At 38.8% G+C, this 72,089-nt stretch overlaps 2 protein-coding genes across 4 annotated transcripts; both read left to right on the forward strand.

Moving 5' to 3' along the window:
- The first annotated feature begins 980 nt into the window (after window positions 1–980).
- LOC122042305 (zinc finger CCCH domain-containing protein 32-like) lies at window positions 981–6,959 on the forward strand. Its single transcript, XM_042602339.1, has 3 exons — window positions 981–1,352; window positions 3,971–4,081; window positions 4,814–6,959. The coding sequence occupies exons 1-3, from the start codon at window positions 1,239–1,241 to the stop codon at window positions 6,707–6,709; spliced, it is 2,121 nt and encodes a 706-aa protein (XP_042458273.1). The 5' UTR covers window positions 981–1,238; the 3' UTR covers window positions 6,710–6,959.
- A 523-nt stretch (window positions 6,960–7,482) lies between these two features.
- Window positions 7,483–33,202, forward strand: LOC122042306 (protein S-acyltransferase 11-like). Of its 3 annotated transcripts, none has more exons than XM_042602341.1 (5): window positions 7,483–7,640; window positions 10,961–11,195; window positions 11,341–11,639; window positions 14,576–15,075; window positions 29,270–29,842. In XM_042602341.1, the coding sequence occupies exons 1-4, from the start codon at window positions 7,620–7,622 to the stop codon at window positions 15,071–15,073; spliced, it is 1,053 nt and encodes a 350-aa protein (XP_042458275.1). In that variant the 5' UTR covers window positions 7,483–7,619; the 3' UTR covers window positions 15,074–15,075; window positions 29,270–29,842. The 3 variants fall into 3 exon arrangements, with proteins under 3 accessions (XP_042458275.1, XP_042458274.1, XP_042458276.1); XM_042602340.1 differs by lacking the exon at window positions 29,270–29,842 and adding an exon at window positions 32,834–33,202 and having other exon boundaries at window positions 7,486–7,640; XM_042602342.1 differs by lacking the exon at window positions 29,270–29,842 and adding an exon at window positions 32,834–33,202 and having other exon boundaries at window positions 7,487–7,640; window positions 14,579–15,075.
- The last annotated feature ends 38,887 nt before the right edge of the window (window positions 33,203–72,089 follow it).

Consider the following 72,089-nt stretch of genomic DNA (forward strand, 5'->3'; position numbering starts at 1 on the left):
TCAGATATTAAAATAAGACACTTTACATGTTAAATCGAAATTCGTTTAGAAATCTCTATGATTGATTATTAGGTAGAACTCATAATATGCCAATTTCAGAATCTCAGAAGTTTCAATTTCTTTTATTATTTTTAATAATTCTTTATTTTGGATTTCAAGGATATCTCTGTCTTTTATAAGTTAAGAATTTGGTCTATTTAAACAGAAACTGTTGAATCAAATGATTCTCGTGTCTTATTTTCTTTATAATTCCTCTTTAAACTTTTATTTCTAGAATAATTACTATGTTATTCGACTTTAAGATACGTAGATAAAGCAATCGCACTGGTTCATGAAGAAGACGACCCATCGTATTCTCAACTAAGACTAGCATTGCTTTGAAGATTTAGCCGTGAGAATATGGCAATGCATACTCGTCTTTTAGCTCTTTTCTCACGGCAAGCTTTTTTCAACCTTGTTCTCGAGTTTTGAAATACGAAGAGAGTATCAATTAGCTAGTTCGTAACCTCTTAAGAAATCAAATGTGTATGAACAAAAATTGTGATCGGTTCGTGGACAATTTCCATAAATAAAATTTATAAATTATCTCATCAATAATTTTTTTATCAACTTATAACTAGGCAAATAAACTGAACAAGTAAATTTATAATATTAGACTCACTAATTAATCAAATAAATTTTAAATAATCAAAGGAACTCAAAATAAGATATTTAATAAATTTAAATGATAAACTTGCAATTTATGGTGATTCTGCGTGTGGATAGATGAGATCCGACCTGTTAGCAATGATCCGACAAATTCAGTCACGCGATATGCACGCGTGGATAGCCGACCAATTTGACTCGACCACTGTCAAACGTCGGACTCACACGGTGAGACAAATAACCCCAATAACCCCTTGACAGACAGGCGTTTTTGAAATAGTAGTTTTGTAAGGGTTTTTATGAAAATTAGATATAAAAGGGAAAGAACCGAAGAACGAAAAGGGCTTCTTCCGGCTTTCGAATTTGGCGTCGGAAAACCCCGGCGTGAATCCGGAGGCTATCTTCTTGCCTTTGCCCAGATTTGTGTTTCCATTCGTCGCGCTTCAGCTCCCGATTCCCTTTTCGGGTTTAGACTCTTGCTTTCTGTGCCCAAATTTCGGGGTTTATCTTTCTCCACCTTGCCTCTTTGATCCGCGGTGTGGAGGTTGGGATCGGTCTATTTTGGTTCTCCGAAGAGGGTAAGGAATTAGATTATGGAATCTGATGGCGGAGGCGAAGCAATCCGGCCTTCCACGGCAGCGGAGGAGGCGTTGAAGAGGAATACCGACTGCGTCTACTTCTTAGCTTCGCCATTGACCTGCAAGAAGGTGCCTTTTCCCTTGTCTTGGTTTATGCTTTCTCTTCTTTTGCTAAAGATGCAATTTTTTTTTTTATTTGGGCTATGCGGGTTTACTTGGGTTTCCTATCATTCCTGATCGCCTCTTTGTGGATCTCTGGAAAACTTTTATGACGCGGGATAAATGTCGGGGATCTATTACTTGTTCGATTGTACTTTTTGGTTGAAATTCCCAAGTATTCCTCGTCTTTGCGAAATTAGAGTTTTGCAAATTTGTGTCGACTATTTTGTTGCGCATGTTTTTTTGAGGTGGTTAAGCTATCAGCTGCTGAACTTGCTTCTCTAATAATTGTTCGGGCTTGGATATCCAAAGGGCTCTATGTTTACTAGCTGTTGAACTTGCTTGTCAAATAACTCTGTTGGAACTCGGATATCCACAGGGCTCTATGGTTATTTTATTATGTTTTATTTTTCAAATTGTAGCGTGAATATCCAAATATTAGGAAATATGAGGGCATCATTTGGAATTGTCGTCAAATTAAGAAAAGCTAGGACCTTGTCCAGGGAAGTTTATATTAATTTTCTTCCTTGGCATAGTTCATATTGTGTTGGTGGTATCATATATCTGATCATTTACAGATTATACTCGTTAAATCTTTGGCTCGGAAGTTTGCATCTCTTCATACTTTTGTGATACCAAGAAGCCTCCCTCTATTATAACCTGATTCCGGCTTGAGCTTTATGGTTTTAGTCATGGATTTCAACAAACATCATTTGGTTTTAATGAATTTAATGCTGTGCATGTAACATGTTGTAGTGTGTAACCATGTTAATGATAGACCTATGCATTTGTTTGTAAAGCTGTAATCTCTATTGCATTTGTTTACAAATTAAACTTGTAAACCTTCAACTTTTTTGTCAAACCAAAGTGTTGTTAACACAAACACATTAGTCTGAAAAATATATAGTCTCAACAGTGTATGATACTACTTTCCAAATTAGACATTGCATCGAGTCTCTCACAATGGTGTTTCCTCTCCTACTTGAATGCACCTTGAAAAATAAAATTTTGACTAAATAAGCATTTGAAGGGATTGAAATGTTGACAGTATATTCTATTGTTAAAATGGTCAAAGCTGTTTCAGAATGTTCCAAAATTGGGCAATGTAAGAGGATGAACAAAAGACAATGAATTTCTAGATAATTTTCTATAATTGGGCCTAGGTTCACCTGAAGAGTGTAAGTTGTGATTTAAGGATACCTTTTCTATAGGCAGATTCATGTGTTCGGAAAAACTAATTCTAAGGATACTTTTTTTACAGGCAGATTCATGCATTTGGAAAAACTAATTCTGTGGTAGTTTCCATATCATCTTGCAATTTCTTTTTCTAGGGTGCATATAGATATTTTTTTTATGCTAGTGTATTGTTGGTGCTTTCTCGCTCTCTTTCCTTATTTTTCATGTTAATTCAGACTTATTAGTGTTCTGAAGAAAATTTTAATTAGGTTAGGATTCCTTTTTATGTTGTATATTCACATTAGTGCTTGGCTATATCATTAGGTGTCGATTAAGTTAAGCAACTTTTAAATAGTCGTTGCTAGTTATGGAAACAATAAATTCTTGTTTGAGCTTGTTATGTAAGTTAAAGATTCTTATTTACCCAACTTTTGGCTAGCTGTTATCGCTCATCATTTAATTATTATCTAAGCAAACTCTAGATTTAAATAATATACCTGTTGCAGTATTATCCAAACAACTCCTGGTCTGCCATATCGGAAGTTCACTCAATCCTTTCCCTGGAACCCTTGTTTCTTAGAATAATATTGGACTTCACTCTATTTCTATCCTAATATAAACTCATCTCAAGAGTGAATACTCAATTTATAATCTATCTATTGCACTCCATTTTTATGAATTTTCATTTAATCCTCACAAACTTCAAAATTTTATGGTATTTTCAGTCTAAGGAGTCAAGAAGAAGATCAAATCGTGTCATTTGAAAATCATCACCGACTCCATCTTTTGAAGCTCTCTCTTGAGGCATTCATCATCCAACTATCGTCTAGTCTTTAATTTAGTGCATTGCATCACCAAGCATTTCACTTTTTTTTCTGTTAATATGTTCTTCGTCATACCCTTTTCACTTGTATTTTTGATGTTTTCTATTTTATGTAACATGCTTGACATGGATATCCCATGCTCTAGTTTGACAGGGAAGTGTGAGAGTATTTAGTTGTTAATAATGTTGTGTTAATTCTACATTGGATGCTTTAGTCATAGGGTATTATGTTGAGTCCCATATGTATCCTGTGGCAGCCTTTTCTTAATATAGCACCTTTTCTTCTCTCTATCTTTTACATTTTGCACAATTGGCAACTACCCATTCTGAAACTTTTGAGCTCGTTCTAGCATTGCTAGCATTGGTTTCACATCAAAATTGTTTAATCTAATCAATTGGTTTGTTCCATTGTAGTATCAGTTTTACATCCAAACAAATTGTTTGATATGATCTATTAACCTGTGCTCTCCTCATTTCTCAATCTTTCATATATATTGTATGTACATTTTGCTTTGAGGAATATTCTTCTTCGTGTTGATGTTTGTATTTTGTAATTAAAAATAATAATATAATCAAATTCTTTTTTCAGGGGAGTGAATGTGATTATCGGCACAATGAGGGTGCCAGAGTGAACCCCAGGGATTGTTGGTATTGGCTAAATGGGAACTGCCTCAATCCAAAATGTTCTTTCCGCCATCTGGTATGTCAGTTGTACATTTATGTGCTTATTTAGAGTGCAAGTTTATCAAACATGATTTAAATGGGTGCTTTGCATATTCTAATGGAGAACAATAAATTGCTAGTTACTATTCTGCATAAGTTTTGTTTGTATTAATATGATTTTCGCTCTAATGTTATCCCTTTTGTGCATAGAATTTTCTTTAATGCAATGATTAGGTGTCCAATGTTATCTTGATCAGTTATTAATTATTGTTTTCATAAGAGAAGTAAATGGTTCTTAGATGATCAGGATTACACGTTGAGTGCCGTAATAGGAAATCTTCTAATTCAAAACTCACAATGTCATTAACTGCCAGTTTGGGTTCCAAGTTTGGATGAAGAATTATTGATGTCTACATTAGGACAAATAATAGCGACCCTCATCTAATTTGGACAAATAATAGCTCATGATGATATCAATAATCTGTACTAATCTAAGAACGGCAACCACAGTTGCCATGTAGTTTAGAAGCTCAATTTGTTTCCCTTAGTTTGATGCTGTTGTATTTCTATGTCATCACGATATGAATTGAAATAAATATTGAACGGTTGCCTGTACTTTTAGTGCTTTAACTCAGATTAGTTTAGTAGCATGTTGTTTGCTGAGTTCATTGCTGTTGCATGCAATGGTCACCTGTACTTTTACTGCTGTAACTCGATCAATTTGGTAGCGTTATGTATGCGGAGCTTATTACTGTTGTTTGTTCTTCAGCCAGTTGATTCCATCTTCGGAACACCGATGCCCAGCTCAACACAATCTCCAACACCAAGTCAAACTGCAGTATCAGCATCAACCCAAGCTGCTCGGGCTCTGAATAACACCAATAAGCAAAGTGTTCCTTGCTACTATTTCCAGTGGGGTCAGTGTTTAAAAGGTGAAAGGTGTCCATTTATGCATGGACCACAGGCTTCAGTCGACTTGGTTTCACAGAATGCGGCGAAGGTTTCAACATTTTCTGCTGAACCACAACAAAGAAATGAGAAAGATGCACAGAAGAAAATCACTAAACAGCAAAATGTAAGTGAAGCTAATCTTGATAATCCAAAGGTGGCTAGCAACAAACATGTTGGCATATCATCTGCAACACCGAAATTTGTTACAAAAGTTGAAAATGTTTCCAAGTATGAACTGCCTGGAAATAAAATTTTGCCCCCATCATTAGGCAATGAGCCTCGTGCACTGCCACAGAATGGTGTAGTTGTTAACAATAGCTACTTGCAAAGCCAACCATGGGATCGGCAGGTGCAACCTACTGATGATGAACCAGATAATGATAGGGATGCTGATGAGATATTGCGGGAACATTCTCCTGGTTTTGATGTGCTTGTAGATGATGATGTTGAAGACCCTGATTACTATCACAGTGAAGATAATTTCGGAAGATTGTCTGCTCGTGGTGGTCAAAATATGGAAGCTGAAGATGAATACGATTATCATCACAGTGATTATGAAACAATGGGAAAGTTTGAAATTGATCAACGCAACGACATTGGCCAATATGAAAAAGACTATGAGCAACCACATAGCTGGTATGGCTTGGAATCAAAGACTTCTCGCAGACTTTTGGAAAGATCACCATCCCTTGAAAAAAGAGTACTTGATAGAGAGAGAAAACATAATGCAATGGACGGGTCAGATTTGCGCAATCAATTAATGAAACGGAGAAGGTTCAATGATTCAAGGTCTACCAGTAATCATGATGGTCATAGCGAGCACAACCGAAAAAATGAACATTATGCTAAGGAGAGACATTATGGTCGTCCTGCCCGAAATAATGAGAAATTTTCTTCTGAGAAGTCCATCAGTAGTCGTCTGCAAGGCCGCATTGCATTTCCTGGGAGATCTTCTGATCTAGCGAGCAATTTGCTCTTAGAGATGGGAAGAAGACCTCAGAGCAGACTGTCACCAGTAAGGCGAACAGGCTACCAGACAAGGAATCCGGAAAGAGCATGGTCTCAACCAAGTGAGGAATTGAACAAAGATGAGAGGATCCATAGAAACAAAATAACTCCTAGAGATGGCACAAACTCTTTAGATTTTGCTAGCCCCAAGTCTCTTTCAGAGCTTAGAGGTACAAAGATTAAGAATATTCATGATATCAATGCGACTAGTTTTAATCTTACAGTGAACAAAGTCGAGTCCATAAAGGTAGGGGGGGTTCGTGAATCACAAAATCCTCTATCATTCGAGGGTCCAATGCCACTGAGTGCCATCTTGCAGAGGAAGCGGAAGTTAGCGAATGTGGAAGATAAATTTTCTACTGGTCGCCATGAAAACAATCAAAGTGGTGGAGACTCTGCTATCACTGAATCAGTTCCTCGACTGGAAGCCAAAAAGGAATGCAATTTCACAATAAGTAGCCATGAAGCAGGAGTGATCCCTTCAGAAGATGAACTAGCTTACAAGGATGCCATAGAAGCTGAAGATGGCATATTTCTGGAGAATGAAGAAGAGGAGCTGGAAGATTGTGACAAGCAAGATGGTGATTTCCATTATGAATCAGGAGAGTACAAAGTGGACGACGAAAACACAATCCACTCTGACGAAGATGATCAAGATGAAGATGATGATGATTTTGCTAGAAAGATCAGCGTCATGCTATCTTGAACTCAGACGGAGAATGTTTTGCTTAGCTTATTGTTTTCAAAGAAGCCTACGACAATCTTCGCGCCTGCCATACCCATCAAGCTTTAGAAATAAACAATGCATAATCTTTTCTTTTCTATCCTTTTTTTCAGTCTTAGCACTGAAAGAAGGCTGCAGATGGAAAAGCTGATGTGTGGTTTGGCTTTGCCAAGATTGAAGTCATGTTTGTATCACTTATCTGGCCCTTAATAACATTATTTCCTTAGCTCCCCGAATGGGTTTATTTAACCACTTTATTCGAAGTGTGTTCGTATAGGTAACAATTTGTTGAGGGTCATTAGTCTCTTTTATTATGAATGCTTTATTAGGTTTCAATTTTTTGAATTAATCTATACAATTTGCTGAGGGTCATCATTCTCTTTTATTATGAATGCTTTATTAGGTATTCAATTTTTTGAATTGATTAATTCTAGATGTGATCGATCTGATTTCAAATTTTTTTTTTTATCGGTTATTAAGATAAATTTGAAGGCGTTAATGGAGGTCAATTTAAATTAGATGTGAAAGTGTTGTTTTAAAAAAACATTAAAACTCATTTTTATCTTTTTTTTAATTCGTGATGAAATCGTGTAAGAAGAAAATAATTGATGGAAGAGTTTCTAGTATTACGTGGATTCTATCCCCATTCTCCACGCGTATACTGAACGTACGCGTGCGACGTTTCTCCTCGCGTAATATTTCCGCGTAGAAGACGCACGTGAATTACCATGCCCTGCCCTATTTTGGTATACCGACGACCGGCGACCATGAAGTTTTCAGTTGACCCTTTCTCATTTCATTCCTCCGCGTTGATTCGCAGAAGGGAAAAGGCTTCTTCGGACGGAATTCCCACACCCCGAAACTCTACGGTGATCTCCATTTCCTCCTCCACATGGACGAAGAGTCCTCCAAGGTAATTGCTTGGATTCTCTTTCTCGTTCTGTTTCTTCTGTTTGAAATCCCGCTTTGTGGGAGATTTTTGAGGCACTTCTTGATTTATGAGGTTTATAGGTCTCAGGGGGGGGGGGGGTCTAGTCTTTCTGCTTCTTCCATAGGAGTCGAGGGTTCGAGATACGCGAAAGCCTGATTTTGTGTGCTTCCCTTATTACCGCGATTAAGAGTTGTTATTCTTGGATTGGAATTAGTTTCGTTCCTACCTTTTCTGCTATATTTTGTTCAATTATATTTTGCCCTTAATATCAAGTTGGCAAATTTAGCTATTTGTGCGAATATCTCGTTTTGGTGATTCTTTACTGTGTTGGGGGTGTAAATTTGGCATTTGAATGCATCGGAAGCTGTATAAGAAGGAAAAAAAAGTCATCATGCTAAAAATGATGAAAAGGAAAAAAAAAAAGAGAATTTGGTCCTTCCACTTTATTCAGGTCAGTAAGCTTACAGTGACCTGTTTATCATGCAGTGCCTACTGCATAGTTTACTCGAGGCCGTAAGGGTCTTTCTTTTGTGCTAGTGTGGGTTAGTGAGGGGAGGATTCAGGATTCAATGGTTTTTTGTCCTTCTACTTGATAAGTCTGGTGAACCTTGGTAACTTAGTTATGGAGGTTCACAATCTAGGTATGCCGTTGAATCACAAACTGTTAGGACAAACAAAACAAAATGAGATTGAATCTCTTAGGCTTTGAGGTGTGTTTAGCTGCACTTTCTTATGTGTAATTCAAGAAACTTTGCAAAAATTGTGAAACTTCAGAGAGAGATCAATAGAGAAACTTGACTTTATTTATAGATTCAAGAAATCAAGTTTAAAAAAGTTTCTTTGCCCCTCCTGGAATGACACAAAAAACTGCTTTATTTGAAATTTCAACATAAAATGGCGAGTTCACAACAACTACAAAATTCTTACAAATTATGATTTCTGTCTAACTTATTTCCCAAAATCCAAATTGCTCAAGTGCCCTTCCTCAAAAGTGCCCATCGGTGACTAATTAATTATAATTAGACTCAAGCCTAAACCCATTGTCTCATGATATCTTAAGATATCTTTTAATTCAAATTAGCACTTATAAAGGCTTTCGTAGGCCTTGCACATTCAAATGGGGGACTATACAACATTTTCCCACTAGTTTGTTATTACAACTAGATTTCTCACAATAAACACGATGCGTACAAAAAGGTAGTTTAAGATGTTAACAAAGTACATGGTGTCCTAAGATTAAACCATGACTTCATGCCATTAGGATCAAAAATACCACACACATCAATGCCTATCTATTTTTTCAGATTTTTTTTATCAACCCTAGCACTATTCAGTAGCCATGTGCTAAACAACCCAATTTATGTGAAAACCCTTAGAACTCCTGTTGAAGCATCATAACTTTATGTTCACATAGGTAACAACCTCTAAATCTAACAATAACACTAACCTCATGTCTTATATAGGACTTTGATTATTTAGTGCTAAACAGACATTGCTAGTAACTTAGTTATTACCCATTAAACTTTATCAATTACAATTTTTATAATGCAAAGTTGGGTTATCATAATTGTTGTGGATGTGTTTAGTCCTACTTGCAATCCTCCATAATCTGTCTATCGGCAAGGCTTTAATAAGAGCATCAGATAATTTTTTTGTACACTTTACATAAATAGTTGTAATGGTGCCATTTGAGATTAATTCTCTAATATAACTATATCTTATGCTTATGTTTTTTGACTTTCCATTATAAACATTATTAAAAGCACTAAACATTGTAGCCTCACTATTACAATGCAAGGGAATGGGTGGCCTTGGCTTTGTCCATAAATCAATTTCAAACATTTTTCCAAACCACTCAACTTCCTTGTCAGCAGCGGCCAATGCAATAAACTTAGGTTTGACACTTGAGCATATATGGCAAATTTGCTTCTTTCAATGTAAATAACTAACTTGTGGTTGAAATATTACCATCTGTTATCCAACTTGCATCTGAGTGATCTTCAAGTGCTACAGAAACCCTATATAGGACAATTTTAATTTTTCAGTACCCTTTCAATTGCCTCCAATGAACTACACTAGGGTTTGTTGTAAATTTAGATAATTTACATACAATAAATCTACAATGCATGACATACATTAAGCTTCCTATATAACTAGCATATTTTAGTTGCTCTATTGGTCTAGCATTACTTTTTTCAAGTTGTACACTAGTCATATTGAGTACTATATTATTTAAATTTGAGATATTGATATTTTTATATTAGCTTCTTTATATTGAAGTACTATATTCTTTAAATTTGAGATATTGCTATTTTTCTAAAAATTTCTCTATGACATGTTTGACTCAATGTAAATCCACTATCACGCTTGGTTTATTTGATACATGGAATTGTATCCACCCCATTAAGATCCTTCATCTTAAATTTTAAAGATAGAGAGTTCTTTGTTTCATTTATTCTAAGTAAGTTAGTTCCAAATATATGCATTACCTACATAAAAACTAAACAATTACTCCATAGTCACTAGTGAATTCAGAATGAATGCAATTATCATTAGTATATGCCTAAAGACGAAAGACAAAATTGTTGAATCAAATTTTTTTATGACTCTTTGGCACCTTGTTTAAGAGCATACAAGGCATGCCCTTCAACAATGTCGCATGTTGTATCCCATCTTATACATGCTGAGTAAATAATATAGCTGATGTGTCCATTGATTATGGAGTTTCTTTGGGGGCATTCATTCACATGGGCACACTCTTGTTTCCCTTGATTGCTTTAGCTAAGGAAAAGTTTAACATGGTGGTTCATGGTTAGGCGAACTTACAATGTTACCCATAAAATATATTTTTCTTTTCTTTTTTTTATTAGTCTCTTTTTTTTTTTGACACTTTCTAGTCTTGACTGACAATCTGCAGGGTTCACAAATAACTAGCATCATAAACTTTCTACAAATCCTACATGAAACATTTTATTCTTTCTATGATGCAAAATTTATCAATATTTATGGTAAAATATTGGTCAACTTACGTATAACTTTGGGTTCTTAATTTTTTCCATTTTATTCACCAATCATTATGGTAACTGAATGCACGTCTGGAGGATTGGTATCTCTTTCTTCCTGTTTCTTTATCTAAATAGGTTGTAGAGGATGTTTGCCTGTACAATGCCCCTAGTAGAATGATTTGTTTGCTAAGTTTATCATTCTATATGAATGCTCTTTAATTTTTTCTGCTAAATTTCTTCGAACAGTAAATGCTGTTTATTACTGGAAAGTTGATTTTTATCCTTAAACACTTGTAGGAAGAGCACTATGCTTCTTCAAGTTTGGATAGTCACAAGGTAAAATGTTGGGGATGTGGATTAAATCTTCTCCTTGAATCATTTTCCCCAATATTTAAATGTGGTTGGTGCGGAGCGATAACAGATCAAAGTAGAGCTTTGAGGAAACCTGATAGTGCTTGTTTTTCACGGTGGAGATGTTTACGAGACCGCCTTTTTGTTACTCTTCTTCTTTGCTTCATGCTATTTGTGATATGTAAGATGCAAACCTATCTTTTTTGAGATGCATTCTACAGTCCTAATTAGAAACATTAACTTTGTAAATTATCTTCTGCTTTTATTGGATGTGAAGATCAAGTTACATTTGGAAACATTGAATTATTTATCTTTACCCATAACAGGTGCTGGTGTTTGGGCAATCTATCCCATTATTTTCTCCATCAGCATGTTTTATGGAGTTTTTCACTGCTTATTAACAGCCATCTTATCCATCCTTACCATCACTTATTTTTGCATGGCTTCCTTTTTCCCTCCTGGTTCACCACCAAATATAACATGGGGAAGCTATCCAGTAGTAGGGAAGGATGGCCTAGACAACTACACATTTTGTGCTTATTGTTCCAAGCCAAAGCCTCCAAGGGCACACCATTGCCGTTCCTGTAGAATGTGTGTTCTGGATATGGACCACCACTGTCCATTTGTAAGTATCATGAAACTCTAAGTTTACATTTTTCTTTAGATCATGATATTTGCTTGAATATGGATCATCTTTGGTCATTTTCAAGTACCAAAGATGTGACTTTTGTTTTTCTTGAGATTCATTGCACTGAATTTTGATGAATATTGAAACCATGGGATGATAAGCACTGGCATGTTTTGAAAATTGGTTTAATGGGTCTGATCCAAAAGGTTAGCAATATATTCTCATATGTGCATTTAATGGTCATTAAGGTTAGACAATCGTCAATTGACAAGCACAATGTGCATTTTGAACAAGGAGAAGACAATCGTCAATTAAATGCACAATGTGCATTTAATGGTCTCTTCGATCGTTTGACATGTTGTACCAATCAAAATATTCTTCTATTGCTGTAAGCCAATCAACAAATAAAGTGGGGTTCACTTTTCTTTCGAAATATGATACCTCAGTTCGAACCTTCTCTGAGATATCTTCAGTAGTATCTTGGTAATTATTTTCTGCTTCAAGAAATCCTCTAGCCCACTCAGAAAAAGGTTGTTGTTGTTGAGCTGTTGATTTCTTGAATCAAATTGTTGTTTGCTTGAGATGTTTCTCCTTGCTTTCCTTGGACTTGATCACCTTTAGATTGAGAAATCATGGCTTCAACAACATTTAGACGAATTTGCATACCATCAAGTTGTTCCATCACGCGAATAAGTATCTCATCACATTGATTTTTAGTCAATTTTCCTCTAAAGCTCCTCCCATATCTTGTAGACATATTAACTTAAGCTCTGATACCAAATATGATGTAGCACTAGTGGAGATTGAAGGTTGGGTGGTTTGGGGAGTAGAAATATGGAATGAAGTAGTAAAGGGATTGTAGAAACTTAGGTATCACACCTAAGGGTTTTTAGGCATCACATTATAGGGAGATGGTATAAAGAAATGTAGAAACTTAGGTATCACATCTAAGGGTTCCTAGGCATTACACCATAGGGAGATTGTATCACACAACCAAAGAGAACTCTCAAAACTTTGATATCTATTCCATACTCCAGCATTACAGAAGTACACATATTTATACTAGGACTCACAAAGGACTCAAGCAACATAAATGCTAGTAGATGGACTCATTGAAAATATAAAGGACTCATAAAGACACATATGAAACATAAAAAGACTCATAAATATGCTACAATTTTCCAAGTATGGGAAATTAAAGCACATTGGAATTATTGGACATTAAATGTTGGCTTTTGACTTTTGACTTCAACCGGTACTGATGAATTTTGTATCATTTCCCAAGTAGGTTTATCATCTTCCAAGACATGTCAAATTAATAGTAGAATTTTAGAATCTTTATTTCTGCTTTATAGACTTTTTATGGAGTTTGCCACTTGTCTCCGTCACCTACTTAGCTTCATAAAACATGGTAGCTGTTTGATATAGTGCTGAAACTTTTTTTTTGGATTGAGGGAGCATCAAACACTGTAGCTTTGCTCATAATGTGATTATGATCTTTTCTGAATGCTTGATTTACATGAAGAGATGTAGTGGGCGTTGTCAAATAAATCATGTCTAGATCATCATTTATCTGGCCAAGGACTTTTGTGTCAGCTGGATGCTTTGTTGGAATGATCTACATTGTTGCATTGAGCCATAACATTCAACAAACCTTTTGTTCTAATTCAGAAAAGAGGGGAAGGGGGTCTAAACATGAGCATTTTATGAGGTGAAAAAAATGCCACTATCTTCCCAGTTGAGTTTGAGAATTATTGTCATCCATAACTAGGTGCTTCCAGTCTTAGTTCCTTCTTCGCTTGTTGTCATAACTGTGTTAAATTTGATGGTATATGGTGTCTACATTTCTACAGACAACTTAACAAGATAGTTTGAGGATTTGAGCTTCTAAAAGGATCTTAATGGTTATGGTGATTGGACTTGTTGGTCAATCTTTACTTGTTAATGTTGCAACAAAGTGATGTATTACCAAAGATTGAGAGGGAGCATGATCATATGACCATACTTTTGATGCACAATTTGCAGTTAGTCATGTGGTCAAATTCATATTCAACTTTTGCTGGTGTGGTGTTCTATATTACTGATGGACCTATATTTAGCAAAGCACCCAACATATATATTTTTAATCACACTTTTAGTATAAAATTATATTAATTTTGTACCACTTGACTGTGTCACAATGGAATATCATGTCTGCGCATCATTGGAATTCAGTTTATTTGCTTCTTGTTATTTTGTTAGTGAGATCAGTAATGTACTAATATTTTTTAACCATAGGATGAAAGGGTGTTTGAACAATATTACTTGTATGTAACTTAAAAACAATCTTAACCACAAGTGGCTAAACATGTAATTATTCCAATTCAAATTGTTTCTGCTCGCATCTGCTCTGGAATAAAGCAACAACACACCCTTGAGTCCTGATTCCCGACCATGGATTATGTGTCTTTTCCTGTATGATCGCATGGATTTTTGAGGATAAGCCCTCAGTGTCAGTACTATAGTTGAGCAAAATTCCATCTGGAAGAGCAAATTCTAGACATTTCGGTAATCTTTTGAGCAGTTGTTTTTAGCTATCTTGTTCTTATTTCTAATTCTTGGTACACTAAGTTTTCCATTTTAGGATACTTGTTTTCTAATATTCCAAAAGCAATTTCTAGTGTTTGTACGGACTTCTGGTTTTTAGATGGCACTATTGTTAGAAGAATCAGATGTTCACCTTATACTGATTAGAGAATATGTGTTGATTTAATTTTGTTGCATTTACTTATAGTCAAATGCATAATGATCTAAGTACTAGATTTCTTTCTAGTCAGATACATGAAAATTGCAGAAACTGTCAGCTTTAGGTAGCAGTTGAACTATCATCTATGAATTTACATTACTTTAGTTTACCAATTCTCACGCTTATTGTTGCTGTTTTACTTTCTTAGCAGATAGGAAATTGTGTTGGATCTGCAAATCATTGGTACTTTATAATGTTTCTTATTAGTGTAATCATTAGCTGCACCTATGTTTTCATGATGACACTATATGCTGGTTTTCATGTATGGCCACCATTGGTACTGAGAAAGCTCACCATATCATCCTCTGGCCCTCGAATTGCTGCCAGTATTCTAAAGGAGATAGTTGCTGCATTAGCTAGCTCAGCACTTCTTTTATCTGCAAGAGGTCTCGTTCTTATGTATCTGGCATTTGCAAGTGTCAGCGTGGAAATTGGTATAGTTGCATTATTGTGGCAGCAACTCCATTGGATATATGAAGGTAACACGTATATAAACCAAATAACTTCACATAACAGTGCACGTAGACAAGGGGGCTGCCAAAATCTTTTTCGTTTTTTTGGTTGCCCACACTCAGTTCTTAGAGTATTTTTGGGTTCTGGAAATTCTGGAAAACTGCAAGATATATCAAGCTCCAAGCTCTTGTAGAGGTATGTAATTTACATCACTAGCTTGGTTGCATGCACTTGATTATACATCTTTTTGGTGTTTTTTCCCTCCAATTCCAATTCATATCTTAGTGAAGCATAATTTTTTCTTGTCATTGAGAAAATAAAAAACTCTTTTAAGGATAGTTAATGGGAGTGAAATTCTTTATCAATTTAGCATGTTACTTACCCATATTTATGTTATAGCTAAATGAACTTAACGTGCATCAATGTTGAGTACTTTAGGTTCATCAGAAGTCATAGTTAAGTATTAACCCAATTTAATTCGTTACTTCAGGATCCTAACTATGCACATTTCAGTTTTACTAGGGGTTGTTGATGGAAGTTTCTTTGTCTTAATACTACTACAATATTACGAGCACGGTCCAAAATTTCGTTCCGTGCAGGGCGGAACGGGCGAAACTTAGCGCCGAAAGCGTCACGGGATGCTTCCGGCGCCGGATGCATCCGGCGCCGTTTGAGGCATCCGCAGGGAGTCGGAGGTGGCGTGGGTGAGTTGCGGGCGTCGGGCGTGGGAGTTACTGTGCAAAATTATAAATCAAACAATTCCCACTCCCACTTAATTGTGATATTTTAAAGAGGTTTTAATAAACCCTAATTAAATTATCTCAATAAAATATAAAAAATATATTTAAAATTAAAAAATATATTTAAAATTTAAAAAAATTAATAAATTTTATTAAATAATATTCTGAAATTGTTTTTACTATTTTAAAAATTCTAATTTTTTTAAAAATATTTATAAAAATTCTAATAAATCAAATTTATATTCTTATATATATATTTTAATTATTTTATATATTTTTACTATCTTAAATATATATTATTTAAATTATTAATTAATTAAATAAACAAATAGTTAATTTATATGATTCTTATATATAAAATCGTATTTTGTATTAATTTATATAATTATGATCATTTAATCTGGACATTGGAGAACTATAAAAGTTATCTAAGTAAAATATTATAAGAACCATTGCTTCCATTTGATTCACGCTATTCTTTTGTTAAGTAAGGTAACATATTAGGATATTATGATGTATCAATTTTAATTTAAGTTATTTATACATCAATTGTTTTTTTGTAAAAAAACTATATTTAATTATTTTTTATAACAATATTAAGTTATATAATAATGGAAGGTTACGAATTGATGACCACTTAAGGAGAGCTAGTATAATAATCTCTATTGGAAGAGCATCACTATATCATATAATATGGTTCTAATAACATGATTCAACTTGATTTTACCTCTAGTTTTACTCTGAGTCTAACCAAGATTGAGCCTGCTTGCCACATAATCCTAATTTCGCCTATTGGTCTAATTAAGTCACAAGTTGACACTAAATTAGTGCTCATGTCCAAGATTTAGAACTTGTATATGTGACTTCTGTTCATGGTTTAAAATTTTGTAGCAGTGGTATTTCTGAAATGTAACGTTCTAGTTAATTATTGAAACTCAATATTGATCAACACAACTAATCACTCTAGTAAATTATTGAAACTCAATATTGATCAACACAACTAATCCCTCCTATAATATTTTTGCTGATCGTGCCAATGATGATTTTGTGGTGTCGACAAGTTACACACATGTAGAAGAATTCATATAGTAATTGCTGTTTTTTATACCATGTCAAAAATAGTATTGAGACTTTACCACTCTACCCAATGACAAACTTTGGTACATAATGATAATTTAACCTTGCCCTTATGTATGTAATTATTTTATCTTCTTTTTCTTTTCTTTCCATCTCCAATTCATTATCTACATCATATGTTGACACTTCGACATGGTATGGAGACCATATTGTTTCGGTTAAAGGCTGAAATTCTGATGAAACTCTGATACAGCTTGAGAATTCCAATCTCGTGCACAGTTTGAAATCTTATACCACATTGTTGTCGTGGTAGACAAGTATTGATTCAATAATTTCCCAAAATTCAATAACACAAGCAATCTCTTCTATATGGTTTGTTTGGGCTAGTATTGCTGTTGGGAATTAAAATTTCAATCTTTAATCACCGAAAGCGATAATAATTTGCGCGAAAGAAAAATAACAACACAGAAGAATTTTTGTGGTTCACCCTCGATGTGAGAGCTATGCCCACATACCATTGCTGCAAATTTCACTATAAGGAAAACAAAGATTATAAAGAGAATTTCCTTACAAGAACCAGTTCTCTACAAACTCTTTTCTTGTGACTCTCTGTTATTCTCTCTTGCACTCCATGTCTCAAAAAAAAAAAAAAAAAAAAACCAAGAAACCACCTGCTACCAGAAAATATAACTTATTTTAGGGCTACAACACAATATATGTCAAATGCCTAAAATATCCTTAAATAAATAATTAGGGTCCACATATATTAACAATCTTCCACTTGGAGACTAATCCACCGTCAACCGTTTCCATTTGTAGCGGCAGCGACTTCTCAATCTTCAGATTGAGAAGTCCAACTGAAGTTGCACACAACTTCAGTTTCTCAGTCTTTGTCAACATATCAGCTGGATTACGACTTCCCTCTATGTTGTCAAGAGTCAAATTCCATCCTCCAAAGCTGATCTTATGGAGTGATATCAAACCTGTATATGTTTAGCCCTGGCTTGATTTACAAGATTCTTTGCCAAATGATAGCACTCATGCTGTCACAATATAACACACTTTTATCATATTTGTGACCCAACTCTTCCAAAAAAGACCGTAACTACATCATCTCTTGCTAGCCTCAGTTATTGCAACATACTCTACCTTAGTGGTAGAAAGTGCAACTATCTTTTGCAATTTAGAAACCCAACTAACTGCCGTACCGCCCAAAGTGTAGATAAATCTAATAGTACTCATCCTCCCATCCACATCGCCGGCCATGTTCCCATTAACATATCCATGCAAGTCAAAATCCAACTTTTTAAAACATAAAGTGGAACTTTCAGTGCCTTTCAAATACCTGAGAATCCATTTAACTGCCTCCCAGTGTTGTTTTCCTAGATTGCTCATAAAATGGCTTACAACTCCCATTGCATGTGCTATGTCCGGTCTAGTACATACCACAACCAATTGCAAAGGCATACAGTACCTTGTTCATGTTGGCTTGCTCCTCTTCAGACGAAGGTGACTGATTCTTGGATAGACAAAAATGACCAGCCAAAGGTGTGTTCACTTGTTTTGCTCTATCCATCCTGAATCTGCAAAGTACTTTATTCACATATTCTTCTCAAGACAACTTTAGGACTTCTTTATCCCTGATAATTCTCATTCCAAGGATTTGTTTTGTAGCACCCAAATCCTTCATCGCTGATCCTGTCCGAATCAAGAGTCAGCGGACGCTAGGCACGTGGCGCTCTCTGCTGGATCCTCGAGTGCTCCGGCGAACCTGCAACAAAACCGAGCCGGGAGGGGTGTCCCGGCGACGGTCCTCCGACGCTCAAGTCAGGCGAGGAATGACAAAAAGGTGGCCTCAAGATGAAGACGTGCATACCTCCGGTGAAGAAATGGAGGCCTTATATAAACCCCTCGAAGAAGCTGGCGCGTGATCAAAGCAACCACTGCGTTTGACCATACAGGCATGGGTCATCGAAGGACCATGCCGGATATGGATCCGTCGAGAAAAGGCGTCCGTGAGGCCGTCTGCTCATCAACCTTTCCGTGATGTGGCAAGATCCTCCATCGTGCGATCTTGTATACGGCCTATCATCGGACATGCTTCCACCGATATCCCGTATCCGGCCGTAGCTCGACCACCTTTGTCCCTCGCCCTTATTTTGTCGGGCGGGTTGCCCTTCGGCTCTTTGGCCCTTTCGGGCTCCGGTCGGCCCTTGATCCTCCCTTGGCGTGAAACCCAAACCCATGGATGGGTTATCTCTAACTCCTCGGACCTACCCGATCGGCTCGGCCATTAACCGCTTAATCAACCCTTCGGCGGTTCTCGTGAGACCCTTGATGGGTCCCCATTCTTCTTCGGATCACTTGCCTTCCCTTGAGTCTAGTCGAAGGAGGCGGTGAGTCCGACTGACTGGACTGGTGTAGGCTTCCATAATCTTCCTTTTAGCCGTTCGGCCCTTATGCCGGATTCAGCCGCTCGGCTCTTCGTTTCGGATGCCTTGTTGTTCAACGTGGACGTTTGCTTGCCTAAATCTTCTCGAAAATCGCGCAAATCCTTCCCATTAAGTCGCAGCATGCGCGGTATGACGCGCATTAATTGCGCCTAGTGGCAAGGCGCCACGTGGCTCTTCTCACGTGGCGGCGATGCTTAGTACGATGGGACGCGATTGCTTTGAAATAGACGGTCGGATGATGGCCTCGTCTTTCGTGACCTGCATCCGACGGCGGAGGCCGACCAATCTCGGCAGTATAAAGCCTCCGTCTTCTCCCTTCGCCGCATGCTTGCTCGTGCTTCCTCCGTCTGCATCCTCTGCCGCTGTAGCCTTCGACGATCCAGTCCCAGTTTCCGGCTGCTACCTTTTCCCTGGTGATCTTTTCCGCCCGTTTCCTTCTCAGTGAGTCTTCTTCCTTCACTTACTAGGTTTTCCCTGCCCATTTCGCCTCTTTCGCTCCCCTTCTTTCGATTTCTTGCTATCCTCTTGCCCCTTCGAGATGGCAAGTTCCTCTGAACCCGCCACCAACGTTCACGGTCCCTGGTATATGACTATGGAGAGTCGGCTTGATGAGGAGGGTGCTCGGCGCCTTGTTCGGACGTATGGGATTCCCAACAACTATGAAATAATTATAGCCGACCCGACTGACCGGCCGATCGGCACTGATCCATTTCTTTTTAGACCAATTCCAAGGTGGCCTTAGATTTCCTACCCATCCCTTTATTGTAGAGGTTTGTAACTATTTTCGCATCCCGCTCGACCATTTGTCCGAGCGGGTGGTCGTCCCCTTCAGTTGCACAGTATTCCTCTTGACCCCAAAATATTCCACTTCTTCTTCTATCCCAAACAACCGGAGGGATCTTTCATCTTCAAGTAGAATAGGCTTTAAATTTTTTGATTGCCTACCTCCAACAAACATTGGAAGGAGTTTTTCTTTTATATCCGACTTCGGCGGCGATTCGAACTAGGTGGCGGACATTGTCTTGACTCAGGTAGCTCGGCGAGTTGAAGCAATCCACCTATCTTCACGTGCGGCGGTTGTCAGTCGTCTGAAGATCGACCGATTCTTTTCGAGGGTGTTATATATTTTGGATTGTCTCCGTTCGCAAATCTCCCTTCCGCATGAGTAAGGATTCTTTACTCTCTTAGTCTTTTTGTCTAATTGATTTTAATTTCGTTTATTGCATTTGAAGTCGTATGGCGATCCAAGGCTACCGCCCACAAGTTGAAAGCGGAAATCGGCGGCTACGAAAAAGAGCTCGCCGGCGGGCCTCATCCCGTAGGCCGACGCAGGAGAAGGGGCCTGATCCGCCCACAAGCAATTGCCCCATCCGCAGCGGAGGTTGAGGCGGATCCTTTCCTCGGCTCCCGTGGAATTCCCGTCAGGGATCCACCGCTAGAACTTGGTAAACGTCGAAGAGACTCGATCCTCCGCCACCCGAGGGGAACCACGTGAGCCGATCGGCGTAACCGCCCGTCGCCGTCGCGATCGGGACTCTGTGACATCGCCTCTGCGCGACCAGACTCTCCTCCCGGACTCGTCGCCGCTTCGTCGGTTGGCGAAACTTCCACCGTAGAGTCCTCTAGCCAGGCGAAAGCGCCAGCCGGCCACCCTACCATCAGGACCACCCTCCGATTCCCATCGGAGGAATATTTCTTGTCCGCGATCGGCCCTCGAGCCCGTTCACGAAATAACCTTGGCGGGCCCGCTTGCCAGCTTTTGAGGACGCCTTGTGATTGATGCCCTCGTGGCCGACTTGCGGCAACAACATCTGCGAGCCACTCGGTATTCATTTTCTTCTGTTCCACCACTATTTGATTCACGATTTCATTATTTCCTTCTGTTGGTGAGCAAATCGCCACTAGCCGTCGGCTAGTGGAGGTCTCCTGGAAAAACTTGATTGTCGGGGGTCCGTCGGTAGGCGGGAGAAACAAACCCTCGAGGCCGAGCAGAAGAATCCGGCTGCGGAGGTGGCCCGACTTGAAGACTTGGTGAAGAAGCGGGACGGGGACGTGAAGCGCGCCATGGCGGAAGAGGCGGCGATTGCTGATCTGGATAAAATGAAAGTCGAAGTCCGGGCCCTAGATCGGCAGTCTAAGAAGCTAGAGGCCGAGCTGAATGCCGAGCGAGAGATCCGTTCGGCAGAGCGCACAAAGGCCGAGGTGGACTTGAAGGCTGTTCAAGACACCTTAACCGCTTCCCGAGCAGCACTCAGAAAATATAAAGAGGGAGAGCCGAGTCGCCTAGCAGCCGCGCGCCAGGAATACCTCCACTCGGAGAGGTTCGGCCTAAAATTCGGTGGCAACGTCTCTTCCACTTTCGCCGAAGCGGTCAAGGTCACCGTGACATACTTGAAAGGGGCCACCTTCCTGGAATGTATTCCCCCTCCGAACTGGCGGCCATGATTGATGATATTCCGACGCCTTCTTTGACTTTGAAGACCACGAGTGAGGCGGGTTTATTTGAGTACTATACATATTTCATCCGGCGGATGTAAAATTTTTGTGCTTGGCGTTCGGCATAATTCTTCTTCTAAAGAAACGCTGCTCCTTTGCTTGTTTTCCTACTCATTGTCCATAATATTCTTCTGTTTGCTTAACGTTGATACTTAGAGTCAGTCCTGCTCTTAAGGGTTCTCTTTCACGCGTCCGATCGGCTTGGCACATTGCATAGAGTCCGAGCGAGGTAGCCTACTCACTTTGCACGTATCCTGCCTGCGTGAAGTCCGCAAAGCCGAGTATCGAAGGACCAACTCCCAATCGGGCCTGAATTTTTTAATATTTGTAGTTTCCACGGTTTCTTACTTTGATATTCGTTCTTCCGCTCGGGATGTTTATAGCCGATCGGCGCGGCTCTCGATTTTTAACGACGGTGCTCGTCGGCGCGGATGTTTATAGCCGATCGGCGCGGCTCTCGATTTTTAACGACGGTGCTCGTCGGCGCGGATGTTTATAGCCGATCGGCGCGGCTCTCGATTTTTAACGACGGTGCTCGTCGGCGCGGATGTTATAGCCGATCGGCGCGGCTCTCGAATTTTAACGACGGTGCTCGTCGGCGCGGATGTTTATAGCCGATCGGCGCGGCTCTCGATTTTTAACGACGGTGCTCGTCGGCGCGGATGTTTATAGCCGATCGGCGCGGCTCTCGATTTTTAACGACGGTGCTCGTCGGCGCGGATGTTTATAGCCGATCGGCGCGGCTCTCGATTTTAACGACGGTGCTCGTCGGGCGCGGATGTTTATAGCCGATTGGCGCGGCTCTCGATTTTAACGACGGTGCTCGTCGGCGCGGATGTTTATAGCCGATCGGCGCGACTCTCGATTTTAACGACGGTGCTCGTCGGCGCGGATGTTTATAGCCGATCGGCGCGGCTCTCGATTTAACGCGGCTGCGGCCTTCGAGGCTAATTTACCGGTCGAGCGATGGCCTTTAACTCATCTCGTGCTTGAACTAATTTTACGCCCGTCCGGCGTAGCTCTTTGCCTTTCACCCAGCTTGGATAATGCCCTCCTGGCCGAACGCCTCAGGGTCTACTTCGTCGAGCATTTTGGCTCGGATAATATACCTCCGTCCGAATGGTACGGGGCCTTCGATCCTCGAGCGCTTGGCTCGACCAATTTACCTCCGGCCGAACGGCGCGGGGCCTTCGTTCCTCGAGCGCTTGGCTCGACCGATTTACTCCGGCCGAACGGCGCGGGTTATTTGCTTACAAGTCTAACCATATAAACCTCCCGGCCGGTCGGCTCGGGGGCCTTCGCGTTACGATGATAATGCCTTATATTCGCTCCTTTGACTTTTCATCTCTGCATTTCAAGTATTTAGTCGAAAAATGAAATACACAAGGTGATTTACAGTGATACACCTTTCACCCTGCCCGGTAAGGTGGTTCGCTCCAGCTGCCGTCCGTCCTCGTCCTCCGGATAATACGCGGAGCCTTTCGATGATTTTGAAAGGGCCTGCCAATGGAGTTTCAACGTCGCCGACCGGCGACTCTCTTCCAGACAAGATCGCCGACTTGGAACGATCTGGGAATTACGCGCCGGTTGTAGTTTTGCTTCATCCGCTGACGGTATGCCATCACCGAACGGACGCCTTTGCCCTCTCCTCTTCTACCAAGTCCACTCCATGTTTATTCGTTCGGCGTTGTCATCATCATAGCTCTGGATCCGGGGACTCAATGCCGACTTCGACGGGTATGACTACCTCACCGCCGTATACCAAATGGAGCGGTGTGACTCCGTCCCTTCTTTTGGCGTCGTTCGGATAGCCCACAAGGCGCTCGTTCGGCCAACTTCCTCCCGAATGGTCGAGCCGAGCACGCAGAATCGAAGAATTTCTCGATTAGCGACTTCACTGGCCGTTGCTCTAAGGATAGGCCACGGACGTGAAATGTTGCTTCGATGCCATAGCTTTTGCACGATTCCTGTGAACTGCCGCTCGTTGTCGGACACTAGTCGGCGAGGATGCGAACCGACAAATGATGTGTTGCGGATGAATTTTTAACCATTTGTTCATGATCCTCGCGGTTCGGCCTCTACCCACTTGGAAAATAGTCTACCGCCACTAGTAAAATTTCCTCTGCCGCCGTGATGGACCCACAATCCATTCGTCAGATCGAGCGGACATGAGATGGTTGATGCCTTCATCTCCTCTGCCGGTCGGTGGAAGAAGTTGTGATACTTCGGCATGAAAGGCATGTAGATCCTGTCCGAGCGACATCTGTTTGTAAAGTTGGCCAAAAGTATCCGGCCAAGAGGATCTTCTTGGCAATGAGCGTCCCCCGGATGACCCCGCATGATCCTTGATGCACTTCCAGGCCGAGTCCTCCGAGCTTACACATTTCAGCAAAGGGCGCGAGAAAGCTTTCTTGTAAGCTGATCTCCGATGAGTGTAAACCGACCGGCTCTTCTTCCGAGGAGCCGGGCTGCATATTCATCGGATGGTGTGGTGCCAACGGAGGAATTCTATAATAGGTGTCCTCCAGTCACTTGAAATGCGAGGCCTTGCATCCGGTCGACATGCGCCACCAGCGTATTTGGTCGTTGAATGACGACCGGCGTTATTGAGCTCGCGAGTTTGGCTAACTCATCGGCCGCCTGGTTCTCCGTTCGGGGATCTTCCGAATAAGCACCTCTCGGAAAGTAGCTTTGAGTTTTCAAAGGCCTCGACTTAGAGTTTGAGCCGAACACAGTTGATTTCAAAGGTGCCGGAAAGTTGTTGGCCAATTGTGAATCGAATAGAGTGTCACCCGACTGCTCCCACGTGTCGTCTGTCTGCAATCCGGCTATGAGGGCCTCGTACTCTGCCGTTGTTAGTAGCTTTGTAATCTAGCCGGACGGATAGGTGCATCTTTCTTTCTGAGGTGAGAGTAGTAATATTCCGATCCCACTTCCGAGTCGAGTGGCCATCCACATATATTCTCCACATAGCTTCCGTCCCTTTGCACTTGGTCACAAAATCAGCCAAGGATTGGGCTTTAATCGCCGGGCGGGGCTGATATTGGATGTCAAATTCACTTAATTGTCGTCCACTTGATAAGCCGTCCGGACGCTCCGGATTCAACAGCACTCTTCGAGTGGGTTCGTCCGGACAATAATGGTGTGAGCCAAGAAATACGGTCGCAGGCGTCGAGCGGCTAGAAGCAAAGGCCAACTTCTCGAGCCCGATGTAACGAGATTCATCTTTTAAAATGTGGCTTAGAAAATACACAGTTTCTTGGTTCGCCCTCACAAGTGCCGAGCCTACAGATGCGTACTCGATTGACGACGATCATATAAAGTGACTCACCCCAAATAGGCTTGCTAACTGGTAGAGAATTAAGATATGTCTTGACTCTTGAATGTCAGTCGCATTCTTCATCCCACTGGAACTTAGTGGCCTTGCGAGATCTTGAAGAATGGCAGGCTCCGGTCGGCGATTCGGAGATGAATCTGGATAAAGTAGTTATCCGGTCAACCTTTGCACTTCTCTTGTATTTCTTGGGGCGGCATGTCTTGCAGTGCTTTAACCTTCTGGGATTTGCTTGATTCCCCGCTCGGTCACTATGTACCCCAAGAACGCCCTCCTTTGCCTCCGAACAGGCACTTTTGGGGATTTAGCTTGACTCCGTATTTGCGCTTCGGAAGGTTTCTTCCATATCCTTGAAAAGATCGGCCGCTCGGACGGATTTGATAAGAATGTCGTCCACATAGATTTCCCGATCTGCTCCTTGAACACCTTGTTCATCAAGCGTTGATAGGTGGCCCGGCATTCTTCAATCCAAACGGCATCACATTGTAGCAATATGTGCCGTCAAAAGCTTACTTTTTCTTGATCTTCCGGCGAGCGGCACTTGATGATTTCCTTGGTAGGCGTCAAGCATGCAATTAATTCGCAGTCGGCCGTAGAGTCTACCGGGCAGAGGATAAAAATCCTTGGGGCATGCCTTGTTTAAATCTCGAAAGTCGATCGGACCCTCCACTTGCCGGCTTGGAGACCAAGACTCGTTGGCCGGCCACTCGGGGCGCACCTCGCGTATGTGGCGGCCTTGAAGTTTTCCACCTCCTTGGGATAATGGCATTACGCTCGTGAAGTCCCTTTTTCTCTTGCTTGGCGTCCGGTCGGACATGCAATTATGCTGCGCTAGGCTCGGCGAAATTCCGGGTAACTCATGTGTCGACAGACGAAGACATCGTGATTTCGTTGGAGGCATTGGATCGACTCCTTCTGTTCTTCCCCGGATCGAAGCGATAAAGTCGTGGCCTCCGATCGGGTCGGATGGATCTGGACTTCCTCCTTTTCATCGTAAATTAAAGCAGGAGGTTTCTCGGTTATGGCGTGTACCTCGAGGCGCCTTCCGAGCGGAACAAGCTTCCGCTCGGATCATCTCTATATAGCACCGCCGAGCAGCTAGCTGATCTCCCCGCACTTCTACTTTGTCCTCCACGGGAACTTTATCTTCGGTGGAAGGTTGAGACAACCGCTCGGAATTCGCCGGGCCGTCCCAAAATGACGTTGTAGGATGAGGAGAGTCGACCACCACGAAGTTTATTGTCCTGGTCCTCCTGAGCGGCTCTTCTCCCAGTGAGGTGGCTAGCTTGGTCTGATCCGTTGCCCGTAAACCCGTAGAGCGGGGTCGTCATGGCAGCTCGACTCGATCGATTTGCAGTCGATCGAACGCTTTCTTGAATATGATGTTGACCGAGCTCCCTGTGTCACAAATATGCGGTGAATGGTGTAATTTGCTATTACCGCTTTAATGAGCAGCGCGTCGTCGTGGGCACTTCTACTCCTTCTAAGTCCCCGGTCCGAAAGTGATTTCGGTCCACTTGCCCGCTCTTGGCTGCAACCGACCACGTGGATCTGGACGCTCGGTTGGAGTCGCCGCTGGTCGGCCCACCGATGATAACGTTGATCTCTCGAGCGTATTGCTCTATTTTCCTCCTCCCGAGCGGACGGTCGTGACCGTTCTCGGGACGCCCGCGATTCTCCTGCCTCGGAGATCGGTGCCGATCGGGTGTCGGCTGATGTCGCCCCTCGGTGCGGGCCCGGTCAGCCGATGGGAGGCGGCCGTCGTTCGGCTTTCCAGGAGCAGGATTGGACACAAAGGGAAGACTTGGCAATCCCTCGTGTTGTGCGTGTCCGTCCGGTGGAAGGTGCGAACATAGGGGTCCACCTCTTCTTTGGCTTGGGCGGCGGCACCACTTCTTGCGTGCGATCGGCGTGAGGATCGAATGCTTGACCCTCGGTCCTCGGGTGGGCTGGCGGCGTCTTTGTTCCGCTCGGCATGAGCAGTCTTGGCGGAGTTTCCTTTTCCGAGTGGCTTGCGCTTCTTCCACATTTATATATTCGTTGGCCCGATGTAGCATGTGATCGTAATCTCGGGCGGCTTTCGGATGAACGACCGGAAGAAGTCCCCATCCACAAGGCCTTGCGTGAAGGCATTCATCATCGTCTCCGATGTGGCGGTGGGATATCCATCGCCACTTGGTTGAATCGTGAATATAACCTCGAGCGATTCTCTCGGCTCTTCTTGATGGCGAATAGTGACACTTGTCTTTTGATAACGCCGACTCGAAGTGGTGGAGGAAGGCCGTTCGAAATTCCTTGAAGCTCGTGATGGATCCGTCCGGCAACCTCCGAAACCACCGTTGAGCCGATCCCGAGAGGGTGGTAAGGAAGACTCTACACTTTACTCCATCTGTGTACTGATGGAGCGTGGCTGTATTATCGAACTTACCCAGATGATCATCCGGGTCTGTTGTTCCATTGTATTCGCCGATCGTCGGAGGCACGTAGTGCTTGGGCAGAGGGTCTCGTAGGATAGCCTCCGAAAATTGGCGATTGATCCGCTCGGGGGAGGAGTCCGCTCGGGGCTTCCCTTTCTGTCATCCCGCCTTGGCATTTCATCTGAGGAAGATCCTCTATCTCTTCGGGCTGGTATGGCTTCAGGGGTGCGAAATAAGGCCCGATGGAATGCGACGGTGGCTGGAGGTGCTTCCGCTCGGCCACCAGACGCAGATGTTGCTTGTTGCTCCGCCCGCTCGGCGGATGCTTTTTGTTTTTGCTCCATGAGTTTGGCGGCCCTCATCTCGACCAGAGCATCGAGTTCTTCTGTTGAAAGCGTCACCGTGTGTTGTCGTCCAGCCTCGTCCATTGTCTTCGATCGGATGCAGGAGCGTTCCCACAGACGACGCCAATTTGATCCTGTCCGAACCAAGAGTCAGCGGACGCTAGGCACGTGGCGCTCTCTGCTGGATCCTCGAGTGCTCCGGCGAACCTGCAACAAAACCGAGCCGGGAGGGGTGTCCCGGCGACGGTCCTCCGACGCTCAAGTCAGGCGAGGAATGACAAAAAGGTGGCCTCAAGATGAAGACGTGCATACCTCCGGTGAAGAAATGGAGGCCTTATATAGACCCCTCGAAGAAGCCTGGGCGCGCCAATCAAAGCAACCACCTGCATTTGACCATGTCCAGGCATGGGTCTGTCAGAAGGACCATGCCCAGATATGGATCCGTCAGAAAAGGCGTCCATGAGGCCATACTGCTACTGTATCAACCTTTCCATGATGTGACGGCAAGATCCTCCATCGTGCGATCTTGTGTACGGCCTAATCATCAGACATGCTTCTACCGATATCCCATATCCCGAGCCGAGCGCATAGGCCGCTCGACCACCTTTTTGTCCCCTCGCCCTTATTTTGTCCGGGCGGGTTGCCCGCTCGGCTCTTTGGCCCCTGCCGTTCGGGCTCCCGGTCGGCCCTTCGATCCTCCTGCCTTGGCGTCGGAAACCCAAACCCATGGATGGGTTATCTTTAACTCCGCTCGGACCTACCCGGCTGATCGGCTCGGCCATTAACCGCTTAGTCAACCCTTCATCGGTTCTCAAGCTGAGACCCTTCAGGAAGTGGGTCCCCCATTCTTACTGCCGGATCAATCGCAAACTTATATGCCATTCTCTGTTTCAATTTCTGAATCTCCAGTAGACTGGCTCCAACAATCAACATATCATCAATATTTAACAATAGAATAATATAAGAGCTATCAAACCTTTTGATGTAACAATAGTGATCTGCGTGACATCTCAGAAAGCCATTATTGCACATAAAACTGTCAACCTTTTTATACCACTGTCGAGGCGTCTGTTTTAAACCATATAGACTTTTTTGAAGTTCATACACCATGTCCTCCTTTCCTTTTACCTCAAAACCCTGTGGTTGCTGCATGTAAATTTCTTCCTCCAAATCACCATGAAGAAATGTTTTTACATCCATCTGCTGGAGATGCAGATTTTCTTGTGCCACTAACCAAAGTATGATTCTGATTGTGGTCAATTTCACGAGAGAATTTCAGTGTAATCAACTCCTTTCTGCTGAAAACCTTTTACCACCAGTCTTGCTTTATAACGCTTATTGCCATCATGTTCTTTTATCTTGTAAACCCATTTATTTTGCAATGCTTTCTTTCCCAGAGGCAACTCTGCTAACTGCCATGTCTGATTAGACATCAAAGAATCCATCTCATCTTCCACGGCTAACTCCCATTTGATTGATTCTTCAACTTGCACCGCCTCCTCATAATTTTCTTGTTCACTTTTGCCAGTCAACAGAATATAATTAAGTGATGGAGAGAATCTAAGTGGTGGCCTTACAGTTCTCGAAGATCTCCGTAATTCCGGCAGAGGAGTGGTTTCTGGGGCTACATTCTCTTGGTTTGTTGGGAGTATATTTTCTTCATTTTGAGCATTTTGTTGCAAATTATTCATTGGAAAATCTTTAAAGTGAAATACCCCAGACTTATTTTCTACAGAATCAGCAATTTCTGAAGATTTACTTAGTCTGTCTTTATACAACACCTGCTCACTGAAAATTACATCTCGGCTTCTGATAATCTTTCTATTTTCATCATTCCAGAAACAATAATCGAACTCAGTATCACCATAACCAATGAAGAAACATTTCTTAGATTTCGGATCAAATTTATTTCTTGCAAAAGCATCAATATGAACATAAGAGAGGCAACCAAATACTTTCAAAAAAGAATACTTTGCGTCTTTGCTGCTCGAAACTTCCTTTAGTATGCTATAATTCAAAGGTACTGAAGGACCCCTATTAATCAAATAAGTAGTTGTGTTGATTGCATCAGCCCAAAACACTTTAGGCAACTCAACATGAATTCTCATGCTCCTTGCACGCTCGTTTAGAATCCTATTCATCCTTTCTGCCACACCGTTTTGTTGAGGAGTTCCAGGAACAGTTTTCATCATCTTGATCTCATTCTCAGCACAATACTGTTTAAAGCCATCAGAAATATATTCACCCCCATTATCATATTTCAAACACTTCACTTTTAAATCTGTCTCATTTTCTACCATAGCTTTCCACCTTTTAAAAGTAGCAAACACATTAGATTCATTTTTTATAAAATAAACCCATTCCTTTATGGTAGAATCATCAATGAACATCACATCAAGAGAACTAACAGACGAAGGCCCCCAAACATCAGTATGCACCAACTCTAATTTTCCTTTTCTCAGATCTTTTCCTGACTTAGAGAAACTGACTCTGTTCTGTTTTCCAAGAATACAACTTTCACATTATTGGAGATCAACTGATTTTAACTTTGGTATTTTACCATTCGAGACAAGCATCTTCATCCCTCTTTCACTCATATGCCCGTCTGTGATGCTATAAATCTGACTTGGCACAACTATCAGCAGTAGCAATCATATCTCAGAAGTCATATAAAGAGTTCCATTTTTTCTTACCATGTGCGACCACCATAGAACCCTCACAAAAAGTGGCATTATGCCCTTCATCATCAAGTTGTCCCACCGAAATTAAATTTTGCATCAATTTCGGAACATGTCTAACCTTTTGTATTTTCCATACAACCCCATTTGACATTTTCAAACGAATACTTCCAGTACCCACAATATCCAAAGGTTCTCCATCAGCTAGATATACTTTCCCATGATTTCCAGCAACATAATTTTCCAGAATTTCACGTTGAGCAGTAGTATGAAAAGACGCACCTGAATCTAAGACCCAAGGATCAATAGGACTGTCGACTGACAAAAGTAATGCATCCTGAACTTATTCAGTGACTGCATTTGCAACATTGCCTTTGTTTTTGTTTTTCTTTGATGTCGTGCAATCTTTCTTCATATGGCCTAGTCCCCCACAGTTCTAACACTATATTTCTTCCAAATATGGAATTACATCTACCGGTCCTTGTCTTTGATTGCCTCTGTTATGATTAAAGTTTTTGTTACTCCCTTTGCCTCTACCTTCAATGTTTAGGGCAGAATTTGATGCCAACATTTCACCAGAATCCATTATGCGAACTTCTTCTGCAAGAATTCTATCTCGAACATCATTAAAATTCAGTTTTGTGTTGCCAACAGAATTACTAACCACAGCTTGCATTGGTTCCCAATTGTTTGGTAGAGATGCCAAGAGTATTAGGGCACGAACCTCATTGTTAAAATTAATTTAAAATTAATTTCAACAGAAGATAACTGATTGACAATTGTGTTAAACTCGTTTAGATGTGTCACCACAGAAGCCCCTTTTACCATCTTCAAATGAAAAAGCTATTTCATAAGAAATACCTTATTATTTGCAGAAGGTTTCTCATACATTATGACAGAACCTTCATCAGACCCATCGATGTCTCCTTTGCTACGTTATGAGCCACGTTCTTTCATAGTGTTAATCGAATTACCCCCAACACTTGTCTATCAAGGAGATTCCAGTCACTGTCTGACATATTTTCTGGTTTCTTTCCTGCAAGCGGTAGATGCAATTTTTTAATGCCATCAAATTTTCCAATTCCATGTGCCAACCTTCTTCGCTAGCCATCACTTTCAAATTCAACTTGGCTTTGATGCCAGTTGTTGGGAATTAAAATTCCAGTCTTTAATCATCGAAAGCGACAATAATTTGTGAGAAAGAAAACTAAGAACACAGAAGAATTTTTGTGGTTCACCCTTGATGTGAGAGCTATGTCCACATACCACCACTGCAAATTTCACTATATGGAAAACCAAGATTACAAAGAGAATTTCCTTACAAGAACCAATTCTCTACAAACTCTTTTCTTGTCACTCTCTGTTATTCTCTCTTGCACTCCACGTCTTGAAAAAAAAAAACAAGAAATCACCTGCTACCATAAAATATAACTTAATTTAGGGCTACAACACAATTATATGTCAAATGCCTAAAATATCCTTAAATAAATAATTAGGTTCCACATATATTAACAACTGTGTCATGCTGATGCTTGACACCTCAAGCTGAATTCAAGTAGTTTTTTTATTATTTTTTATCACTTGTATCCACGCAACACAATATTGAAACTATAACATAGCTGATGGATAGAAAGTCCAACGTGTAGAATGTTACCTTAAATTCTTATGTAGATATTTTGTGCATGATTATCTTCTTTTTGTTCTTAAACTCCTTCCTCTATCCACTTTTCATTCTCTACTTACAATATAAGTTGGGACACTTAGGTATCATTTAAATTAACGACCAAAACTCTGGCATAATGTGAAAATTTTAAAACTTTTGATACAGGGCAAACATATTTTATTATCATTACCATCATCATTATAATCATCATAACCTGTTTGTCTCTATTATTTGGGGTCAGGTATATGAATTTTATCTCTTAGTGGAGGGATAATAGTGATTTAATTAGTGATTTGTATTTATAATTGTTACTTAAAGCTTCTCAGTTTGACTAGTATATTGGTTTGAATCGATTAATCCACTCATCCTCACTGGCTTGACCGTTTATTCGCTTGGTGAAAATAAGGAAGTTGTCCTACTTGTTTTTGTGCGTTTATACTCACTAAGTTTTCCACAATTATGATTATTCACTTTGATGAAAGGCTTTGGTATAACTTTTCTTTATTGCGAGGTTGTACAACCGCGCATTTGCTCAAATGACCTTTCTGTATAACGAGGTTGAACTTTGCTTGCATTTGACCATTTTAACTTGCACTGGCATAATAACCTCATTTGCTGGTTTGGTAGATCATGCATAAAAACTAATTATGCTACAATTGATGCTTATTATCGATGCACATGATAAATAGTTATGCTTAATTTATCAACAACCACAACACGTAACACCTTTGCTATATCTATTCGTCTTCAGTTGGTGATGGAGGATGTATGCTCAGGTCACTTCACAGATCATGGAGTCTCAGCTAGTCAGTGACGATCTTCACTGTCACCTCTCCACAGTTCTTTCGGCGCAAGAATGATGTGGACGACGAGTTTTGCTCGAGTTAACATCTGATGCTGCTGGGTCCAGCTAACCCTGCATCAGATTCACAGGTACAAAAATATTCTCTCACAAAGTCATTAGGCAGCAATTTATATACTCTATTTGTTGAGTATTTGAGTTTAATGTACTCAACCAGTTTTTAGTATTAGGATGAACAGCATATGTTGTGTTTAATATTATCTTAAATGCACATATATATATGTATCTCTGGAAAGTAGTGTATACTCGTGTACAAAATTCATGGCTTCGATAATCACTTTAGGGATGTGTCGTTTTACGAAATGCAAACTTGCTCCTGTGATTAAATTAGGGTTTAGGGTCTTTCTGTATAGAGCCCAAGATCACTAGTTGATGATCCATAGACCTTTAATAGCATCACTATGTCGTCTTGTTTGTCTCGGGTTCTACTTGGTTATTGTCATATTTTGATTTTGTTTAACATTTAAGTTCTGTACATTGCTAATGCAAATCATTGAATAATGTGAAATTTTAAAATTAATGGTTGTGATTTTGTAGTCTGAATTGCCTATTAATATCATATTTAATTAACTCATCTCAAATTTTGGTGACTTATCCTCATCAGCAATGTTTTTCTCAGCAATCTGATCATCCTGAACGATCTAACTCATAGCAATTGAAAGAAGGATATAAAGTTAGTTCATTGTATCTATTTTTTAAAAAAATATTTTTTATATCCATTTAAATAATATTTTAAAATATGTAAACAAATATTTTTTTAAGATATTTTTTTAAATAAGTTTTAATTTTCAACTATAAAGAGTCTGCTTTGGCCAATTTTGCCATCAAATCCTTTTCTCGTCGACTTAATCAATGGAATTACGAATTATGCTCTTTTTAATAGAATTGATCTACCAAAATAGCTTAAATAATTTCTTTAAAATTAACTAACTCAATTTTTTTTATTATTTTAAATGATTTCTCAAATTTAAAATCTTTTCATTTTTTAAAATTTTGTATATATTAAAATTGAAAATTCGTTAATCTTCAGTTCATCAATTCGTCCTTAAGGCATCTTGCTAACTTTAATATAGTTTTATAATAATTTAGTTATATCTATAGAATATTTTCTTTTATAAATTATAGAAGTAAAGCGTAGTATTTTAAATTATGAGAGTAAAATAAAATGTTTTTAAAATGGCAAAAACTATAAAGCGGCTTTATGTTTATTCTAAAAATTGTATGGTGTTAAAAAATATATATTTATTCTTTATCTTAAAATATTATTATTCTAAAATCATATTTGATATGGGTACGTAGTGGTTAAAATTAAGGTGATGTGACAATTAAAATCAAAATGGATGAACATTTCATATCTGATTCTATTGATTGTTCAATCTCAGAGTTCTCAGATCTTGCCTGTGTAACCCCACAGCAGAATGTTCGGATAAGGACGGTTGGGGCTGAACTTGGTTGAATATAAGGATTTTAAAGTTTTATTCTGAAAATAAAAGGTAGTGTATTTGGTCAGTTAATGGCATGTCGAGTTCAAGGAAAGCTTAGTCGAGCAAAGGGTTAGCCGAGCTTAGCAACACTTAATCCCATAAAAATATAAGATTGGTCGGATGAAGGCTGATAGAACACAAGGATGTCTGTGTACGCCTGGCCGGGTAAGGACCGGGCGAACTTAAAGATATTTGGCCTTTTAAAGCTCTTAGTATAAGATCGGTCGGATGAAAGTCGATCGAACATAAGACTGTCTATATACGCTCGACAAGGTAAGAGATCAAGCAGGTTTAAAGACACTTGGTCTTATAAATCTCTTAGTATAAGATTGGTCGAATGAAGGCCGATCAAACACAAGGCTGTCTGTGTACACTCGATCAGGTAAGGACTGGGTGGACTTAAAGATACTTGGCCTTATAAAGCTCTTAGTATAAGATCGACCTGATGAGGGCTGATCGAATACAAGGTTGTTTGTGTACACTCGGTCGGGTAAGGATCGAGCAGACTTAAAAGATATTTGGCCTTATAAAGCTCTTAGTATAAGATCGGTTGGATGAAAGCCGATTGAACACAAGACTATTTGTGTACACCCGGTTGGGTAAGGACTAGACTAGCTTAAAGATATTTGGTCTTATAAAGTTCTTAGTATAAGATCGGCTGAACGAGGGCCGATCGAACACAAGGTTGTCTGTGTACGCCCTGCCAGGTAAGGACTGAGCGGGCTTAAAGACATTTGGTCTTATAAAACTCTTAGTATAAGATCGGCCGGACGAGGAACAATCGAACACAAGATTCTTCGCGTACGCCCAGCCGGGTAAAGACCGAGCGGGCTTAAAAACACTTATCCTTAGAAAACTTTGCATATCAGGCACAGGTTAACCGAGTTTTAGTTACTTAATGTCATCTTGTCTCTAAAATAAAGCTCTAATATACATAATCTACATGTGATTTCTTGAATGAAGCTTTGACACACTGTGGATATATTAGAATAGATTCCTACAATATTTAACAATTGACAGGGCAGATTGATACAATGACAACTAATATAGCCAGCCTTATGGACCGACCGAGATACTATAACAGAATACAATGACAAACAATATGACTAGTCTTGCGGACTTGTCAAGATATATTCAGCAGATAAACAATTGACAATATTTTAACTGTCTGACATAGTTGTTGGGGAATATTCCTTTGGAAACTCCTTCGGAGTCTATCTGGTTACTCATTGATGATTTATCTATAATGACATCTCCCTTCAAAGATTTCAAAAAAGGTTTAAGTTATAAACAATAAAAGAGGTACATCTATGGGTATAAAAAGATTCCTCGGAAGCTCTACGAGGAACTACCTAACAAACTTTGACGCATAAAGCCATCTCATGGTCATAGAGATCATGAGAGGTGGTATAAAAATAGGGGTCATCTCCGTTGATAAGGTACATAAATACTGTTCTTCTTTTACTTGTAAGAAAATTGTACTGACTTGAGCGTGGGAGGACCTTACTAGGAGCCCCTTCTCTGATCTTTGGTTACTAACGCTTCATTAGATCAGCTAATTGTGCGTAGAATTATTGAGGAGTTTCATCCTAGATGAAAGAATCAATTATTCGTCAGCAAACCATCCACCTGAGCCAGCGCGTTATATATCTCCTCAGCCTATAGACTAGATCAATAATATTTTTTGATTAAAATTATTTATCATCAGTTAAATTTATTTACTACTAATTAAAATTAGTATAACCTAATTATAATTGATTCTATTTGGTTAAAATTTATTAAATATCGTTTTAGTAATTTTTGATGTAATATTGAGTCGTCTTAATCACGGCTAAACTTGATTAAATAGATTGAATTATTTTGTAAAAATTTAAATAGCTTTAGTTAAAAATTTTATTTTAATTAAAATTATTATAATATAAAGTATTTTTTTTATAAAATAAGATTATGTTAAAAGTAGTTTAGTTAAAGGATTAATCAAGACGACATTCCTTTTAGTGGAATTTAGATGTCTTTGTGATTTATTATCAAAATTATTCAATTGTTAAGGTTACTAGTCATCTATAATTTATTAATTTTTTGTTGGTATAGGGATGGAGTTACGAAGATGTTAAAGATGAGTAAATTATCTTTTACCAAAAAAGAGCATCCTATTTCATCTTATCTATTTTATTTTATTTGTTTAAATTATCCTTACTTTTAATACTATTGTAGTAGCTACATGTCATAGCTACTACTATAACTAGAGGTGTAGTCACGATTTAAAATTATTCAAGTTGACAGCAACTATCGGGGGTTACTTACCTGAGATTGGCTAATGGATTTGTGAAGGATCTAAAAAAAATTATTATTATTATTATTATTATTATTTTAAAAAGATAGGCTACGCTCATCTAGCCAGGTGGCTCCGCTCTTATTACAATATAAACATTTCAATTTTGATCAATACAAAAAATATATTGTAGTAATTATGAATATAGACACTTCAATTCTAATTAACAGTAATAAACTGTATTGATATTGTAGTAGCACTTTAACTTTGACCGAACTAATAATACTCATTATAATTCTTGTATTTCATTTTTAGTCAATATTGATCAACATTACTCAGTTTGTCAATATCATATTATAGCAGCTAGAGGATCATACTATAATTATGTAGTTATTGGTAGGACACTTAAGAGCTAGAGGGGGGAGGTGAATAGCTTCTTTCATTTCGTTGATTATTTATTGCAGTGAAAACTTGAAGAAATGTTAACTCATTGGTCTCCACTTTCTTGAGGTGACTAATCCAAAAGTCCACTCTCCTCATTTATAGATGCACTATAAAACCTCTTTTCTGGAAGCGAAGAAGCTTCGTAGAAACTTGAATACAAGAAATGCAACTTAGGTTACATATGAAATGAAAACGATTACAACAATGAACCTTGCTTTGCTTGCTCTTTTCTTGCTTGGAATAATTTCTTAATGTATGAAAAGTGCAGCAACACTTTTCTTCTAAACTCTCAAGAACCGACGCGAACAGTGATTTCGAGCCATGGCTTTAAACATTTGCAAAATTTTCTATGGTACACTTGACGTCGCCAATCAATTCATCTTTTTTCCAATCGATTGTCACATCAGTCGACCATTCGAACACCTGTAGAACAACTTTTTTTCAAACCTTGAAACAATTCGTGAGTCATATCAATCAATTCAACTTCTAATCGTTTGACTAATCGATTCAGAAGTCTTTTGTTCGCTTGCGAAATCTGCTAATCGATTACACCAGAGTCGTAATTGATTAAGCTACTTCTTAATCGACTAGCTAATCGAACAAGCATGCTTCTATTTGCGAAGAAGAAACTTCCCAATAGATTGACTTCAGGCTGGATCGGGATCAATTACCTAATCGATCCAAAGCCTTCTGTTTCGTGAAGAACATCTCCCAATCGATCTTTAGACCACTTGAGTACCCAATCAATTGTCCAATCCTAATCCCCTAAACCCGATTTTAGGATTTCTTTGCCCAACCCAAAGCCTTCCATGACTTATTGGGACTTCTCGTTGCCTAGCATATAGTTAATCTTGACCTGCAAGACTTCTTTACCAAGTGTTCGGTCAACCCTTGACCAAGTTAGACTTTCCCTTACCTAGTTCCCAACTAGGACTTCTCTTGTGGCAAATGTTTAGCTCCTAGCTAACCCACCTTGCACTTAACCTAGTTCCCAACAAGATTTACCTAGTCCCACTAGGACTTCCCTTGTGCCAAGTATTTAGCTCTCGGCTAACCTGCCTTGGACTTAATCTAGTTCCCAACTAGATTTTTCTAGTCCCACTAGGACTTCACTTGTGCCAAGTATTTAGCTCCTAGCTAACTCACGTTAGACTTAACCTTGTTTCCAACTAAGTTTGTCTAGTCCCACTAGGACTTTACTTGTGCCAAGTGTTTAGCATCTAGCTAACCCACCTTGGGCTCACTTGTGCCAAGTGTTTAGCTCCCAACTAACCTACCTTGGATTTAACCTAGTTCCCAACTAGGTTTGCCTAGTCCCATTAGGGCTTCACTTGTGCTAAGTGTTTAGCTCCCAGCTAACTTACCTTGGACTTAACCTAGTTCTCAACTAGATTTGTCTAGTCCCACTAGGACTTTCATTTGCCTAATCTCCAGTTAGGACTTCTCGTTTGCCTAATTTCCAATTCAGACTTTGTCAGTCACACATATTGTCCAAACATCGAAACTCAAGCTCGAGCCAATCCGAACTTATTCAATCTGGTCAACCTTGATTCAAGGAAGATTGCATCAACAATCTCTCATTTTTTAATATTTGACAATATATTTAAGTTAGGGTAACCCATTTGCCCAACTTCCATATTCATCTCATGCTAAAGCATGAATGAGGGCTTTTAACTAAACCACATATTTTCTCCCCTTTTAGCACATATCAAAAACTCTTCACAAGAGTCAAGTTGTTTAAAAGGATCCAATGAAAGTCTCATATCTTTCATTATATCATATGCTCAACCTGTTGGTGCAATCGACTTAGGATTGATCGGTACGATCATGGTTTTGATGTGTGTGTCAAAGAGTTTAAGTTAGACTTTCATATTTGTTTGATATGTGTTTGAGTCATGCAAGACTTGGTAAAACACATGAGGAGCTTGGCGCGGTCAGGTTTCGGAAGCTCATCCTAAGGCTTGAGTCCTTGACACTGTGTAGGATGATATGGAAGACATCCGAGGGATCGTTGGACGAGGAGCAATGGAATAGAGCAGAGGGAAACAGACTTCAAGGCAATGCGAAGGATGACACTAAGAGGAGTTGCAGGCTCAAGTGCATATGAGGGACGAAGGCCGAGGAAGAGAGTTTCAAAGGACGACTCCGGAGAGGATGATCGTGAGTGTGTAATCAGGACCAGTCGACTGATGGAAGTTCCAATCGACTGGTCCAGTTGGCTGCTCAGTCAACTGGGAGCAAACATAAGCATTCTATTCGCTCAATCAGCAGTGACCAGTCAATTGGTACTTTTACCAGTCGACTGGTAAGTGACCGTTGGCAGAATCTTTGATTCTACGAAGTAGCCATTTACTTCTAACGGTAGCACCAGTCGACTGGTGCGCAGGAAATGAGTTGATGTGTGATCAATTCTTTCCTCTCTATATATAGGAAGCTTGGGACATTGAAGGAGGTTACTGATTCTTGCTAGAATTCTCCTAAGTCATTCCCTCAAGCTTCCAAGTTTATTCTCTTTCACCTAAACCTAAGTCTCATCTTATAAAAGAGGAAGAGAGCTTTGTGAGAGGTTTGCTTCACCGAGAAAGAGAAAGCTTTAACTGGAGATTGCTGGGGACTAATCGATCGAAGGATTGAGAGTTCGTTCACCTCAAGGACAAACCGTGGAGTAGGAGCAAGTAATCTCCAAACCACGTTACATCGAACGTGTTAGATTTGTGTTCTTATTTGCTTTTATTATTTTAGTTCAATTCAACTAACCTTGTCGAAAGAAGAACGACTTGGGGTGCGAGCTATTCAACCCCTCTTCTAGGTGGCCAACGATCTCCAACAAGTAATATCAAAGCAAGGACGCCTTTCAACAGACTAATTGCCAAGAAGAGCATCGTCATAAAAAATGGCCGGCTCACACATCCAACCACTGAAATTCGAAGGAGATTTCTCTTCGTGGAAGAAAAGAATGGAGGTATTCTTCCATACTGATTTCGATATAATGTTAATAATGGAAAATGATTTTGAGATACCTAGGGATGAAAACAACATGATAATCAACAAAGTAATATGGAGCAAGAAGTAAAGAGAAGAGCATTTAGCAAATTCAAAGTCAATACATCATCTACTAAATGTGTTTCCTCAACAAGAAGTAACAAGAATTGGAAACTACACGAGTGCCAAAGATTTATGAGAAAAACTAGTTGAGCTTCATGAAGGCACATCTGAATCAAAGTTGCCAAGAAGAGATCTCCTCTGAACTCAACTCAACAATGTGAAACTTGAAAAAGGAGATAAGATATCTATACTTCATTCTAAAATTAAGGAAAATTTGAATGGACTAACAAGTGTAGGTGAGAGTCTCTCCAACCGTGACATAATGATGAAAGCCATCAATGCTTTCCCAAGAACCATAACTTGGAGCTCAATTGTACATTCATTCTCCATCTCAAGGGATCTAGAGAAATCTTCTCTAGATGAATTCTTTTCAACAATGGAGCTTCACGAAATTAGAGTTGAAGGGTTGGATGGAGAAGCAAATAGATTAAGAAGAGTAGCTCTGCGGTAAACAAGGGAAAGAGTAAGAAGGAGAAGTCTTCATCCCCACTATCATCTGACTCCGAAGAATCAAGTGCCTCAATGGATAGTGATCAAGAGGTATATATGGTAAGAATATGAGAAGTGCATTTAAAAAATTTTCAACTAATAAATCTCATGCTAGGAGAAGTTCAAGGGGCAAAAGTAGGACAAGTAGGATCATTTGCTATAATTGCCAAGAAGAAAGACATATGAGGGATACATGTCCTCTCCTAGAGAAGAAGGAAGAGAAGAAGAAGACAAAAGAAAAGTGGAAGAAGGTAAAAAATCTTAAGGTAACATGGGATGATTCATCATCATCGGAGGAAGAAGAATATCATATTTCCCATTTTTCTCTAATGGGAATTGACGATATTGCCTCCACCTCATCCAAAAATGAAGAAGGAAAGAGCTCAAGTGAAGAAGAAGAAGGGAGCTCAAGTGAAGGGGGAGGTTAAACTTCGGATCAGACTTCTTGGTAAATGAGGTACACAATCTTCCTCCTCATATTTTAATTAAAATTATTTCAAGTACAAATGAAGATTTGTTTAAGATAAAAAGGAAAAACAAATATTTGAAAAATGATATTAGTGTTCTATAGGCAAAATTAGAATCCATGACTCTTAAGGATAACAACGCCTCTAGTATGCATGCTTCTTCTAGTTTAAATGATTCATATTCAGAAGAAGAAAATAAGGAGTTAAGGGAAAAGGTAGAATACCTTACCAAGGCCCTTAAAAAAATTTGAAATTGGCTCTAAAATCCTAAACATGATTATTGGAAGTCAAAGGACAAGCTTCAACAAAGAGGAGTTAGGATACAATGAACCCAAAAATGAGAAAACCTGCCAATGCTTACTTGCTAGGGGATAATCAAAAATAAAGACCATAGATAGGAAATGAATCCCTAAAGAGTTTTGATTAACCCAATTAGGAAGAACTTTTATTGGGTACTAAAGTCAATCCTCAAGGGTTAGAGGATTTTTAGAGTTAGTCAATCATTGAAATCATATTTAAATTTTTGAAAAATGGTTGACTTGAGACCTTAAGGGAGAACATTTAGCCTTGATAAAACTTTGCGATAAGATGAGCTAAGTAGGGATTACCTTCATTTCATCTCACAATGAGTTGCATTATAGTTCTAAACATAGATGTGAAATGGTAGGATGATACTCTTAATTCACTTATGCTTATGACATATTGTTGAATCATGAAAAATGTCAATTTAGTAATTATAGACCAACTATGGGGAAAGTAAATATTTAATTAATGAACATTTTGCCCATAGATCATAGTTTGACATTTTAAAATTTTGAAAATAATTCTATATTTTATTTACTATGCTATGGTCATTTTGAAATATATGAATTCAACATAAGTTTTAAAGTTGATACAAACTTGAGTGATTTACAAAGATTTTGAATTTTTGTCAAAACTTTAAAATTATGATGAATTTTCATGAAAATATATTTTTCATTGATAGAGGACCTTAAAACAAATATGTTTTCCAAATTTATGACTTTTTAAAATTTTCTAAAATTTTTTGTGCATTTATGAAGTTAGCTCTAGAATACTGAAATTCAAACTGCTTGTGTACTAGTCGACTGCATTAGATACCAGTCGACTGGTACATGTTTTCTAGCACTTTCAGAAGCTGGTCCTTGTTAATTTAGTCCAAAATTTGATGTCATAGTATCTGTAATTGTTTGGTACAATCTTTTTGATGATGTCAAAGGGGGAGAAATGAGAAAGTTTAAGTTAGAAACTTAATTCTCCGTATTTATGCAAAACTTGAAAATAAAGTGTTACATCATATGTAAAGGGGGAGCTTGGACTTATGCTTCAATGTTTACATTGTGCTTTCAATTTTTCAAGTATTATTTATGCCTAACTTAAACATATTGCCACACATAAAAAAAGGAGAGATTGTTGGTGCAATCTACCTAAGATTGATCGGTACGATCATGATTTTGATGTGCGTGTCAAAGAGTTTAAGCTAGACTTTCATATTGGTTTGAAATGTGTTTGAGTTATGTAGGACTTGGTAAAACGAATTAGGAGCTTGGTGCTGCCAGGCTTGGGAAGCTCATCCTAAAGCTCTAGTCCTTGAGACCGTGAAGGATGATGTGGAAGTCATTCGAGGGACTACTGGATGAGGAGCAATGGAGTGGAGTCGAGGGAAGCAGACTTCAAAGCAACGCAAAGGATGGCACGGAGAGGAGCTACGAACTCAAGTGCATCTGAGGGACGAAGGCTGAGAAAGAGGACTTCAAAGGGCGACTCTGAAGAGAATGAGTGTGAGTGTGTAATCAGGACCAGTCGACTAATGAAAGTTCCAGTTGACTGCTCAATCGACTGGGAGCGAACAAAAATATTTTATTCACTCATTCAGCAGTAACCAGTCTACTAGTACTTTTACTAGTCGACTGGTAAGTGACTGTTGGCAGAATTTTTGATTCTGCGAAGTAGTTGTTGGCTTCTAACGGTAGCACTAGTCGATTGATGAAAGTGCTAGTCGACTGGTGCGCAGGAAATGAGTTGATGTGTGATCAACTCTTTACTCTCTATATATAGGAAGCTTGGGATATTGAAAGAGGTTACTAATTCTTATTAGAATTCTCCTGAGTCATTTCCTCAAGTTTCCAAGTTTATTCTCTTCCTCCTAAACCCAAGTCTCATCTTGTAAAAGAGGAAAAGAGCTTTGTGAGAGGTTTGTTCCATCGAGAAGGAGAAAGCTTTAGCCGGAGATTGTCGAGAACTAATCCATCGAAGGATTGAGGGCTCATCCACCTCATGGACAAGCTATGGAGTAGGAGTAAGCAATCTCTGAACCACATTATATCGAACATGTTAGATTTTGTGTTCTTATTTGCTTTTATTGTTTTAGTTCAATTCCACTTGCGCAACTAACCTTGACGAAAGAAGAACGACTTGGGGCACAAGCTATTCAACCCCCTTCTAGTCGGTCAACGATCTCCAACACAACCTTGAGTATGTTATGTATCATAATGAATATTTATAATCTTCCATTGTCTTCAATGCTCACCCTAGAGCATCCAACACAATGAAAGTTCGCAACCTTCCATTGTCTCTTCATTCTTAAAAAAAATATCATGTCTTTTAGGAAGACCTTCCCCTTAATGCATGCTCAAACTTTTATCACTGTACCAACAATCATTTTGAGTTCCTAGATCTTTAGGATAACTTAAAATGAAGTTATGATATTAGAGATTCAATATTGAATTTAAACCTCCCCTTAACCCCACATTTTGCATCATAAACCACTCCCTTTTCATTTTTAGCAAGAAAATTACCCTAATATACTTATATAAGTATTTCAAAGGGTTAGAGATTGTCAGGTTAACTAAATATGAATTAATGGACTGAAATTAGAATATTTTAATTGAAATTAGCAATTCCAATCGATTGATAATTGTCTTCAATCGATTGAAATGTCTGAATCAATCAGCAGATCGATTTAGAGCTGTTCTATGCTGAGAAAAAAAAATTACCAATCAATTAAGTTACGACACTCTCAATCGATCACCTGATTGATCTAGCGAGTTTCTTCTTGTCAAAGATGTTAGTGTAGAATGCACTGATAATCAAACTGGAATTTTGATATATGACAAAGAGTTTAAAGTAAGAACCCATGCAATTGATATGTTTCTTAAGTGTGCAGACTCAAATTCTTTGATGGATCTAGAGGACCAGACATCAGACACCAGACAGAAAGCTTAGATAGGTCGGGAGGATTGGACTGGCAGAAAGTCTAGATAGGCCAGAAGGACTAGATATTTAGCAAGAGAACTCGATGGGTCAATGTAGACTAAACATCGAGGGAAGGGAAGACCTGGTGGGTCGGAGATTGGACATCAAGCATGAAAGTCTGACATATGGTAAGTAAGGTAAGCTTCTGGAGTGAGTACAATGAACTTGGGTTCAAGTAGAGATAAACCCTAGGTGCTGATCCAACTGAAAAAATCAAGAGATTTCTAAGTTGAGATCTTGACAATCCTAATTGTCTGTTTTATGTATATATCTATCCTAACATTATTTTGCACGGTAAATGCTATATTTGTTCTAACCTTGTTTTACAGGTGTTCCGTCAATGGATAGTATTGTTCAGTCAACAAATCCACAGATTGTTTCATTGATGGGATAGAGTGTTCAGTCAACGGATCAAGCTCATCCAACGGATCAGATTAGAGCATACAAGGAAAGCAAGGTTCAGTTGACGGATCACGTGGTTTAGTTGACTAAACAACTTTATTTATGGGATATGATGGACCAGATCGAAGCAAACAAGGAAGGGCAGAGGCCCTGTTAATGGATTAGTCAACGAAACAACTTGATTTCTAGGATACACAGATCAAATCATAGTACATAAGGAAATATCAAAGATCCATCGACAGATAGATCATTTAGTCGACAGAAAGAATTAGTGGACGGAAAAGTTTATACTTGAGGGTTATAAAAGGACTCGGGATCATAGCTAAGAATCACTTCTTTACTCAAGTCATTTGTCATTGTGCTTCATTCCGTCGCTACACATGCAAGCTCTTCTCGTACGACGCCGGAAAGCTCATCGACAACCTACGTCTCTTGTTATTTCATTCCTTGTCGGTATAAATGTATTTAAATTCTATTATACTTGTACTTGTATTATCATTCATATAGTGCATTGCCCAATGAAAGTGGTCAAGGATCGTAGGCCTTGAAGTAGTAGTCGTCACATACTCCGAATCAAATAAAAAAAGATATGTCTCTTATCTTATTTATCTTTATTTTTATTTCTACTGTGAATTCATATTTTAAGAAAATAAAGTTTAAAAAGGATGACACTCACCCCCTCTCTTGCCCTCAATAATTCAGAATTGGTATCAGATTAAGATTCTTAATTTTAGTGCAACCACCAATCAAGAATTTCTTTTCTTTACTTTTATTTATTTCGATGTTATTTTTATTTCTATTGCATTGATTACCCCAAGACAAAAATTTTAAAATTTCTATTAAGTTTTCTTTGCAAGTATAATAGCTCAGTCCGAAGGATATTCAACTGTACATCCTCCACTCTTCGACGGGAATGACTTTCCCTACTGGAAAAGGAGGATGAAAGTCTTCCTCAAAACAGGCATTGAATAATAGTTCTGCATCCGCCAAAGCTATAAAGTTCCAGTCGAATTCGGAGAAGTCCTCCCACCAGAAAAATGGAATGACGAAATAAAGAGGAAGATCCAAGTTGACTCAAAGATGCTCAATATGCTCCAATGGGGACTAACAACGGAAGAGCTCAACCGAGCTGGTCCATACGACAATGCCAAAGAACTATGGGACCAATTAGTTGAGTTACATGAGGACACTAACAAAACCAAGGTAACTAAACGAAACCTCTTATTGAATCAATTACTCAATATCAAAATGAAGGAAGGTGAGACCGCAAATCAAATTCATACGAGAATCAAGTACATCCTTAACAATCTACATCTCATTGAACGCCAAATCAACAACCGAGACTTAATAAGGTATGTACTAAATGTGTTCCCTCAAAACACTTTATGGGCATTCATGGTGAATGCTTATAAAATATTAAGGGATCTTTCCATAATTTGTTTAGATGAACTTTTTGTGAACTTGAACTACACGAGCAGTCTAACTTAAATCAAACTGAGAAATGTATTGCTCTTATTGCAGGATCAAACAAGGAGCCAAAATCAAAAGTCTGATTTGAGCATGAGTTTGAAGACGAATCTAATATTGACTCAACCGAAGAACAAATAGTAAACATGATAAGGAATATGTTTACTAAAAAGAAGAAAAAATTTCTCAAAGAATGATCTCAAAAAGGTAGTTAATCCACACTAATTAAGTTAGTATCCAAGGTGAAATACTATGGATGCAACAACAAAAAGGCACTACAAGTCCGATTGCTCAAATAACAAAGAAGGAAACTCTAAATCAAGAAGAAGGAAGACATTAATAGTAACCTGGGATGAATCATCATCAGAAGAATAAGACACAAATGAATCAAGACAAAAGAATTTCTTGGCTCTAATGGCAAGAAAGCAACCCGACGAATTTGAGTCAGAATACGAGCCAGAATCAAGTCAAGAAGATGAGTCCGGCGAAGAATCAAGCCATGGATCCCTATCAGTTTTCGAAGGTTCTCAAAAGGTGCCATCTAATTTTGAAATCAAATTCTTTAAAATTATCGCATGCTTAAATAAAAAGCTATCTAACTCTGAAAAGCAAGTAGAATTGCTCCTTAAGGAAGTTAACTGTCTTAAGAAGCAAATTAACCCTAAACTCTCAACTAAGTAAGTTTAAAATGAAAACCCAAATTCGGTTACAAGATTTGAGGAGAAAAATTCCATATTGAAAGGCAAAGTTGAGAGATTCAAGGGAATGCTTGAACAGTTCACTTTTGGATCCAAGAATCTTAACATAATATTCGGATCACAAAGGACTATGTACAACAAGTCCAACCTCAAATATCAATTTAAATCAACCAACAAATCATTTTTATCACTTATTAACCAAAATAAAAATTATGCTAAAGCTTGAGTTCATAAAGTTGACTTAATAAAGTAAGTAGGAATAAAATAATATTATGTACCTAAAGATAAAATTTATTATATAAATATAAAAAAAAATTTATATAATTCAGGGTGAGACACCAAAATAGTTAGTTAGAACATCAAAATTAAAACTTACTCACATGGATAACTGGGACTAACTTGTTAGATTAAAGTCTATGACTAAGTTCTCTAGGTGAAACTAACTGGAAAACTTTGTCTAAGGCACATGATTATTCTAATGATATCCATATGACTCATCACACCCTGGAAGCTTATTCAGAAAAGTTTGCTTGGGGTTCCCAAAGCTATACTTAAACCAACAAATTAAAAACAAATCCTGATAATTAAACATATTCACCAAAAAAAACTTAAATCGAAATTTAAATTAAACTTAAAATTAATTAAAAATTAAACTTAAAGTAAGATTAAACCTGATTGAACAAACTTAACTAAATAAATTAATTAAATAATTAAACTTAATCTTTAAATTCGTAAATAAATTTAATTAAAATTATTAAACTTAATTAGATTCATATTAAGTTAATCAAATTAACTAAGTCGAAATTAAACTTAATCTCAATAAATTTTGAATTAAAACTTAAAATTTAAATACAATTAAAACATGATTAAATTTAAACCTCAAAATTGATGGTAAAACTCAAGTAAATCAAACCTAAACTTAAAACTTAATTTAAACTAATTAAAATTATTAAAATTAAAATCTTAAACTTAAATTAAAGATAATTAAAATTAAAATTAAAATTAAATTAGCTCAAATTTAAACGAACGTAACTTAATGAAATTCAATTAATTGAACCGAATTAAATTTAAACTCAACTTAAATAAAATTAACAACTTAAATTTAATATTTAAATTCAGTTAAAATTAAATTTAAATTAATTTTAAACTAAACTACTTAAAAATTACAAATGTTGAACTAATTATCAATTCCTATTTTATGTGTAGGAATCTAAATAGATTTTAGATAATAGTTGCTCTAAATCTATGACTGGAGATCACATCAAGTTCACAACTCATAAACTCAAAATTTAGGATCAGTTGTCTTTGGAAACAATGATAAACTTAAAGTAATTGATTCAAGTGATATTGAACTTGAATCAAATTTTATTATTCAAAAAGTGTTACTAGTTCAAAATTTTGATTTTAACCCATTAAGTATTAGCCAGTATTAGCCAATTGTATGATGTTGATTATGAAATTAAGTTTTCATCATCTAAATGCTCAATAAACCATATAAAAAACTCTAACATAAAACTTGAGGGTTTTAGACATAACAACATTTATACAATAGAATTATCAAAATTCTCAATCAAGTGTCACTTGACACAATAAAGAGAAACTTGGTTGTGACATAGGAGATTATCTCACACTCATATTAGGAATTTAACAAAACTCACTAAATTAGTTAGAGGACTATTAAAAGTATCTAACTTATAAAATAAGTTTTGTAATGCTCGTATGATTTGAACTTAACTATGTAATATTTCCTTGACTATGCTTTAATTCTCATCTGCATCACTATGGTTGCTATTACTTGGTTTACTTTATCTCTTGCTTTGCTTTTTGATATATGCTAAAGAGGGAGTGTAAATATTAAAGTCAAAATGAGGGAGTGAACTCAACAACTTAAAATCACTTAATCACTCATCTTATTCATCTTATGTTTGCAAAGTATTTTTTTTTTTGTCTTTAAACAAGTATTGTCATATATTAAAAAGGAAAAGATTGTTAGTGCAGAATGCACTGATAATCAAACTGGTATTTTGATATATGACAAAGAGTTTAAAGTCAGAACCCTATGTTTCATATGCTTCTTAAGTGTGTAGACTCAAATGCTTTGATGAATCTAGAGGACCAAATACCAAGCAGAAAGCCTAGATGGGTTGGGGGGACCAGACTGGCAAAAAGTCCATATAGGTCAGAAGGACCAGATATATGGTAATAAAACTTGGTGGATCGATGTAGACCAGCTATCGAGGCAAGGAAAGACCTGGTAAATCAGGGATCAGATATCAAGCATGAAAGTATGACATATGGTAAGTGAGGTAAGTTTCTGGAGTGAGTACAGTGAACTCAGGTTCCAACAGGAACAAACCCTAGATGCTGATCTAACTGAAGAAATCAAGAGATTTCTAAATTAAAATATAGACAGTCCTAACTGTTTGTTTCATGCATATATCTATTCTAACATTATTTTGCATGGTAAATGCTATATTTGTTCTAACCATATTTCATTTTGCAGGATAAAATGCTCCAATTTTGTTTTACAGGTGTTCTATTGATGGAAAGTATTGTTCAGTCGATGGATCCACATATTGTTTCATTGACGGGATAGAGTGTTCAGTTGGCGGATTAGGCTTATCCAACATATTAGATCAAAGCATACAAGGAAAGCAAGGTTTAGTCTACGGATCGGGTGGTTCAGTTGATTGAACAACTTTATTTATGGGATATGAAGGACCAGATTGAAACAAACAAGGAAGATCAGAGGTCTTATCAATGGATCAGGTGGATCGGTCGATGAAACAACTTGATTTCTAGGATTACACAGATTGAATCGTAGCACATAAGAAAATATCAAAGATCCGTCAACGGATAGATCATTTAGTCGATGGAAAGGATTAGTCAATGGAAAAGTTTATCCGTCAACTGAACGAGGGTTATAAAAAAATGATTCAGGATCCGCACTAAGAATCACTTCTCTGTTCAAGTAATTTGTTATTGTGCTTCATTTCATAGCTACACGTGGAATCTTTGCTCCTACAACACCAAAAAGCTATCGACAACCTACTAAGATATCTGGTCAACGGGCTGACCAGATATCTGACAGGAAGTTTAGCTAGGTCAACGAGCCGACCGAATAGTTGGTGCGAAGTCCAGATAGGTCAACAGGTCGATCGATATTTGGCGGGAAGTCTAGTTGGATCTATGGACCAGACAACTGGTAAATTGGTAAGTAAAGGTAAGTCACTAGAGGAGAGTGACTAAGTGAGGACGTGCCCCAATTTGAGGGGACAGTAGGTGTCGGTCCAGTTTAGGTCCATTTCGGATCCTTAAACTGAGACCCTGATTAGATTTTGGTTGGGAAGACAAGATCTAACTCATAAATTTATATAAACTGTTCATACATATATTTTTGTAACTCTATATTGTAGAGACAAATGTAGAGCTTCAAATTCTGCACTCGTGGGAACTGATAGAGCTTGATTCTGAGTTCGGAGTCAAAAGATATGACCTCCGGAAGATTGTTGTGTCAAACTAACAGTTGGAGGCGCCTCGGATCAGCCAGATTCAAACAGTAACATCTTCAACAAGGATAAGGCTGAATTCTTCTCATCTGATTCAAATTTTTGGGATCTAATAAGCTTCGGAGACCCCTCCAAAGGGCTATAAAAGGAGGGGTTGAGCAAAGTTCAGAGACAACTGTTAGGATCGATGATTGCGGCTAGAGAGGGGGGTGTGAATAGCCGCCCCAAATTACTCGTTTCTTTCTACAAATCAAAGTTAGCGCAGCGGAAAATACAACAAAGAAACGAAAGAGAAGAAAACCAAACCTTAACACAAGGATGTAACGAGGTTCGGAGATTAGGGCTCCTACTCCTCGGCGTGTCCGTAAGGTGGACGAGTCCAGTCAATCCGTCGGTGGATGAGCCCCCGGAAAATCGGCTAATATGAACTCCTTCTGGGTGGAGAAACCTCGCCACAAAACTTGCAACAACAAGAAGGAGTACAAGAAATACAAGTAGAAAGACAAGAACAATGTACAAACACTAACTCGCCTTCTCGTCGACTGCCTGTGAAGCAACAACTTCTCGGACAACAGCAGCAGCTGACCGTCGACTGGAAGCTCACACGAAGCTTACTGGGGAGAGCTCAAACAAAGCTCAGATCGCAAGCAGCAGCAAGCTAGAAGAAAGAGAGGAAGAAGAGTCGCTCAGCCCTGTAGCCCTCGACCTCTTTATATTACCTGTACCTGCGAAGAACCTGCAACGAAGACAGAAGACGCAGAACCTAGCCGTTGTTACTCACAACGGCTAGATCCAGACCGATCAGGCTTCATCCTGATCGGTCTGGGCCTTGCCTGATCGGTCGTGGGGACTGATCAGGCCCTGTGCTGATCGGTCCCCAGACCGATCAGAAGGCTTCACAGAGAGTTGCCCAACTCAGGGAATCTGATCGGTCCTCGACCGATCAGAAGATCAGTAGCGGGCTCTGCGTGCCAGGCTTACCTGATCGGTCCCCGCACCGATCAGATTACACAGAACCATGATAGATCGGTCCGTAGACCGATCAGTGTCGATACATAACTATCATGGATCGGTCTGCAGACCGATCCAGAGCTTGGTTTTTGCCCAAACCAAGTCCCAAGTCTCCCAAACCAACATCCGGTCAACCTTTACCTGTTGGTACATCATGCTTAGCATCCGGTCACTCCCTTGACCTGCTAAGACTCCCCACCAAGTGTCCGGTCAATCCCTTTGACCCACTTGGACTTTTCTCTTCGTGTCAAGTATCCGGTCACTCCCTTGACCTACTTGACCTTCTCAACACCAGATGTCCGATCATCCTTGATCCATCTGGATTTTCCCTTGCCCGGCTTCACTCACCAGGACTTTCACCTAGCTTCTCTCACTAGGGTTTTCACCTGGTTTCACTCACCAGGATTTCCAATCTGCCCGGTTTCACTCACCAGGACTTTCCCACTGCCTGGCTTCACTCACCAGGACTTTCCCTTTCACCTAGCTTCACTCACTAGGATTTTCACCTGGTTTCACTCACCAGGACTTTCCACATCCGGTCCAGAGAACGAGCTCCCGAGCCCTCTCTGACCTCAGTCCGGAGAACGAGCTACCGAGCCCTCTCCGACTTCCCATGTGCCAAGCTTCCATACTTGGACTTCTCCGTGCCAAGTCTCCATACTTGGACTTTTCCTGTGCCAAGCTCCCTGCTTGGACTTTTCACCATGCCAAACTCCCTGCTTGGACTTTTCCCGTGCCAAGCTCCCTGCTTGGACTTTTCCCAGTCAGGTCAATTCACCTCGGGTCAACCAGGTCAACCTTGACCATAAGGTTGCACCAACACTCTCCCATCAAAATACAACTCTTCTGGTTTTGTCAAACATCAAAATACAACTTGAGTCAGGTCAACTCGAGTCGGGTCAACCAGGTCTCGAGTCAGGTCAACTCGAGTCGGGTCAACCAGGTCAACCTTGACCTAAGGTTGCACCAACAACAACTTCATACTGAGTTTCTACGATTCTTTTGCTACTTCAACTACGATCTGTTGTTGCTGCGCTACTACTCCGCGACATCCGACCGCTACCGGCAGACTGGCACTAATACACGAGCCTGTTTAGATTCCAATGTATTACAGTATTGGTAACGATTTTTATTCACTATTTACCTTTCATACTTGCAAAAAAGAAGTGTAGACTGTCCTACATTCATCTTGTATTCAATTACCTCTTCTGGGGGTTCCGGAAGAGGGGTTTAGTAGATTACCCATTGATTAGTCCGCGGGATCTGCGTCTTGGAGTAGAAGTCGTCGAAGGCTCCAAATCAAGTAAACTGCTTGTGTTTTTTTGATATTATTTGTTTCTTTTCTGTAGCATTCATATACTTTTAATTTTAAAAAGATAAGAAGAGTTTCTAAAATCCACGTGATTCATCCCCCTCTCACGTGCGTATCGGTCCAACAATTACTATCAGAGCAGGTTCTACTTTGAATTGGTGCAACCACCAATCAAGCAAGGGAGAATTATTTTATTTTCTTTTTGGATTTTAGTTTTTCATATTTTATTTGAATTGGTAAAGTTTACCTCTTCAAATAATTCTTTCTCGTTCGATTTTTACTCGAAGTTGGTATAATACAACTCGAGTCATTGATATTTCTTTTTTTTTTTCACTTCATACTCTACTAATCCAAGACCTAGTTTTGGGACATTCCTTCTGACTTTTTTTTTGCAAGAAAAATGGATCACAAAGAGATGCTCGGATGAAACGTCAACAAACCACCGCCATACGATCAAGATTTCAACTATAGGAGGCAAGGAATGGAGTGCATCTTGGGAAGCAAAAATATTGACTACTTGTTGATATTAAAAGGGCTTCTCGCGACTCAGAGTTGAATAAAAAGGTAACTGAGTCAATTTGTACTATTTTACCTAACAATATTTTATGCAGATTAAAAAGGTTCGAGAATGCATATGAGCTTTGGACCCAATTGATTAAACTTCACGAGTAGCCAATGAAGCTAGAGGAGCAAGTCAAAAGTGAATTTAGACTCGAGTCAAACGCAACAGAGAAGACTACATAATTAGGGGTTGCGTTTAAGGTCAGTAACATTTACCAAAATACCCCTGTTAGTAATAGTTTAAAAAATATGTATGTTAATTTAGATATTTCTGAAAGTATACATGAAGATAGTGTATTTGACAATACTTCCAAAAATACTCCTAAGATATTATCTGATAAAACAAATCCAGAAAATTTAAAAATAATTAATAACCCTGAAAATTCAAATGATACCAAATCAATATAGACAAAATCAACATATTTCTTAACACAACATTTAATAATATAGATAAAATCGATTTGAGTAACTCTACTCCTAAGAAAAATTCAACTAATAATACTAAAAATATAGCTTTACATAAAAATAATTTAAATAAATTAACAAATTCAGAAAAGTTAAATATTTATCTTAAAAATTTAAATTTAAACTTAAACAAATCTGAAATTTTAAATAATAATAATTGTTGGTATAATATCCTTAGGTCAAGGTTCACCTGATTGACTAAACTTGATTTGGCTCAAGCTTGAGTCTTGATATTTGAGTTTCGATGTTTGACAATACATGGAGATTGTAAATGCAATCGTCTGATTGGGGAGATTGTTGATACAATGACCAAAGGACTGACCAGTTTGATGTGAAGAAGAGTCAAGTAGGTCAAGATTGACTGGATACTTGACCGGGAAAGTCCTAACTAGATGTTAGGCAAGGGAAAATCCTGGTGAGTGAAGCCAGGTGAAAGACCTAGTGAGTGAAGCTAGTGTTGGTGTGGGAAGCATCCGCGATCGAACCCGTGTTTTGATTATGTCAAAGGGTCCAAAGTTAAGTCGTCTTATTATCTAACAAGGTTTGTTGAGTTTGCAGGAAAGTCCTAAATGTACTTAGGCAAAAGTCCTAGCTGCGGTTAGGTAGGTGGAAAACCCTAGGGGGTGGTAACCCTAGGTGAGGAAAAGTCTTAGCTGAGGTTAGGCAGGTGGAAAACCCCAGGGGGCGGTAACCCTAGGTCCTACGGGGTGGTAACCCTAGGCGAAAAGTCTTGGCGGGTCGAAGGCTTCGGGCAAAAATCCTAGAGTTGGGGACTCTAGGTTGAAATCATGGTGTCACGAATCGGGTGGAAGACTGGACGGGTCATGGAGCGAACGTCTAGCAGCAAGTCCTGGAGATTCGGACACTGAGCAAAAGTGAGGACGCGTTCCCCGGTGAGGGAACATTAGACAATGGTTCGACCTAGGGTTTTCGGAGGTAAAATCCGAAGTCAGAACCGGACAGTCCAGAGGCTGTCAAAATAAATTTCTATTTATCTTATTTTATTGTACTAACCTTATTTTGTAGGGTATACTTTGTTTGTAGACTAACATGCCTTGCAGGATGAAAATCGTACAAGAAAAGCCTCGGATGAACAGTCCCAAGGCGCCCTCCATGGAGCTTGGAGGCGCCTCGGGTGTCCTGGTCGATAGTCTCGTAGCAAGGCATAAGGGCACCCTCCATGGAGCTTGGAGGCGCCCTGGACGCTGGATGGATGACACCCTCCATGGAGCTTGGAGGCACCCTGGATGCTGGATGGAGGGCACCCTCCGTGGAGCTTGGAGGCGCCCTCTGGCAGATAAGCAGCGAGCGTTGCGGAGCTTATCAACGCGGCTGACTCGGTGGGATAAGGGCACCCTCCACGGAGGTTGGAGACGCCCTCAATGGGCTACTTAAGGCTAGTTCGAGCAGCAGTTGAGGAGAACACATATACTTGCAATCCTTCTTCCGTGTGCTGCTAAAAAAGCGATTTGGAGAAGTCCTAACTCTACTCCGACGACTAGAAACTATCAATTCTAGATTTCCTTATTGTCGGTATAATATTTAATAGTACTTTAATTGTTGTATTCTTTTGTAATATTTCTGATCTTATAGTGATTGCCCACCGAAAGCGATCAACGATCACGGACCTTGGAGTAGGAGTCGCCATAGGCTCCGAACCAAGTAACCAAAAGTATTAGCGTTGCTTCTGTGTGTTTTACTTTTCCGCTGCATATTTACTTTGAGTTTACTCGAAACGAAAGTGAATGTCACGAGCGCTATTCACCCCCCCCTTTAGCGCTTTTGATCCTACAACTAGGCAGTTGGAAAATCCTGGTGAGTGAAGCCAGGTGAAAGACCTAGTGAGTGAAGCTAGGTAGGTGAAAGTCCCGGTGAGTGAAGTCGGGCAGAAGGAAAATCCTGGTGAGTGAAGCCAGGTGAAAACCCTAGTGAGTGAAGCTAGGTGAAAGTCCTGGTGAGTGAAGCTAGGCAGATGGAAAGCCCTGGTGAGTGAAACTAGGTAGATGGAAAGTCCCAATGAGTGAAGCTATGCAGATGGAAAGACCTAGTGAGTGAATTTAAGAACATGGAAATCCAGGTAGGTCAAGGTTGATCGGACACCTGCTGTTCGGAAGCCTAAGTAGGTCAAAAGATTGTCTGGATACTTGGCACGAGAAAATTTAGATCGGTCAAGGGTGACTGGACATCTGGTGGAAGTCCAAGTGGGTCATGGAGGACCGGACACTTGACAAGAGGCAGTAAGTCCAAGTGGGTCATGGTTGACCAGACACTTGGCACAAAGGAAAAAGTCTAAGTGGGTTAAGGGATTGACCGAACACTTAACGAAGAAGTCCCAGCAGATTAAGATTGACCGGATGCTAGGCACGAGGAGTCCCAATAGGTCACAGTTGATCGGATATTGGGCTTGGGGCACCTTAGACTTGACTCGGGCAAGCTAGGGTTGGTCAATTTGATCAAGTGATCAAATTGGACTAAGCCCAATCGATCAGCTGATCGATTGGCCACAGTGTTGTGACAAACAGCAGCCCAATCGATCAGCTGATCGATTGGGAAGAAATATCGTAAGCATAGAACGGTCCCCAATCGATCAGCTGATAATTGATCAACCGATTGATTGGGGATTGGAAATCGCGTGTGACGCAAGAGAGCTGAATCAATCGGGCGATCAATTCATGTCATTTTTCAGAGAGCATAGAAGAAGGTTGAATCGATCGACCGATCAATTCTGCCTCCCCAATCGATTGACTGATCGATTGGGAGATGACCGTTGCACAGGATAAAGCCATTGTCGAGCGTCTTCCTCAGCATCTCTTCCTCTCCACTTCTTGCAACGATTTCTCATAGGTTCATGCCAGATCTTGAAGTTTCTTGGAATAAAGTGTTGTTACACTTCCAAGATTAAGAGGTGTTCCACACAAGGAGAAGCAAGATAGGGTTTTGTAAATCTTGTAAGATTTGTATTGTATAAGTTTATTTTTCTTTCTTCTTGTATTGAGAGATTGTACAAGGCTTCTCCGCCTTTGGTAGTTACTGAGAAGGAGTGTTTTATTAGTGGATGAGTGAGTGAGGGTCGGATCCTTGGATTAGTCACCTCTTCTTGAGGTGGATACCAAGTAAATCCTAGCGTTAGCGCTGTGAGTGTGCTTTGTGTGTATTTCCACTGCATATCATCATCATCAAAGCAAGACAACGAAGCGCGACGAGCCATTCACCCCCCTCTAGCTACAAATCGACCTTAACAAGTGGTATCAGAGTCAGGTCGCTCTTCACATGAATCATCATCAGAATGGGCAATGAGCTAGAGGGAGAAGAAGTTGAAGCAAATTTCAAAAAGTCGAAGACTTCATCAAAGGCCCAACTTCAAATGGAATTCCATGATGGACTTGGATTCGATACGAGGATGCCTCCACCATTTATATCAATGAGCTTCAATTCTTGGAAATCAAGGATCGAAAATTTCCTCATGATGGAGATAGAGCAATGGTTTACTCTAATGGAAGGCTTTGAAGCTCCAAAAGATTCAAAGGGAAAAATTCTCAAGAAAAGCAAATGGAGCAAGAGCAAATTCAAAGGTGCGAGGTGAACGACAAGGTAACCAAATTATTGGTTAGTCTATTGCCAAGCACAATCATTTGCAAAATTAGAGAATATATGGATGCAAATGAACTATGGAGCAAATTTTCTAAGCTTCATGAAGAACTCTCCACTGCACCAAACCAAGAGAAATTCAAAGAGGGTGACTCATTGGAGCAAGACCAAGAGGAAGAGGACTCTGAACGTGAGAGATGCTCAACTTCCGAAGATGAAGAAACTTCCATCTCTAGGATTGAAGGGGAGTGTAGATCATTGACACCGGAGCAAGAAGAGGCTTCTACTTCTGGGTCAAGTGAAGAAGAAGAGGATGAGGCAACCTCCACAAGTCAAGTGAAATCAACTGGAGGATCGAGTGCCATCCCTATACGTGAAGGTATAATTAGTTCAATTAATAATAAAAATCATATTATATGCTTTGAGTGTAGGGAAAAAGGGCACTGCAAGAGTAATTTTCCTAAATTGGCAAGAAAAAGGGCCAAGTGACACCAAAGGGTAAGGAGAAACCCAAGGAGACCACCCCCACACCAAAGAAGAGCAAGGAGAACATTGTGTGTTTTTCTTGCAACCAAAAATGATATTACTGGAGTCAATGTCCAAAGGGGAAGAAATCAGTCAAGCCTAAAGGAAGAAGCACAAGTCAAGGGGGAACTTCCAAGGTAAACCCCAAGGTAGCATTTATTGAGTCTATCCCTTTGAGTAATGATAAAAATCATGCTAGGAATAGTTTATATCATTTTAATGCTATTTATCATGAAAATAGAAGACATGATAGAATTAAAGAAACACATGTGGCTTATCATGCTAAAACAACTCAACCTAAGGCTAGGAAGGTAGATACAAACTTAGGCAATAACTCTAAGGATTTTAGTTATAGGCCTAAAAATAGAAATGCTCATAGGAATCAAGAAAAATCAAATCTAAGGATTTAAGGTTGGAAAACCAAGCCTTGAGGTCAATGCTTGATTAATTAGAAAAGACCCTAAGAAGGATGGAAAGTATCCTTAAGGGGGAAAAAGAGCATAACCTAGGTTTAGGAAACCAAAAGTCATCCAATGGTTATAGAGGTTTGGGATACAAATCTAAAACCAAGAAGGATATTCCTTCCTATCATAGGGTTCTATATAGTTATGGAACCAATCTTAGGTCCAGGAGTCAAGTCAAGGATACAAGGGAAGTTATTCCTAGGAGTACCTTTGCAACAACAAATGTGACTAAGACTTCTAAGAAGTTAAAGAAAGTCACCAAGAAGGTCACAAGGGAAGCTATCCCTAGAGTTGACTTAGAGAAAGTGACCAAGACTTATAAGAAGCCTAGAAAGGTCATTAGGAAGGTATCTAGGGAAGTTATCCCTTGTGAGTACTTAGAGCATCCAAAGAGCACTAATAGGTTTTGGGTTCCAAGGAGTATATTCTCTACACCCTAGATAAGTTTAGAGAGTGTTAACTCAAATTGGAAGAGTGCTTAACCCAACCTTGATATAGTTGACACTTGGAGAACATTTTCAATGTTTCTGTAAACCTTTGAAAATGAAATGAATCATATGTTTACTCTTTGGAAGAGTAAAATATGTCAAAATTTGAGGAATTGAACTTAATTTAAATTGTCACACTTGAGAAAAGCAAAAGAAATGTTAAATTGGGATTTTGATATTTTCTTAAGGCGTTAAGGGCAAATTTAAGTCACAATTTAAGTGATTACTTTTTGGAAGAGTAAAATATGCCAAACCTTAAAAAATTACACATAATTTAAATTGACACAACTAAGGAAAGATAAAAGAAATGTCAAGTTGAGATTTGACATTTTCTTGAGAAAATATGGGCAAATCTAGGATCAATTTTAGGTTTAGCTAAAGATTAAGAATACTCAGATAGAATATCTAGGTATATTTTATTTATGCTAAATTGTCATGTTTTGTTTGCTTATCATATACCATGACATGATATTTTACATTCATGTTTATTATGAAAAACTAACAAAAATACCATGTCATGTCATACATACATCATGTAGCAATAGTATATTTTCTTTTGAAAATTATTTCTTTGTGATGTATGCCATAAAGCATCATGCATTATTTTTGTCACGCCCCAGAGGAGTCTCTGCCAGACAAAAATCCGGCAGCATCTCCCCTTTACGGGTGACAATCTGAAGCATTACTACATACAAAATATACACATCCACATACAGCTAGAATATATATACAACCACGCAGTTTATATCATCAACCCACTTGGTTGGAATAAAATAAACACAATCATACAGTTTAATAAGCCTACACGGCTGAAAGTAAACACACAACAACGTAAAGCGCAGCGGAAAACATAAAACAATATGAACATAAAACCAACAACGACACTAACAAAAATATCTGCAATCACCAGACTTGACTCCAAAATTCACATCGACGTATTGAAAAGTAAAAATACACAAAATCAACATACCACCCAAACGATAACAAAACTCAAAAAGAAACTATCCTTGAGTGTGACGTAGGGCCCAGGACTGGCAGCCGACATCTCTCCAAGCATCCATGACTCATCTACCTATTACCTGGCGAAAGAAAATCATTTTGTGGGGTGGTGGAACTCAGCGGGTAAAGAGAAGAGATAGTGCATGAGCATAATATATAACTAGAATGTGAGCCAAGAGTATACAGTCTTATAAGAGGAATAGCAGATACTACAATAGAACTAAAATAAATGCTCATACCTGAAACCATATCCTAAGCTAGGTATAGTAGGTCAGAACTGGTACTAATATGCTACAGTACTGCTCATAACTACAGAGGTAATAAGCAAGGTATATACAAATTTTCGATGACTAAACATCTATAATGAGAATGTATCTCAACACAAGTAAGCATATCAGCATATGTGAACAACAGTAGTAAGCAGTAACAACATATATAAACACCAGTAGCCAAAGTAAATATAATAACAACAGCGTATGCACGGATGGTCACTCCCGCCCACCTCTCTGCACCATGACCCCTGTATGGTCGAGAGGCCGGGTTAGTGATAGACTGTACACCACTCCAGCTACCACTCTCACGAGTGGTCGAGGGGACAGTTGCATAGTCGCTAACTACCTACATCTGCGACGGGGTCCCTGCTACTCGTAACTCCTGCTACCACTCTCCATGAGTGGCCGAGTGTGGCACGATAGGACAAGCGACATCAACTCCAGCTACCACTCTCTCGAGTGGCCGAGAATGCGACCCTGGTCAACGACTCTCTCGACCGCAAGGGAGAATTGGTCGTTGACATGCATGCCATGACATGATGCGCCAAATGCAACAATCATCATACAAATATAAACAAAATTAGGTATGCTACATGAACCCAGCATGCTCATTATAATACACAATAAACAACAGTCAAAGCATACAAACATGGTATCTAGTATCTGCTACTAATCATGGACAACAACAAGAGACTGTATAGATATGGAAACGAATTTCTCAAAGATCGCGTGGAAGTATCAAGCGCAGGAAAATAAGAGTGGAGTCAAGGAAAAAAATAATTTCTTATCCAAAATAGTTCATGCACCAAGGTCAAAGTACTAAAAGAAATAAAGCAAGAAGTACCCGCCTTTATACATAGATCGTGTCAAGTAGTCTCACGTTGAGACGCTCGTCCCGAACTAGTATCCTGCAACATAGAATACATAATATAGCTAAATTCTATTATGAACCGAATAGTTAGACCTAATCTAAATATGAGTCTCGTTTCACCCAAATCCAATTGCCAATTCCATTTGAAGATCCAGAAGAATCACGGAGAAGATGAACTATCCCAAATTCAAACAAAAAAAACCCTGAATCTGTCAAAAGCTATGGAGAACCACATAGATGAAGGAATCATCCTCGGAATCAACTTTAAATCCTTAAGCTGTAATATGAGTATACCATCGCGACTTCTCAAAGAATAGTAAATCCCAAACGATCAAAATCCCTGGTATCGCCAAGAAACTTCAAGAAGATACACAGAACTCCAAACCGACGATCATCTTAAATGTAGAGACACCGACAACAAAAACCCAATTAACATCACGTTACCACCTCCCGAATCTGTACCTTGAATCAAAATCATAACATGAGATGGAGCAATCAACAAAAGAAAAACCGATCAACAACCCTAGAATCCTAAATTGAAGTAAAGCAACATCAAAAACCATTCGGATACCTCCTAAATCTGAGGCAGAAACCAAGAAAACTCCATGAAGAAGCGGAGACATTATTGAAATTGTTTTGAATGCCCACTCCCAATCTACCTCAAGATCAACTTAGATCACACAAGAACAAATTAGGGCACGCAAACAGGAAACCAACTAAATACTCCATTGAACCCAACGAAGAACATCAGCAAAACTAGGGCTACTAATTAAGAGAAGAATAAGTAATGTAGATCAATCTCCATAGAAAATCCAAACAGAAACCATCAAATTATCTTCCAGAACCACTGAATCATTCACTCGATCTTAGATCTAGCACACCGAAACCTCCAAAAACATCTTCGATTCACATGTTAAACCAAAACCAACATACCTAGAACTCTATCCATATCTACTGAGGAAGAAACTTACTGGGTGGCTTTTGTTGCGGCCAGAGGTGGAAGAGATCCGACGGCCGACGCTAGGACAGGGAGAAGCTAGTCGGCGCTAGGGAACAAGGACAACGATGGTGTGGTGCTCACGCGCAGAAAAGGGCCAGCGGTTTTGGTGAGGAAAAATCACCAGGGGGAAACTCGCGTGAGGAAGAAGAGCGTCGGCGGTTGTGCTTGCAGGAACTCGCTAGGAGAAGATCCGGTGGGGTCTTGGTGCTTGCATGAGGGAAAAAGATCGCCGCTGTGTTGCTCGCGTGAGGGAGGGATCGCCGGATGTGGTGTCCGGCGACTGTAGCTCGCCGGAGAAGAGGATCGGCGATGGGTTTTTGGGTGGCGTCGCGTGAAGGCTCGGGGAGAAGAAAATCGGCGCTGGAGGGGGGGGGGGGGGGGGGGGGGGGGTTGGGTAGGTTGTTAGGGTTGGAGGGATTTTGTAACAAATACTTAGGTTTAGTGCAATTAAACCCTAAGTTGATTCTTTAATCAACTCTTACTTCCGGGTATCCCTAACAGACTTTTATCGGCCCCATTAGTGCATCCCCTCTAAATATATCATACGAGCCCCAATTAAATCCCAGAAAATTTCTAAAAATTTAATTAAGCTTATTTGTCAAATAACCCTATTTTTAATTATTATTTTGTTGCCGTATTTTATAATTTTTAATTTTCTTGTGATTAAGGACAATGTCATTTACTAACAAGTGACATCCTAGGTGGATGTTTAATATTCAAAATGCCTAGATAGATATGCATGATCCCTAGATTAGGGCAAAATCAAAATCTACATCTCACAAAAGTTATAAGGTGACTTGTATGTGATTTTGTACACATTAAATACAAGTAAGATGTTAGGGTGATGAACAAGACTCAAGATGTTGATTTAGTGCATCTAGTTGAGTTTTGATTTCATCAAAATACATAGTTATGTGTACTTCAATCATTGGGAAAGCTAATGTATAAGTCATGTGCATTGAGCCCAAAGAACATGGTTGGAAATTGGTTTTGAAAAACATTTTAAATATATTTTGGAAAACCTTGGTGAATGCTATCTTTTGATAGTAATCATCATTGAAAAGTTAGACACAAACTTGAAAGAAACATTGAAGTTTTTGCAAGTTTCTAAGTTTATGCCAATCTTTGAAAATAAGAAGTATTTTTTTATAAAACTATTTTTCCATGATAGTAAATATCCTAAATAATGTCTACAACAATTTTCATGATTTTTAGAATTTTGTAGAATTTTTAGAGCATTTCTGAATTTTGCTGAAATTGAATTTCAGGAAATCAAAGCCCCAATCAATCAGCCGATCGATTGGAGGCCTCCAATCAATCAACTGATCGATTGAGATGTGTTTCTCGTGAGTAGTAGCACACGGAATCAATCAGCTGATCGATCCATTCACGCCTAGATCGATCGTGCAATCGATTCAGAGGCAGGTTCTGCGAATAGAACCTCTCTGAATCGATCAGTGAATCGATTAAACCAGTGTCAATTGATTGAGCCCCAACCCAATCAATTGAAAAGGTTGATTTTGACTGAAAAAGTCTGATTTTAGTACTTTAAGTCATTTTTAGTCTCTTTAACCATTCATAACCCCTTGAAACATATTTGTATACATTTATGGGTAGTTTTCATAATGAAAACAAGGAGAAATGGTTAAGGAACACTAGGTTGAAGTTTAGGATGAGGTTAGTTTCAACATTGAATTCTTTAAACCTCAAAACTTCAAAATTTTGGATTTCCTAAATATTTAGGAACTCCAATTCATTATTGGTGCAATGACAGAAGTTTGAAGCATGTTTTTAGGGGGAGTTACTCTTTAAAAACATGAAAATATTTTTTCGAACCCATTGAAGGTGGTAAATCCTTCGTTTGGAAAAATGTTTAAGGTTGAGCATTGGGGAATAATGGAAGATTAGATATCTTCATTGTAGAAAAGGAGTATGCTCAAGGATGAACATTGAATATAATGAAGGGTATGGAACCTTCATTGTGAGTGTGAAGTGGTAAATGCTCAAGGGTGAGCATTGGATACAATGAAGGGTATGTGGCCTTCATTGTGGTGTTGTGAACATCATGTGAGGTTGTGAACAACGTTGAGTAACTCTTCAAGGGGAGAGTTTTTGATGTGTGCCAATACGGGAGAAATGTAGGATTTAAGTTAGGCCTTTGTCTCTCAAGGAAAGTTTGAGGGAGAATGTAGGGTCTAAATTATTTCTTCATTACTTAAAGAGGGAGTTTGCCCTCTAGGAAGGGAGAGAATGAAGGAAATTCTCATTCATGCGTTGGCATGAAGAAAAAGTTGAGGCTATGGGATTAGCCTAACTTAAAGGTATTGTCAAACATCAAAAGGGGAGAGATTGTTGGTGCAATATCCCTAGGTCAAGGTTGACCTGGTTGACTAAGCTTGATTTGGTTTAAGCTTGAGTCTTGATATTTGAGTTTCAATTTTTGATAATACATGGAGATTGTAGATGCAATCATCCGATTGGGGAGATTGTTGATGCAATTCTCCTTTGGTCAAGGGCTGACCAATTTGATGTGAAGAAGAGTCAAGTAGGTCAAGGTTGACCGGATACTTGACTGAGAAAGTCCTAACTGGATATTAGGTAAGGAAAAATCCTGGTGAATGAAGCCAGGTGAAAGACCTAGTGAGTGAAGCTAGGCAGTTGAAAAATCCTGGTGAGTGAAGTCAGGTGAAAGGCCTAGTGAGTGAAGCTAGGTAGGTGAAAGTCCCAGTGAGTGAAGCCAGGTAGAAGGAAAATCCTGGTGAGTGAAGCTAGGTGAAAACCCTAGTGAGTGAAGTTAGGTGAAAGTCCTGGTGAGTGAAGCCAGACAGATGGAAAGCCCTGGTGAGTGAAGCCAGACAGATGGAAAGTCTCAGTGAGTGAAGCTAAGCAGATGGAAAGACCTAGTGAGTGAAGCCAGGTACATGGAAATCCAGGTGGGTCAAGGTTGATCGGACACCTGTTGTTGGGAAGCCCAAGTAGGTCAAAGGATTGATTGGATACTTGACACGAGAATATTCAGATGGGTCAAGAGTGACCGGACATCTGGTGGAAGTCCAAGTGGGTCATGAAGGACCGAACACTTGGCATGAGACGGTAAGTCCAAGTGGGTCAAGGTTAACCGGACACTTGGCACGAAGGGAAAAGTCCAAGTGAGTCAAAGGATTGACCAGACACTTGGCGAAGAAGTCCCAGCAGGTCAAGGTTGACCGGATGCTAGGCATGAGGAGTTCCAACAGGTCACGGTTGACCGGATGTTGGGCTTGGGGCACCTTAGACTTGACTCGGGTAAGCTAGGGTTGGTCAATTTGATCAAGTGATCAAATTAGACCGAGCCCAATTGATCATCTGATTGATTGAGCATAGTGCTACGAACAATAGTAGCCAAATCGATCAGCTGATCGATTGGGAAGAAATGTTGTGAGCAGAGAACGGTCCCTAATCATTCAGCCGATCAATTGGGGGTTGGAAATCACGTATGACGTGAGAGAGCTGAATCGACCGGGCGATCGATTCATGCCATTTTCCAGAGAGCACAGAAGAAGGTTGTATCGATCAACCAATCGATTTAGCCTCCTCAATCCGTTGTCGAGCGTCTTCCTCTGCATCTCTTTCTCTCCACTTCTTGTAATTAGTTTTTACAGGTTCACGCCAGATCTTGAAGCTTCTTGGAGTAAAGTATTGCTGCACTTTCAAGGTCAAGAGGCGTTCCACACAAGGAGAAGCAAGCTAGGGTTTTGTAAATCTTGTAAGATTTGTATTATATAAGCTTGTTTTTCTTTATTCTTGTATTGAGAGGTTGTACAAGGCTTCTCCGCCTTCATTAGTTACCAAGAAGGAGTGTTTTATTAGTGGATGAGTGAGGAGGGTCGGATCCTTGGATTAGTCATCTCTTCTTGAGGTGGATACCAAGTAAATCCTAGCGTTTAGCATTGTGAGTGTGCTTTGTGTGTATTTCTACTGCATATCATCATCATCAAAGCATGATAACGAAGTGTGACGAGCTATTCACCCCCCTCTAGCTACAAATCGACCATAACAATAATGACAAAGTCAATATTGATCTAGATAAAGTTAATAAATTTCTTAATAAAATATTTAATAAGCTAAATAATGTCAAGACAAATTCAATCCAAAATAAAGACAAGTTAATTAATAAAAATATAAATATAAAACATAATTCAATTAGTTTAACAAATTTGAAATTAAAAATTTAAATAATCTTCTAAACAAAGGTAACTTAACAAGTTTAAAACAAATTCAAAATTAATAAAGAATTAAACATTAAAGATAAAACTTTAAAAAAATATAATTCAGATAATTTAACAAATTTGAAATTAAAAATTAATAAAAAATTAAATATTAAATATAATATTTTAAACAATAATAATAATTTAATAAATTCAAAATTAAAAAAACATAAATCTTAATTATACTCCTTAAAAAAGGACAATTTAACTAACTTAATTAATTCAAAATTTAAAACTTGAAGTTACATTACAATTAATTAAACATTAACTAAAAATTTTATTAACCATAATTAAACAAAACAAAAGTTCAATAATTTAGGGAGAGACACCAAACTAGTTGACACCTCTAAAACAATAACTTACCCAGTAGGCTAATTAGGACTAGTTTAAAAAGGGACAAAAGTTTAACTTGACCAATGGTATTGGTGAAGTTTTGGATGATAGTAAGTTAGGGAAACTCTGTTTATGCATGTCTAGGAAGATATGACTTTGACCTGGTGTATTTGGCTTAGTGGAACTAATTGAAGCTACTCCTTACGGATCCTAACTAATTAGACCAAGGTTTTGTACTAAGCTTAGTGGATATGACTATTTAGAAAACCTCAAAGATATGGTTACTCTAATGATGTCTAGATGACTCACCATAGCCCAGAAGTTTATCCAAAAAATGTCTATTTGTTGGGCCCAAAGCTAAACTTGAATCTAACACAAAGTTAAACTCAATCTTGAAATTGAACTTAATTCATCTCACAAAATCATAAGATTCCTTTAATGAAAATATAGATCGGGTTAGATGACTAAGATAAAATATTTATATTTAAATTAAATTAAAAATTAAAATGAAATGAAATTAAATTATTTTAAAAATTGGTTTAAAAAACTCTTTTAAAAAATTATTTTTTAAAAAAATCTTTTAAGAAATATTTTTTTAAAAAAATATTTTTAAAAAATATTTTAAAAAACTATTTAAAAAATCTTTGAAAAACCTTTTAAAAATCCTTTTAAAAATTATTATAAAAATTATTTAAAAATTATTTTAAAAATCATTTTTAAAATTTTAAAAAAAACCTTAGATACATAATTTTAAACTTAAACCTTATTTAATAAATAATTAAATCAATTAAAATTTAATTTACTTAAACTTTAAACTGAATTAAATAATTAATTAAAATTTAATTGTATTAAAAACTCAAAATATTAATTTAAACTTAACTTTACTTTAATTAAATCATTAACTTTACTCTAATTCACTTTAAATTTGGCTTTACATTAAAAAAGTTAATTAAAACTTAATCTTAATTTAACTTAATCAACTTTAATTTCAACGTTAATCAAAATCTTAACATTACTTTAATTAAATTATAACTTATTAAAGATTAACTCAAGTTGAGTCTTAACTTTACTTTACTCTGTTTAATAACTTTAAAAATTTAACTCAGATATATAACTTAGTTAAACCTAACTCAACTTTAATCAATAATTTATTTTAGTTAAAATTAATCAACACTTAAAATTAAAACTAATGCTTTCACTAGTCAACTAACTCAATCAGTTAATATGAAATGTAAGTTGTAAGTTGTTTTAATCAAATAAGTATTGAATTGAGTCTAGTAAAAGATAATCAATAAACCATTAATAATGATTAATTATTATTGAATTAGTAACAAATTATTTTATTTAATTTGAAACTTAAACTTAATACACCTAAGGTTAATTATTTTTATAATAATTGATTAATGACTAATCAAACTTAAGTGAACAATCATAATAAGATGTAAAATAATATATTTGATGAATATTAGTGTTAGGAACAATAAATCCTCTAAACACTTAGGTAGAACTTCTTATATCTAACAAAGATAATCAGAATGTGTTAATTATTAATTTTACTACATTTGTCTTAAAATTTAACATACCTAAACCCTAGTACAATTTAAGTGGAAGTGTTAACTTAAGAGAGAGTGTTAACTTAAGATGGAGTGTTAATTGAAGAGGAAGATATTTTAAATCAATTTTAAAAATCTAATTTTCCATTTTTAAAAATGTAACTACTGTCTTTGAAAGATGTTTTTGAAAACGCACTTATACTTTTCAAAAATTCATTTTCAAAATGTGTATTTTGAAAATAATTCTTAAATGCATTTTGAAAATTCACTTTTCCAAATTACGTTGACAACATTTTTTTTTTTCATTTGCAAGTGTGTTGAAAAATATAATACAACTTATCTTAAGATATTTTGAAGTTCAAAATTCTTAATAAGGAATTATGAAAATATTTCCAAATTCTTATTTAAGATACTTTGAAATTCCTTATTCTGAAATTCTTCAAAGCTTATTTCAAAATTATTTTTTTGGAAATATATTTTACAGAAGTACTTTCCAAACCACTATTATATTATTTTTGAAAAGTTAGTATATTTGAAAATTACTTTGAAAGTTTCTTAAAAGCTATTTAAACTTTAAACTTTATTGTTAGCTTTGTAAAAGTCAGCTTTCAAAACCTAGTATAAACCTTTTAAACTTTCCTTGCAAAAATTCTGATATTTTTTGAAATATAAAATACAAGTATTTTGAAAATTATTTTGAACATACGTTGAAAGATGTTTTTGAAAATACTTTGGAAAGTTTTTTTTAAAAAAAAAAGTTTATAAAATCATTTTTTTACTTTCCTTCATTGTTTTACTTAGTATTTTTTTTTACTCATTTACTCATATTTTTTTGATGAATGTCAAAGGAGGAGGGTTAGAGATTAAGTTAGCAACAAAGGAAAATCAGAATAATTTAACCCTAAAAATGATACAGAGAACATAATTATCTCAAATTCCTGCTTCTCTTAAAATCATTTTTTTTTGTGCTTGCTTTGCATATCTTTTTTTCCTAATTTAACCCAGGTTGTCATTGCATCAAAAAGGGGGAAATTGTTGTTATAGTTTACAATAACAATCTAACTCAGGTTTTGATGAATGACAAGTGAGTTAAGTTATGTGTTGTTGTGATCTAACCACTTTACCAAGTATGCAGGAGAAGTCTAGATAGGTCAATGGGTCGATCGGATATCTGACGAGAAATCCAGCTAGGCCAATGGGCCGAGCAGATAGCTGGTGCGAAGTCCAGATAGGTCAACGGGCTGACCGGATATTTGGCGAGAAATTCAGCTAGGTCAACGGGTCGACCGGATAGTTAGTGCGAAGTCCAGGTAGGTCAACGAGCTGACCGGATAGCTGACAGGAAGTCCAGCTAGGTCAATGGGCCGATCGGATAGCTGGTGCGAACTTCAGATAGGTCAACGGGCCGATTGGATATCTAGCGGGAAGTCCAGTTTAGTCTGCGGACCGGACAACTGGTATATTGGTAAGTAAAGGTAAGTCACTGGAGGAGAGTGACTAAGTGAGGACGTGCCCCAGTTTGAGGGGTCAGTAGACGTCGGTCCAGTTTAGGTCCATTTCGGATCCCTAAACTAAGGCCCTGATTAGATTCTGGTCGGGAAGACAAGATTTAACTCATAAATCTATATAAATTGTCCATGCATATATATTTCTAACTCTATATTGTAGAGATAAACGTAAAGCTTCGAATTCTACACTTGTGGGAACTGACAGAGCTTGATTCCGAGTTCGGAGTCAAAAGATATGACCTCCGGAAGATTGTGGTGTCAAACTAACAGTTGGAGGTGCCTCGGAGCATTGGAGGCGTCTTGGATTAGCCAGATTCGAACAGTAACATCTTCGACAAGGATAAAGCCAAATTCTTCCGATCTGATCCGAATTTTTGGGATCTGATAAGCTCTGGAGACCCTTCCAAAGGGTTATAAAAGGAGGGGTTAAGCAAGTTTCAGAGACACAACTTCATACTGAGCTTCTACGATTCTTCTGCTGCTTCAACTATGATCTGCTGTTGCTACGCTACTACTCCATGACATCCGATCACTGCCGGAAGACCGACACTAATACACGAGCCTGTTCAGATTCCTATCTATTATATTATTGTTAACCATTTTTATTTAATGTTTAATTACCTTTTATACTTGCAAAAAGGAAGTGTAGGTTGTTACACTGTCCTACGTTCATCTTATAATCGATTGCCTCTTCCGAGGGTTTTGAAAGAGGGGTTTAGTAGATTACCCATCTATAGGTTCGTGAAACCTGGGTCTTGAAGTAGGAGTTGTCGAAAGCTCTGAACTAAGTAAACAGCTCGTGTTTATTTGGTATTGTTTGTTTCTTTTCCGCTGCATTCATATACTTTAAATTTTAAAAAGATAAGAAGGGTTTCTAAAAACCACGTGATCACCGCCTCCCCCCCTCCTCCTTCCTCTCATGTGTGTATTGTTGGGGTTGCAAGGTTGCAAACATAGTCCCATATTGGAAACGCATGGGAAAGATCATGGGTTTATAAGAGAAAAGATATCTCCATTGGCATGAGGCCTTTTGGGGAGAGCCCAAGAGCAAAACCATCAGGGCTTAGGCCCAAAGTGGACAATATCATGCTATTGTGGAGATATCTAAATTCTTTTCGATCATACAATTGGTATCAGAGCCCGGATAGCCAGAAGGTTTAACCGCCGACTATGCACGAGAGCTATGGTCTGATTGAGCCATGTGGGTACAATATTGACCTCGAACAAAGAAAGTGGGGGCTCCTATGTTCGGATCAAGAGGACCAGACACCAGGCAGGAAGTCCTAGTTGCGATTAGGCAAATAAGTCCTAGTAGGTCGGGTGGACCGAGGGGCAGGAAGACCTGGTGGGTCAAGAATCGGACGTGGGAAGCCTATGGTCCTTTGTTTGAGGGGGGGGGGGGGATTGTTGGGGTTGCAAGGTTGCAAACATAGTCCCATATTGGAAACACATGGGAAAGATCATGAGTTTATATGTAACGCCCGAAAATTCTCAAAATTATTTTATAAATATTCTATGATTTTTCTGGAATTTTAGAATATTTTTATGGAATTTTTGTTGGAGCAATCTGGGTACCCTAGGTTTTGATGTTTGGGCAAAGGTTTAAGTTAGGTTTATTGTTGTATTTGATATGCATTGTGAGTGTGCAGGATACAGGTACAACAAGGAAAGTCCAAGGGTGAGTCTTGGCGGTGTAAGTCCAAGCATGTAGTCTTGGCAACGTAAGTCCAAGTGTGATCTTGGCAAAAGAGGAAAGTCCAAGGATGAGTCTTGGCAGTGTAAGTCCAAGCATGTAGTCTTGGCAACGTAAGTCAAAGTGTGACTTGGCAATGGATGAAGTCCCGGAGGCGCGACCTCTTGGCAAAGGAAGACCCGACAACAATGACAAGGCCGATGGAAGCTCCAGAAGGCAAGACGTGAAGGATGGGGAGGCATCCGAGGGACGCAAGGCTGATGGAGGAGGCTAGAAGGCTAGGTCTAGGTTGGTCGGGCGAGAACAAGTGTTGAGTGGATGTACTCGGGGTAAAATTCCAAAATTAGGGTTTACTGTAGCGTTACTGTAGCAGTACTGTAGCAGTCGACTGCATGTTTTGGCAGTCGACTGGTGCAGTCGACTGGGGCAGTCGACTGGCAGCGAACAGAATGTGTGAAATCGAGCCGTTGGGGTGTAACGGTCGAATTTCCACAGAGGGCAGTCGACTGCATATTTTAGCAGTCGACTGGTAGGCGGGGTTTTCAACCCGCGTGCTATAAAACCAAAGCTTGGGAGCTTGGTTTGAGTTGACGAAATTAGACTTGGTTAAGGTCTAATTAGTAGTCTACAAGTGCTCAAGAGTTT

The sequence above is a fragment of the Zingiber officinale genome, chromosome 2A (assembly GCF_018446385.1).
Source record: "Zingiber officinale cultivar Zhangliang chromosome 2A, Zo_v1.1, whole genome shotgun sequence".
Lineage (NCBI taxonomy): Eukaryota > Viridiplantae > Streptophyta > Magnoliopsida > Zingiberales > Zingiberaceae > Zingiber > Zingiber officinale.

What these genes read in the sequence shown, in the direction of transcription:
- LOC122042305 (XM_042602339.1), top strand. Translation starts at nt 1,239, where the DNA reads ATGGAATCTGATGGCGGAGGCGAAGCAATCCGGCCTTCCACGGCAGCG. An exon ending in CGCCATTGACCTGCAAGAAG is followed by an intron (nt 1,353 to 3,970) that starts GTGCCTTTTCCC and finishes TTCTTTTTTCAG; the next exon opens with GGGAGTGAATGTGATTATCG. An exon ending in AATGTTCTTTCCGCCATCTG is followed by an intron (nt 4,082 to 4,813) that starts GTATGTCAGTTG and finishes TTTGTTCTTCAG; the next exon opens with CCAGTTGATTCCATCTTCGG.
- LOC122042306 (XM_042602341.1), top strand. Translation starts at nt 7,620, where the DNA reads ATGGACGAAGAGTCCTCCAAG. An exon ending in TGGACGAAGAGTCCTCCAAG is followed by an intron (nt 7,641 to 10,960) that starts GTAATTGCTTGG and finishes AAACACTTGTAG; the next exon opens with GAAGAGCACTATGCTTCTTC. An exon ending in CTTCATGCTATTTGTGATAT is followed by an intron (nt 11,196 to 11,340) that starts GTAAGATGCAAA and finishes TACCCATAACAG; the next exon opens with GTGCTGGTGTTTGGGCAATC.